Source organism: Anarhichas minor, unplaced genomic scaffold (genome assembly GCF_050575085.1).
Source record: "Anarhichas minor isolate MPS153535 unplaced genomic scaffold, ASM5057508v1 ptg000027l, whole genome shotgun sequence".
Taxonomy (NCBI): domain Eukaryota; kingdom Metazoa; phylum Chordata; class Actinopteri; order Perciformes; family Anarhichadidae; genus Anarhichas; species Anarhichas minor.
This window is the reverse complement of record NW_027466473.1, coordinates 7,988,818-8,060,906: the sequence shown is the minus strand read 5'-3', so window position 1 is coordinate 8,060,906 and position 72,089 is coordinate 7,988,818. Positions and strand designations below refer to the sequence as shown.

At 41.7% G+C, this 72,089-nt stretch overlaps 2 protein-coding genes and 1 long non-coding RNA gene across 3 annotated transcripts in view; 2 read left to right on the top strand and 1 right to left on the bottom strand.

Moving 5' to 3' along the window:
- Positions 1 to 15,006: 15,006 nt before the first annotated feature.
- On the top strand, positions 15,007 to 54,011 carry gabra3 (gamma-aminobutyric acid type A receptor subunit alpha3). Its single transcript, XM_076101376.1, has 11 exons — positions 15,007 to 15,022; positions 17,632 to 17,737; positions 21,984 to 22,105; positions 25,340 to 25,407; positions 37,644 to 37,864; positions 42,359 to 42,441; positions 42,926 to 43,069; positions 45,198 to 45,350; positions 47,661 to 47,866; positions 53,509 to 53,547; positions 53,691 to 54,011. The coding sequence occupies exons 1-11, from the start codon at positions 15,007 to 15,009 to the stop codon at positions 54,009 to 54,011; spliced, it is 1,479 nt and encodes a 492-aa protein (XP_075957491.1).
- A 12,325-nt stretch (positions 54,012 to 66,336) lies between these two features.
- LOC142959730 (uncharacterized) lies at positions 66,337 to 70,805 on the bottom strand. The gene is made up of 2 exons (XR_012956242.1): positions 70,170 to 70,805; positions 66,337 to 67,578 (listed from the first exon to the last, which is right to left on the bottom strand). It is a non-coding gene; the product is annotated as an uncharacterized LOC142959730 (long non-coding RNA).
- Positions 70,806 to 71,257: 452 nt separating this feature from the next.
- tmem164 (transmembrane protein 164) overlaps positions 71,258 to 72,089 on the top strand; it is a 13,714-nt gene continuing 12,882 nt past the window's right edge. The window contains exon 1 of the mRNA XM_076101131.1: positions 71,258 to 72,085. Within this exon, the coding sequence (XP_075957246.1) occupies positions 71,648 to 72,085 (438 nt within the window). The 5' untranslated portion in view covers positions 71,258 to 71,647. The remainder of the gene's footprint in view (positions 72,086 to 72,089) is intronic.

The following is a 72,089-nucleotide window of genomic DNA, read 5'->3' as shown; positions in this document are numbered from 1 at the left end:
AATGTGACAGGATTTAGGGCTATTTTTAGTCAACAGCCACTTGGATTACGTGACTATAGAGCTGTGTCCTAAATTCAACAATTACTGCAGTCAGTGCTTATTGGCTGATGAGGTCTTTAGCTGCTCTTTGACTCCCTGTGCAGTAGCTGCACCACTGGGGATTTACCTGCATTGAAAGCATACAATTAACTCTACAATATGACATTTCAGTTCCCTTTAGATGTCAACTGACTGCCAAACCATGAAAATAACTCAACTAAATTGTCCCCAACTGACATCTTTCAGAAAGCAAACTAGGCCCTGCCACTTATTATTTTACCACTTATTATCTGTATTGTTTAACAAACCTCACAGCATAGTCATCCAGTCAGATTATTCAGCTAATTTGCATCAAAAACATTCAGAGCCTTTTAATTCTGTCAAACGTGATTACATTACTCACTGCATTAAAAAAAAGAAGAAGAAAAAAAAACAACTGACAGAATTGAAAACAAATGTTGGAAGAGTGTGGAAATGGAGAGTTTCTTTACTGTCACCTTAGGCAAGCTATTTTTAATTTGCCAACAAAGGCACCGTGTCTTTTTCCCTTTTCCTTCATGTTTCAAGCACAATCCGAGCTCCAAGGGACCGCTGACGCACTGAGCCCCTCATTTGCATGACAAGTATTTGTAAATCGGGTGCAGAATTGTGGACGACGGCCGGCAGCCCGTCTTTTAATGCCCGTTTGTCTCTTTTTTTTTTAATGGAAAGAATTTGTTGACACTTGTAAGAGTGCTGCCTAGTAAGCTTTCTGGATGATGCTACTGCTGCTCTAATTGCTGCTCGTGTTAAGGAAACATGTACTGAACAAACAGAACAGAACAGAGATCCTATAGAAGATCGGGCGATAGAGTTTATGGAGTGACTAATGAGAATAATTTAACTCTTGGCTTTTATTTCTTTAGTCCTTTTGAAACTTTACTTTTCTTCTTTACTGAGCACATTATTAGAGTCCGCCAGTCTCTGTGCTGCGTCTCCTTAATGAGAACTCACCCGACCACTCAATTACAAACTATAAAGACCATCGGTGTTGAAACACTGTGTTGTGACTGAACATTGGGAGGAGAGAACGAGTACGTTCAAAAGATCTATTCATCCAGGACACATGAAGACGAGATGAGCAAAGACGACCCTTCGCGTGAGTGGAAGTGAGCTTGAATAGGTGGCGATAGGTCAGGAAATTAGCGATGTAATTTTCAGACGGACATTAAGACGAGGAAATGACACCTCTGAGGGCATCCAGTAGTTTTCATGGAGGAACATAAAATGTTTAATGGATCCAGAATTGGTTTAAACGCGAAACCACGCTTTTGCAAAATGTACAGAGAGAGAAAGGAAAGAGGGGAAGAAGGAAGGAGGTTGATAACACCGATGCCTACTATGATATTCACACAAGGGGGGAAAAAATCTAGGAAGTCAGCTGTCTGTTGTTTACCAGCGTTTGTCGAGCAACACAAGAGTGGTTTAATTCGACACAGTCTGGGACTTGGCCTGCCCTTGAGCTTGTCATCTGTTGAAAGGGAGATGAGGGCTTAAATTAGGAAATATAAGGTAATCTGCATAAACTGTACTCTGTTTAATTGGCAACATTTGCAATTTGCAAAAAAGCGGCCACTCAAGAAACTCAGTTTATGGTGAAAGCATGTAAAAGAAAAATTTTAAAAACCTGGATACTCTCATATTCAGGTTATAGCTAAGATTACATGGCTTACTTCACAATGTTTGCTCATTTTTCTCACTGGGACCATCATGATCTCTGTCCCATGTTACAGAGGTAACCCACTTTAGTATTTCTCAGCCAAAAGGGGGGGAAATAGATGGATGGCTGCTATATTTATGGCAACGAGGACACTCACACGCAGGTTAATAAACGATGACTGTAAATATCTTCACATCAATAACGCCTCATGGCCATTGGATTTATGAAGCAGTGTGTCAATGTATATTGGTTACTGTCAAGTCCCCAGTAAGGGCATGGATTGAAACCGTCAAGATGTTTCATGCACAATTTAAAAAAACAATACGAAGGTAAGGCTTGTGAAGATGCTAAATACCAAAAGCAGTGACATGAAAGTATCACTTCATTTTACAGAAACAAAGTTCTTACAACTGGCTCCTCTCAAAATATTGTGGGGTTACAAACTGCAGAGAAATCAGCAGCTCTAATCACACATACCCAAATACACGTTTGAAAATAATTGGCTGGTAAGTCGAAGTATTTTGGCTCACAAGCATCACTGCCTGAGCGAAGACTTATTAGATGTGGATCTTTCACTTGATGCTCAGCCACAATCGATATCAACACAGCTCTTTAAAAAAAAAGAAGAGGTTTCACTCGGAGGGATCACAAACATAGTGTAGGACGGTCACAGGTAATAGCATTTTTTTTTTTGTTTGAACGCTAACCTGAAGCGTGTCCTCATTTGTTTACTCCTCCTGTAATGATCAGTGCCTCACAGTGGCACCCAGAACACCGCTACCCCAGAGGAAGCCGTTTGATCTCCCCTCTCCGTACGGCGTCAATGAAAGGGGGGCTGATTCTCACAAAAGCACAATGAAAGCCTTTCAAGTAAGACGCAGCTGCTTTACACGTGTGTGTGTGTGTGTGTGTGTGTGTGTGTGTGTGTGTGTGTGTGTGTGTGTGTGTGTGTGTACAGTATATGTGTGTGTGCGCTCCAGCGGCCGCTGCAGACATTTAGCTTCCTTTTCCTCCCCTCATCTCCCTGGTGATTTCAGGCTGCACTCATATACTTGTCATGAGAGGTCATTTCATCTTTCCGTAAACGTCCATACTGAAACCGCCGTGTCATAATTACCAATGATTACAGTGTTGGAATCCAGTCGCTATGCAACGGCCATAGAGTGGAGACATAAGGAAGAAGGAGACTGTGTGCTGCGGTATATTGTGTTTTAATGTGACGTGTTATCCTGGAAGTGTTTTGGGTCAAATTGAGTCAAGTGTGCCGCTCAGAATCTTGGGAGCATCTGTGATGGTAAGAGTTGAAGCTATAGGTAAGGATAAGTTAGGGACTGTGCCAAAATGATTAGTGTGGGGAGGGGGGCCTGTACCTTATGCTTTACTTTTAAAGAAAGGCTTATTGTTAATGTTTTAAAACCCTTCCCTAGACCTAGAAAAATACCTCAAAATAATTGAATACATAACTAATTTTACCAAAAAACTAAAGGAAGAAAAGCATAAAGAATAAAATCATGAAGAATAAAAGATGATCTACCACAAAGTGAAACATTTAATATCTTTAAGTTACATTAAAAATGGAAATTACCAATTGCCAACTGTGTGGCAAACACAATAAAATGGACTGCATCTTGAGCTGATTGAATGAAGCAGGCACCGGCTCCGTGGCTGCTGACGGGCTTGAGTGTCATAATATTTTCATCCCACCGAGGAGCCAAATAATAAAACTAAACATGAATTAGAGCGGATGTCTTGCCTAATATGAGATAGCTGTTGGCTGTTTATCTCAAGTAATCAGCAGAGACTGAGAGGAGACGGTTTCCTCCACACAGCCAGACAACAAACAGCAAATATCACCACACAAGTTATGAAAAATGTCCACTGCTCACTGACATTTATGGACTGAAGAATATGTGAGTGCAGTACATATCTTAGTAGTAACATTTTAAACTCAAACAGGCAATATATCCTTTCACTACACTGATTTGTAGGCTAGGTGTATGGAAGTCTATAAGAAGATGACCCTACTTCTCAGTAAACATTGTAAACATGAGTTTATGGTCTCAATCGCTATTTTCAAGTCTTCCTCAATACAGCAGGATGTTTATTTAGTAAATTATGGTCCATTTAGAGTCAAATGGACCATAAAGCAGAGTATGTTTTAGGGTGTGGCTACCTCGTGATTGACAGTTCCTCTACCAGAGCCGGATACGGCATCCCTACGTCATTCCTTCGCAGTCCAAATAGGGTTACCTCCGTTTGCTGGTTGCAGAAAAACAAGATGGCGACCGCCAAAAATCCAATGAAAAATGCAAAACTCGAGGTTTCAAAATGGCAGTCCAGAAACCAATGGCTAACTTGACGTGGACTACATCCACCTCTTATATACAGTCTATTGTTATGACCCGATCACGGTCATGAAATATGTCCACAGACAGAAGTGTAACCACCTTGCAAACAGTCGTTCCCGCTACAGTAGGTATCTCCAGGACCATATTTTGCCGTGATGACACACAGACACAAATACACACACACACACACACACACACACACATACACGCACGCACAAGCTGAAAACAATACCAGTGAGACACTGTCAGAGCTGGTAAAAATAAAACACAGATAAGAGCAGGCAGGTTAAGTAGGGTGGCGCTCCATAATTGAGGCTTAAATAATGATTAGCAATAAAGTATGAATTTGTCAATCATGTGATGTTCATCACTTCTTCATGTACCTGTTAAGTTATACACATTTTTACGTCATATCTCGTGACAAGTCAATGCTTGTCAGTGAATACTGTATGACATCGTCTCTCTCTGCCTCCTCTGTCTTTTCTACAGGACTCCTCTCTTTAAACGGATATGGCTGCTGCACTTTGGAAGCCTAAACCACTGGACTTGGGCTTGTGGATCTTCCTCCTGCTCCTCAACCTCCTTCCTGAAGCCAGGTACAACAACATGCCGTATTTCACCTCGCCGTCTCCCCTCTGTTTGCCGTTTACCTTACCCTCCCACCCATTTTCATTTCCCCCGACTCCGTCCCTGCGGTTGACGTTCCGGCGATGTGTTTTGAATAATACCTTTATTAATCAGGCTCGCTGCTGCAGCAGACATTCTTATCGAACCAACACCATTAGAAGCAAAAGTGACTCTATTGTAAGCAGAGAAACGGCAAGAAAGGTTTTTTGTTATTACACAGTGAGATGGTCTCAGCTGTGACTGTCAGTTTGGTAAATGAAATAACCAGACCTCTATAATGGTGTTGACAAAAAAAACAACTAAAAAAAATCTGCAGGACTGCCTGAGAAAACCTATAAAATTGAATGATTAAGGTAAGCATAGTCTTCCTTCTCTTCTCCTGCCCTCTCAGTAGATCACTCAAGGACTTCCAGGGCAACACTGTGACTTTAACATTTTGGCCTTAAAAGAGCAAACATAAAGTGAGCTCATCCTCCCAGCTACTGGAAATGTATCTTGCGCTCTCCTACTGTCTGCATCGGTCTGGATTTCACTGACTGGTGAATTAATTTGCATTGTGCAGCACACCACAGCCATGATTGTCCATTCACAGCATTTTCACTCCTGCATCCTGTGCACATTTTTCAGTTTGTGTGAAAGTCAGCGAGAGTCAGCAAAAAAAGAAAAAAGCTCCAGCATGTCTAGAAGTCATTCTAACCACACTTGTAATTTTCAAAGCGAAGAGATTGCACAGGTTGCCATGTTAGCATTGTTGATAAGGTGGGATGTTATGGCGGGGAGTGCAAATCACTTTAAGATTTTGCACGCTATAGGAAAGGCTCGTCGAACCTGGAAGAAAGCAGGCTGGGGGAGAGAAATCAGAACAGTGTGTGTGAAGGGATTAGCCAAGTTCGCTTTTGTCATTGTGCCACTTGGCTCTCCGTGCTTATTAGGAGCACACCGAGTTTGTAATTACATATACTTAAATAGAAATGGGTGGCCAGGAAAAAGGTGCTGGCCAAAACTCGCAAGAGATCTTTTACAAGAATATGTGCTTTGTTGTTTTTGTAACCCTTTCCCACTCAAGGACATGGTGGTTTACCTGAACAACCTTGGGACAAACCTGCATACATCTTGGTCATTGGTCTGGAGCTACTTTTCATGGCTCGGGCTCTAAACCCCTCAGAAATCTTAATACTTTACAGCATACAGTGATATTTACGTCACATAGTTAAAAAGGGATTTTCAGTTTCTTTTTTTTGTTTCAACATGACAATGTCCACATGCACAAAGAAATAGTTTTTACAGTTTGGTGTGAGAAAACTGGACAGGCCCACATAGAGCGCCCGGCATCATCCAACACATTTGGGATGAACACTGATTCAGAGCCAGGCCTCATCACCCGACACCACTGGCCGACCTCACTGTTGCTTTTGGGGCTGCAGGGATTCTCTCTGAAAAAAAATTTGTGGGAAGCTTTCCCAGAGGAGTGTAGGCTGTTGTAGTAGCATATTAATGCTCACGTTTGTCCGTATGTCCACATCTTTCTAGATCAGAGCTTTTCAAACTGTGAGACGCACCTCTGCAGGGGGGCATGGGCCGGTTGAGGGGATGAGAGACGCTGAGACGCAATTTGTGTCAACATTAGTCCTCCCGTTTCAGAGTCATAACTGAAATCTAAACATGCAGACATGATATGCAAATCCTTAAATTCAGTGTGACGTACACTTTCTGAGGATGTAATTATTTTCCATGCGTTAAAAACTCCAGCACGTGCCTGAGAATCGTCACGTTTTTTAAAGTTTTCTTCAGTATCAGAGTATTCCAGTGATAGGTGTCTCTAGGTGTCTCTATGTGTACTTTAATGGTGCCAATTTGCCAAAATGTAAACAAATTAAGGCAAAAAGAACATGTCAAGCAGTTTAGCTAAATGGAGGGTAAATACTATACAGATATAGCTCAAATAAAATTGAAAAGTCTGTCCTTTCAAGTATTTTGTTTCTCGTCACGAGGGACAAACTACTGTTCAAACTTTGACTTTCACATTGGCAACTACAACAAATACTGGCTAATAGATTATTAATATTCCCATAGTTAAGAACTGCTGCTAAAGTACTGGAAGCCTGGCCTGGGCTTTGGTTTGACCGTGCAGTAGGAAGCCAGAAAAGAAGATTGAGGAGAGAATCATTGGCATTAGTAATCAGGATGTAAATAAATAATATGGGAAAACCATTAGATGTGATGAGAGCAGCAGGTTAATAATGTAAGTGTTGACATATTCAGGGACGGGAAATTGTCATGACACCCTTTCCAACAGGGCCCAGGAAGCAAATGCAATTCATTATGCATGAACCTAACACAGCATGTGACAAGGATTTTCACAAATGTTAATCTCTCTGAAATGACTTGAGACACGATGTTGTCCACATATGCAAAGCCCTTGCACAGCAGTCTTTATTTAACACATTTCATTCAGTTTAACCCGTACTAAATGAGGCTCCGCCTGGGTTCATTTGAGGGAAGACATTATGCTGCCTCCAGAGGAATCCAAACATGCAACAAAAATGGGGAAATTTGGAAATTTGCATCTGAAAGTGAAAGCGTGTATTAATTGTCCATCAAAGTTCAAGTTGCCGGAGTTTTTGGAAATAATCCTCAGAATGTCAGCGTGCACATGCTCTCAGAATATCTGCGTATCAGCAGAGCCGTTTCCCGCTGAGAACTGCCACCTCCCTGATGCTATCGGCGGGCTCCAAATCGGCTTTACTACAGTTGAGGCAGGAGACTTTCCTAATGGATTAAGGTGTAACAGACAAATCCTACCTATAAGGGTCCGTCATTCTGCACATCACCAAATATCCTCATTTCCCGCACACTGAGAGACGTGGGCTGATTAAGCTATTATTCCCAGGAATCCATGTATTACATATGAATGAGAGCGCCGTGTTCATTTCCATCCGCGAAGGTCTTTTCAATCCTCCAGCTCGCCTCCCTTCCAACCCCTGACCTTCCCCTTCCACAGTCAACACTTAACAAGTTTGGACACTCGGGGTGTCTTGTTGTCTATTTTGTCTGCAATCTATTGCCAAGCTGCTGGCTAACGTGGCACATAATCAATAGCTATAAGGATGAGAGTGCTATATGTACACTTTGCCTATGGATTGGAGGGAAGCTGCCCAGCCTCGACTTGCTTTCTCACCCCATCTCGCATGAATTATTCACGGCATGGCAGAGAGGGGCATCACTTTGAGATGTGACCTGGTCAACAGATAACATTTTGTTTAGGGAGTGTTGTCAAGGTTAATGTGTCACGGGTCTGGACAAGGGTAATCTATTCATGGCTGAGCCACTTTGCTGATTGAATGACCGGGCAACTACATCAAAAAGAAAAAGAAAGTCAAAAGGTTGACTCGGTGTTGCTAATGTTAAATCAGAAACAATGAGCGAATATACGCCCGAGACCTCAGCCTCCGAGTGCGATATCAAGTGATGGGAATGACATAGTACTCATTTAAAAAGGAATTATAGAAACAGATTTTGTTCTTTAAGCGTAAACCCTTGCTGTTAATTCTTTTGAAGTTTCATTGATCTGTTTTGCAATTACCTCGAGTTCCTGTTAATATTCTATTCACACGGCAACTGAAAAGTCAAGTGAGTGACTAAGAAAAGCCTGATTTCTTAGAGAATGTGCAGACTAGCTGTACACTGATGCTAGAAGCAACAGTGGAGCCATGTGAAACCAGCGTCCCTCCGACATCATCAAATTCATTGAAAAAACATGTCATTGATCTGTTCATTAATTACCTTTGAGTTTCAGATCATTTCCGATTGATGTAGTGAACATCTGGCCGTCTTCAAAGTTACCAATTAGCGGACAACCCCGACAGGCATGAATCGAACTGAAGCTGGATTGGATTTCTCAAAAAAAAAAGTGTCTGCACTCGGCCCAGGAAATACAGAATCTCCAATTTAAATGTCTGCTGCCTCTCAGAATGGACCCTCAAGATATTGGCACTCGTTTGATCGAATTATTTGTATTGTTCCAACATCGCTGAAGCCGTATCTTTTGCATGTGGTATTTATCTCATTTATATGCCTCCGACTCTCTTTCCATGCAGCGTTGTCTATGAAACCCAATCATTTCTTTATATCCCATAGTGTTTGCCAACAGCAACATCCACCCCCGACTCCCTCTGAAGTGGAATCTGTCTGAGGTAACGCTATGGATAGACAAGTCCGTTCAATGCAGATTCAAATCCTTACACCCAACGGTGCCTTTGAAAATGCTGCCCAGACTGACTCAAAGTGTTGTGAACAAAAGGCTTTGTAATGGCTTTTCATGGAACGTGTAGGCGTGCAAAGGAAAGAGTCTCCTATTTGTCCGATGTGTAGGGGCATCCGAGTTTTATAGGGTTGTATGCAAACAAAACATTTGTGTTGCTGTTAGCGAAACAAATTACTTTGGTTGAAATCTTAATTAATTGCATACCACACACACTTCTCCCCTGTTGCTGTAAACTCAAAGCAGGTGAGCAGTTTATTCTTATGCTGCAGCAGCAACATGTTCTGCTGCTGTCAAGGCTACAGGGCCTGAGTTCTGGTCAAAAACTTGAACACGCTAGAAGATTCCTCCCTGGCATGGACTGAAAACCAATGTTTGCCAAAAGTTACATTATAAAATCTAAAGACACAGAAGCTTTGCTGCGCTGCATATTTTAAACTCAAAGAAATGTGTTCAGACTACTTTGGCTATCAAATAGCTTTTTGGGGAAGAATTCCTGTCTTGGCTTTGATTATCCAGCCTGAGCGTTTTAATTAAATACATCACAGAATCAAGATAACCACAATATCTGTGCATATAAATGAAATAATAATTGCCACTAGTTAAGATGATGATTATCTTATCTGCATTATGTTTATCAGCATCCTTTTAATATTGTGATTGTTTAATAGATCATAGGTGTGGGTCTGCTCACAGATTAAGAACATACAGTATCAATGATGTTGATGCTAATAATTACCCTTAATGCTGTTGATTCATGTTACTGTTGTTTTGAGGCTTTGGCCTTTCCACTAACTGCTCACAAATGTTTGGTTTGGGGCTCTCGATCCAAAGCAGTATTGCAGTTACAGAGGGAAAAGATGAACGCTAAATGAGCAGTACTGTAGGCCTTAAGGGGTAAAGCCTTGTGATATTGCCACATTGTATTCCACAGTATGGTTTGGAACAAACTGGAAATATATTTGTCAACATAGTCAGATGGTGTCTAAGACTTTGTGGAACTTGGTTTGCAAATGTGTTTTTGGCAGATGGCTGGACTTGTAAAGACTTGTAAAGGCATTTTCTTGTAACTGATAAAACATGCAGATAACTTAGTTCCTGTGTAGTTATTTATACACAGCATTATTGTGTCTGTTTCTTCAGTGTGTTGAATGTGCATTTACAATGCAGAGAGAAAAAGACAATTACTGTTCAACCTTTAAGATATCTAGCAGAATTAGTTTCAGTATCTTTGATTGTACATTGAAACTAACGTGCTGCATTATAAACAATGTTGCTTCCTTTGCAGTGCACTTAAGCGTAAAAGCAAAAGCATTAATTGGAAGCAAAGTACAACGTATTAAGCATTTACTCTTCTCTTTGTATCACTGGAGAGCCAGGAGAGTCTTAGAGGAAGAAGAGGAATATCAAAAGGTGTTTATCTGTTCTTTCTCTCAACAGAGCAGAAATAAATGTATCGTATGAATGTTACATTTTCCAAACCTAAAGTCTGGACAGTTTTACTGCTCCGTCTGTTAAACCCGCGCCAGACAGTCACACTTATTCATGTCATGTTGTCATAATGGTGGAACACGAGCAGGAAGAGATTCATCACACAGGGTTTGGGACAGCTACACCGGGCACTTCAAGTCATCCACCAAGGACAGAAGATGATGCAGCAGGCATGAAATGTGGGAGCTTGGGCCACTTCTGTTCTAGTGTTGGGTGCAGTCCAGTTATTAGCTACGGGTGACTTCTCGTCTTTTATGGATTACTTTTTAAATTACTCACTGTTTGAATTGGCAGAATAAACCATTTTCTTTCTACAGCATAAGCTCAGCACTTTCTCAAGTGTGTTTGTATCCACTTAAATCTTCAAGCTGTAGAGTAGGAAGCCGTTGTTCCCTCGGCGCACTAATAAAGAAGACTATACCGACTAAAAGATACCGGCAGCGCTGCTGTTAAGAGTGCATTGTGCGAGCACCTCCCTCACAGTTTTTGTCGTACCTGTAGCTCTGCCACCTTCCTCCAAGGTGTCGCAAGTGGAGGCGCGATGTGCGTTACCGGGTTGTCGTAAGATGTTGCCCGGAGTTGCATTGTGGGCAATGTAGGTGCCGTGTGTAATGAAAAAAAGATGACATCACTGGTTCTGCTGCATCGATTTTGATACTTTTGTCTTTTAATTGTCCATAGTGTTCTATTATTACTCTATTATTGGGTCTACTACTGCTATACCAATGCTCATTATGTAACATTGTATCATATGGATTGACTATGTTGTTAGTTCTGTACACATGCCCATCCTGGGAGAGGGATCCCTCTTGCTCTCCCTGAGGTTTCTTCCTTTTGTTTCCTCCTTTAAAGGTTTGCGAGGACCCAAGGACAGAGGATGTCGTATGCTGTACAGATTGTATTTAAAAATTTATGATTTTGGGGCTGTACAAATATATTGAATATATAAATTTTACAGGAGTGCAACGCTAAAATCGGTGGACCACTAACCTTCTAGGTTTTTTATTAATTCCTTGTTATTATGGTAACTATACTCATCAATAATTGCCGACTCTTTTGATAATTGATTAATCGTCAAAATCATTTTTCAAGCAAAATCATCTTGGACTTTGGGAAATTGTGACATTCTATAGAGAGGGAAAAAATATCAGCAGATTATTAAATATTAGAAATAACTGCTGTAGCTGCGGCCCTAATTTCTATACTGTGCAGTTCCATCACATGAGAAGGTCACTCCAATGTCATGTGCTAATCACTTCCTCCCACCAAATATCAAATGTCATCTCATCACAAATGTCCTGATTTTTTCGCAAACATATGATTTTCCTTCTTTCCTTTTATTAAAAGTAAGAGTCATCTATGTTGAATCTATTCCATAACTTGGCCCGGGTACTGTCGTGGTGCGGCTGTGTGTACCGAAGGTCATGTGAATGTCTTTGATGTCGCAGAGCGGTTGGCATGCCGGACGGACTGCTGTGACTGACACAGGTTGCAGCGGACAAGCTTTTACTGCAGAGGCCCATTCTGGCGACACCTCGATGAACGAAGGATAAAAACTTTCATGTGAAATGTGTTAACGTAAACTGGTAAATATTCATTACGAAAAGGTGCATTTTCAGCCTATCCATACATCGACAAAAAAAAACGCCAGCATACCTGTCAGTGATATGCATGAGTTCAATGGAATGAGTATCATTTACATCTGGAAATGGGGACATTTCAGCTGGAGTCAGCAAAATGAAGAGAGCGATGAAGTTAAAAAGGAACATGGCGATCAGAGATGAGGACAGAGAACACGTGTTACCGAGATGGAAAATGATGAAAGCATAACGCTGCTGTCAAGGACGCGAGTAATCAGTGAGAGGAGCTCCAATATTTTCAGCCTCCTGTTTCACAGAGGACCCAAACGCTGTGACATACGCTGCCCTGCCATATGGGGATGCATATGTTGGCTGAAAAAACCCGGCTGTATGTGTCCTTTACCTGTGGCTTCAGCATCACTAAAATCAAAGCAATTTGGGCGATGTATAAAAGGAAATGTACACACACTCCCTGGTTGGGGAGTACATGGAGTGCAGCATGGCCTGTGTGGCCAGTATTTTTGTGAAAACGATCCCGTTTGATGTATTGGATTTTGTTTGTCTCACCTCCTCTCACTGAAATAACGCTATACTCCTTTGAAATTGTAATATGATTTTGAGTTCAGAAAAGGGGGAATGACAGCCTCAAGATCAGCAACTCTCGAGTTGTGCTTAATCGAGCTTTCCTGCGGCTTTATAGGGAAAGTATTTACCATATGAACCTGTCTACTGCTCCCATCCTCTTCCATGAAAAAGAAGGTTTTACAGCACTTCCTAGCATGGGGGTGTTAGCATGCGTACAGTTATAAATGATCTCTTCATTGCTGCTGATGCAGGTGATTGCACTGTTGTAATCCCTGTAGATATCAGTGCTGCGTGTGACAGCGCGAGCCGGGGGCTTTCTTCTCCAAACGCCTCGGAGAGTAGGTCGGTGTCACAAACGTTGATATCACGCGTTTCAGATCCTATCTTTTATGTTAGATAATTTCCTGCTGCTGTAAGGAGGCCGTTGTCCTATCCAGCCTACTTCATTTTGTGGTGCTGTGCTTCCAAAAATATATGTTTCCTCTTGCAAAATGTATGCCCTTCAATCACAGTAAAAAAAAAAAAAAAAAAATTGATTTGTTCCTTTAAAAGGAATGTTAAATTAATTTATTGCAGTAAAACCTTGCGGTGTATCTCTCCACTGAGCCTGCACTGCACTTTCTGATTATGTTGGAGTAATTCTTTGCCATGTTTTGATGGGAAAACTGAACTTAGCCGACCTAGCTCTCATTATGTATCAAATAACATTCCTCCAGTTTTTCGCTTTCCATGTACACAGAGCCTTTCAGATGACGGGTCAGCTTTCGTTTTGCAGCTTGAACAGACACCAGAAAGACATTTCCCTGCCCCCTCTCTGACCTTGGTTGTCATGGCAGTGTATTCAAGCTAGTTAAAGATCAACACGGGAGGCGAAAACCGTTAAAATCCAAGATCAAATAAGGCTTTTACAGCGATGGATTGGGGAATTGAGACTGTGTGGGAGGCAAAGACAGGATGAATGCGCATTGACATTGAATGTAGAGAGGGACACAGTTCTAGAAAGGAGAGAACAGTGCTGTTCAGCTAAAGACAAGAATGTGTACCAAAATAATAACTGTGCATTTAAAAACAGCTTGACATTTGAGATTCATCTGAGTCATAACACTCAGTGGATGACATAAAATCCCACTGTAAACAAAACTTCTATGCACAGCTGCAGAGCTGAGGCTGCAAAGTGCGACAAGGAATTATTGAGCCAACTTCCACACAGAAAGCATCTCTTCTTTTTCCCTCAACACCATCAAGTACAGGGTAAAGAACAGCAGTGTCGTGACCATTTGTTGGTACCAGCTGGAAATTAACATTTTCCAATTGATTTTATTTTCTTCCTCTTGTTCCACTGTCTGAACAGATTGTGCCTGTTAAAACACATACTCCAACTCTTGGCTTCTAAGGGTGATCAATGGGCCAAGGAGGCCCCCATTGGCCGCCACCTCTTCCTTTAAGTGGAAGTGTTAAACAGATGCTGGGGAGGAAGTGCTGGCCGTGACAGACATTATTGCTGAGCAACTATTGAAAACCTTTTTCCAAAGTTGAACTCGTTTCAGCAGCCCTCTGTTCTGAGCAAGAAAGCCAATGCAAATCTCTTGGCACCGCCTCAAATTTGCAACATTTTTGTCCTCCCAAGTCGATACGATCTGTAAAAGAAGTCGGCGCTCAAAAGAAATGTTCCCAGTGGACACATAACCTAGCTTGGCATCTACTGCAAACACACATTACAAAGTGTGTCCAGTGGAGGTGGTTTGAGCGTTTGCTGAAAATGTCCCTCAGGTGCCGGCCTGTGCCAGGCACGGCCAACTGGGATAAGGCCCAGGGGCCAACCCTGAACATGCTGCAGGGACTCCAGCCCAGCTGGCAGGGGAGCTCGTGGGCATCCCGCAGGAAGAGCTGGAGGAGGTTACTGGGGCGGACTTTGTTCAGCTACAGCTCGACAATCGATATTGTGTAAAAAGCTTGGGAATTTTATATTTAACAAGACTAATGCTGTGTCTGAATTCAGATACTTCCGTTAGTACACTTGCATGTAGTATAGTACACTGTGTGCACTTGCACTTACTTGCGTAGTGCGTGAATGTTGCCTCAAATCTAACATTGCTGTTGTGCACCTATAGTACCGGAAGTGACGACTGCAACATTTGAGCTCTTTTTCTTCTTTTTAATGGCGAATTGCAACCAGACGGAGTGCAACCGCCAACATTTGACCGTGATTGTCGCCCTTGCCAAAATACCTGGCTGGCTTGTTTGCTTACTTGACAATTGCATAAAAAACGGACTAAAAATGAACGTGATTTTACTTTAAGTTGCATCTGTAGTCCATGTTTATGCCACCATCTCCGCCAAGTTTGCTGGAACCTCCCCTTCCGCAACATAGCCAAGATGGCGACCATTGAGGGTGAGAAGTGTCTATGATTCCACCCTTACCTTTGTGACCGGTGCGAGTATGCCATCCCGGTACTCATTGTTAGGGATGCCCCCCCGTTTAGAAACTCTGTTCTAAATGGGAAACATTTCCAAATGAGTAAAAACCCTGAGTATTGTAAAGTTAACGGTTCTGCTGCCGGTACTTTAGAAGTTACGGAGTGAGATCTCCGCGTAAAAATAGCAGCGTCGCAAAACTCGTCTCTCTGCCTCTGTGCCCGTCTTTGCACGAGTAGCGGATTTGTGCTACAAGTGTGGCTACATTTTACTCGGGTAAATGTTGATAACTCTCGTTGTCACAAATGCAATAAAACCCTCACAAGTAAAGAAGGTAATACCAGCAATTTATCAAAACATTTGGCGAACAAGCAGAACATGAACCTGCAGAAATGCACAGTTTTTCAACTGTCTGGCGAGCAGCTATCCATCCTCGTCCACTGCAGGTAGCATTAGCGATGCCATGTGGAGTTAGCTAATAAGAAGAGGTTTATAGATAAAAAGCCAATCACTTAGCTAATTGTTTAGTTGTGAATGAGTTTAGATCTCCTTGTATTGCTGCTCAAGAAAGACTATTTGTATACATACAAGAATAATAAGCAATGTTGATTTTTTTTCTTAATTTATTGTATTTTTTCTTACAATATAATTAAAAAGAAACGAAAAGAGTATCGATAAGGAACCGAACCGATAAGCAGAATCGATGAGTACTTGTATCAATAAAATCCTAACGATACTCATCCCTACTCAGTGCGCTGCATTTTAGCACATTTGTCAGCGTAAACGCACACTTATGCACTCAAAATAGCAACGTCCACATGCTAACATGCTCACAGTAACAATGCTAACATGCTGATGCCAAGCAGGTGTTATGTTCACCATGCTCACCATCTTAGTTTAGCATGTTAGCATGCTACCATTTTGCTAATTATCACTAAATTCAAAGTATAGCTGAGGCTGTACCAAAGGATCAACAAACTGATTACAATTCATCGTGAGGGGAACATGAATACATGTAAATCTCATGTCATGAGAAAATATCATGGTAATCTGTCCAGCAGCAGATATTTAAGTCTGGATCGAAATGGTGGCAAGACCAACATTGCCATACCAAGAGCCACACTGCTATAGGTTATTTACATTCTTTAAAGAAATCACAGTCTGCTGTAGTTGAAAGATGTTAAATACCACTCTATTTATCTATATCACATGTCATTACACAAGCTCCAGGTTCTAATAACTTCTTAGGGCAGTGCTTCCTTAAAAAAAAGTTTGTGGACGTCAAGATGAAAGAAGCAACATGAGAAAGTTTGTCCTATGAACAAATAGGGGTGTGGCAGTTGTCCCTGGAGTCAGCCAAAGCTACTGTATATTAGCAATGATCACCCCCCCATGTGCATATTATCTGCACAAAACAGACAAGTGGAAAACAGAAGAAAGACGCAATTATAGAAAGATCTGTCATATTGTAAAGGCTTTGAATGTTACAAGACATCCATTGCTAAGAGACAATATGCTGCATAATGCGCTGCTGCATAACATTATCAATATATTGTTGGTGGACTGGGAGAAAATATGAGTGGGAGGACCTGGTGAGGAAGATTAGTTATGTTGTAAAGGTTAACACATGCATAAATTCAAGCTTGGAATTTACTATTTATTAATCAAGAACGTGCTAATTAGAAATCTCCTCCTCTGTGCCTTCCCCCCCCCCCCCCCCCCCCCCCCCCCCCACTGTGGGATTTAGATGACAGGAAGATGGAATTAAATATTTGTTGCCACATATAATAAATAAACCAGTGGCCCCCATAACCACAAGTCAAGAAAAGTCATCAGCTTCCAATATATCTTCTCCACAAAGCTCCAAGCAGCCTCACTAATCCCCTCCATTCGATTTTCGGTCGCCCCCCAGGCTCTAAGTAGCGAGACAGTTCAGCGAGTGCATGCCTCGTCTGGGCACGTTAGCGGTGGATGGGTATCAGGGTTCTTAGAGCAACACTTAGAGAGAGATGAGGTAGTTCGGGGAGGATGCCGAGGCATTTGCGGAGGTGTCCACTTTGAATTCAAGACGCATGAGCAGCAGCCAAATGTTTGTTGGGATGGGAGCGCCGACACCACCCATAACGAAACTCGGTTGCCGACAGTTGAGTTGTAGGTTCCGGTGCTTTATTCTAGTAGCCTCGAGCTGCTAGTCTGAAGCAGAGATGATCAACTCCACACCCGCGAGTCTTTTTTCTAATTTTCAAACTTGTAGTCTTCGGCCATAACCGACTCCGACTCACGTGACATCACTAGAGGCAATGCGAGTTCACGCAGCTCCATCTGGAGCCACTGCATTGGTGGGGGGGGGGGGGGCGGAGAAGATTTCTTTGCACACCGCTTCAAATGTTCAACATCCAGAGGCGGCAGGATAAAATAACTGGCCTCATGAAACGCGCCAAATGAGTCAATGAAAGGAACGCACATTTGCAGACTTTAGCTGGCACTTTGTATACGATTACTCCTCCTCGCTAATCTATTTGCCATCGCTGTCAGCTCGTGGAGCACCTTCATCTCACGCTCTCGTTACTGCTCACTTGGCTCCAGCTTCCCCACCTACTCCACACGCCTCCTGGCTGGCAGCAGGCGCCCCGTTAGCCCTGGGAGACCACCGCTACATCTCTTCCCTGGCAAAGCCTGCAATCGTTCACCTGTCAGACTGGTTCAGAGCACTTACCTTGGATCAGATCCAGTCCACTCACTCAGTGCATGCCCAATCAACTAACTCAAGACTTCTTGGCCCACACACACATTTGATTTCACCAGCCAACAAAAGTCTGTGCCATCTTCTCTCTCTCTCTCTCTCTCTCTCTCTCTCTCTCTCTCGTTGCCGGTTACCGCCACAGTAACTGGCTACTTCATGATCTGCACCGTCCGTGAACTTTAATGCTCAACGAGAAATTCAGAACATATCCATTCCCTCCACGCGGCTCTCTTAACATGGCGAAGGCTGACCCTGCCACTCACAGCTAACAGTGCTAACATGGTTATCAGTGCAAACAACGGCAAGAGCAGTAACGGAGTATTAGCCCGAGGAGGAACCGGAGGGAGGGTGCCACGCTTCCGTGACGACGGCGACGGATTGAGCACAGTGCAGAGCGCCGGCCGTGAGCTAGCCAGTGGCTAGAGAACCTTTAATCAATGACATCAATAACAGTAAAAGTGGACACTCAATGAAAGCATTGAGAGGTATTCATTGAAGTCCTTTCTATGTACATATTATGGTTTTTGGACCCTGTAAACTTGTGTTTGTTAATAAATGTTGCATATTTGCACAAGTTTTTCTATTTTGCAATCGCTAAAATATTTTCTGTCCCTTTCATCTCAGCTGAAAAACGTCGCAAATCCGGTGCAGAGCGGGACTAAGCAATAATTAAAGAGAAGACTTCTACAGAACACGGCCAATTAAGAAACTATATTTGCAGAGTAACATTTCAATGCCGTATCTCTCCTTCGGAGAGAATACACTTCCACTAAAGCTGAGTCTGTTGCACACACATTATAAAGTTGTTTAACTGTCCATACGCTGTAAGAAAATATAACATCCTTGATTTGCTATCCGTCCCGTCTAATGACGCCATGAGCTGACGCAGGATCGCGAGGAGGAAATGTATGGATCTTTTATACTCCCTGCACGTTTCTCCTCGCAGCAAACCAACATTCTCAAAGCTCCTCACAGTTCTCCACTTTCTCCGCCCATGTGCGTAGCGGTTGTGCACGGACAGGCAAAAACCTGCTGCACAGAGCAACCACGAAGGGCCGTGTTTGATGGCGTGATGCCTTCGAGTCAAACCTGCCTTAAGTCAACACTGTGCACTATTCACTGCTCTATTAAGTCCAAGGTGTGCTGGATGTGGCAGCGATTTTTGTCATTTTTTCCAACTTTCAGCTAGATGCTTCATACAAACCTTACAATCTTATACATCTTTCATACATTATGGGCATCAATCGACTTCTAAGGCCGGCAACTCAGTTTTGAGTCGGCTTTTCAACGAACCATAACACATTCCACGTCTTTCATACATGTCTGATATTATTCAACTTTTAAAGCCAGCAAAGCAGTTTAGTTTCAGCTTTTCAACATCCAGCTTTCACACTGCAATTCCTTCAGAAAATTGAGTATTAGCTACACCTGAGCTTAAATGTCTGCTGTGAAAACCATAAAGGTGTTAGATTCCCCACCTTAACTGGTGCACCAACACCAACAGTAAATATCACCTTGATATATCACTTTACTACCACGTGTGCAGTTTTGGAGTGAATCATTTCTTACAATGTTGTTGCTTAGAAACAAAATAAATACATTTCCAGGCTTGCCTCACTCAGCATTGGTGAAGACATATCAGTCCTCTCATGTGGGGCACACTGAATACAGTGTTATGCCATCAGACAGCATGTTATAAAAATGAACATTATCTATGAGCTAAACCCATGACTAGTATATAAATATTTCATGGATGCAGGATGTCAAATTTAGCATCACATTGAAATGAGAGTAGATACACGGCGGTGCAAGTCTGCCTTTACATCTCCGGTGTTTACACCTACAGCACCGTTACCTTCTCTGCTCCTGTTAGAACTTGTTCTCCTTCTGGCAAAACTCACACAAACGTTCAACGTCTCTGGCACAGAGTTTGCTTTCGTTAAATCTTTTTCTTTACGCGTGAGCAGTTGAGGAATATAATGACTGTTCTCGCCTTTTCTTTCCTCATTAGGCGTAAGGTATAGTGAGAATAATGAAGAGGACCGAGGAAGTAAAACAAGCGGCTGGCTCGATTGTAAACCCTGTGCATTTAAAAATGATATCAAATTCAAAAGGGAATGTGCCATTGCTTTGTCCTCACCAGGGAATTTGAACAGCTGGCTGATACTGGAAGATGTTAGCATGTGTGTGTGCTTCAGAGAGAGAGAGCGAGTGTTTCAGTAAAGCACACAGATGCTACAAACCACACAAGTACTTTGTTTTCCTGCAGTGGATATTTTAGGGTGGAACACACACTGTTAGAATTGTATCACAGGGGCTAAAGGTTTCTCATTCATTTGTGACTCTCCACTGGTTCCGTCTTGATGTGTGATTCTTATTGAGTGAGATGATACTCATTTTAACTTGTCCCAGCCGTTTCTGAAGGCTTTTTGTATTTGCTGTCTTTCGTGTGTTTGAGCTGCCTGGAACACGCATGCCTGGCCCTTTTTGATAAGGTTTGTGAATGAAAAGCCAGCAATGTATATTTCTTTCAACACTGTTATACTGTCATATTCTAACCCTTTTGGCAGAGCTTAATTATGCTCTTGACAACCAGAATATATCAAACTGTGCCCCACTCAATGAGGTGCAAAATCGTGAGCTTAGTGTTAAAAAGCTTAGTCTCAGTGGCGATACGGAGCCTGAAATATCTGACATCATCAGGATAATCATTAGTACTTTCTTCTTCAAGTTGTAATTCTTAAGATATCAGTCCTGGTTGAATTGGCAACACCCGTGGTCACAGTGGTAACAGCAAGCACGGTTTACTAGCACAGCACACAGTCCTTGGGGTTTTCATTTCTGTTGAGGATTATAACTTTAACTAGGGAACCAAAAAAAAAAGTTTTATTATATGGATCATTTGATTAGAGTTGAGCGGGTCGTCCTTCATATCAGAGGATCGACGGTTCGATCCCCAGCTTGGGGTTGAGTGTCTCGGGCAAGACAAATTGCTCCCGTGGGCTGTGCCTGTGGTGTATGAATGGGTCAATAAACATGTAGTGTAAAGTGCTTTGAGTGCTTGGAAGACTAGAAATATAAATACAAGTCCATTTAGTATGAGGGAGCCGGGATGCTTAATTGATATTTATTTATTGCCCACATATGCGCCCATGTAATAGCTACTTGGATAAGCTCATTTCCCCAAATGCCTCAAAATTTAAGACATTCAAAATGACATTCTTGCGTGCTCTGAACAGCAAACACCCTAAACCGGTAATAACTACAGTTGCATACACTTTAAGTAGTGACCTTCACTCAGTCAGTGTTTTAATGGTGTTGCAGCTCAGATGGACTCTTATGTCGAGCTGTTATTATAGGACAGATTAAGTCTCAGAAAGCCCTTCTGAGAGGCCTAGCAAAGACAGATTTGCTGTTGAGCGCTTCCCTTTAACAACATTCAGGGACAACTCGGGTTACTCTTCAAGCACTAAATTCCTTAAAGCTCTGTCTTTACCAAGAAGCACAACGCTGTGCATCAGCAGCACCAGGACTGCTTGTTGATGGGGTTTATTTGGGCATTATAGGTCAGCTCCTCAGGGGATTTAGGTTTAATTAAAAGACGCTACTCATTAACTCACCAGTGTTCCACCTACGATAGAGTGGCCTTTTCATCTCACCGCAGTATTGTTCTGCAGGGGATTGGAGGCCATGTAAATTAATAACCAGGGGCTGATAGCATATGATGAATCCTCGAACAAAATGCTGCAAAGTATTTCCAATTTATTACCATAAATTGACTGTCTTTTTTGTAAATATGGAGGTTCCAGCTTGTTAAGACGAATACAACAAAAACAAACAAAACCAGACGTTTTTATCCAAATATTGATTGAAGCTGGAGGCGGATCAACTGCGAGAGAAATATTAAAACAGACAGGTGATTGTGGACTTTAATTCTCATAACATTCATTCATACTGAAAGTTGGTATGAATAATGTGTTCATTAATCATTGAGACATCTTTGTATAGTGGTGAATAAAAACATTTACTGTAAAATGGACTTTTCAATACAAACAAACAGCAGACGTTCGCACCACTGGACGCTGCATGCCATTCTCAGTGCGGCAAAATATCACTTTTTATATTAACTTTTTATTACATTTGATATGATTTCCATCTTTTGATCCCACCTTTCTGTCTCCATTTCTTCCTGCAGGGCAGTCGTTGGACACAGAGAGCCGTTGCCTGATGACAGCAAAGACAATATCACCATTTTCACCCGAATTCTAGACAGGCTGTTGGATGGATATGACAACAGACTACGTCCTGGGCTGGGAGGTGAGCAACACCATAATGTTTGATGCATCACAGATTGATCACTGTGTCACTGTTTTGGGAAAAAAGAATATAGATGATTGCGATGTCGGAAAATGTCCATCAGTCGCCACAAGTCTACACGCTGCTGTCAACAATACAAAGACGCATAGAATATGAATTGTTTTTATGTACAAATCCAAGCAGTAGAATCTATAGGTACTGGCTTTTGTTGACCAAACGGGTCAGTAAGTATTTATCCATCTGATTTAAAGGATAGAATATACTGTATAATTCCTGACTAGGCTCAATTTAGTGTTTAAGGGGGGGGGGGGGGGAAATGGTACACCAACACCAGGATCACACTGAAGTCAGGTCGCATAGTGCAGAAAATCTGCTTTCCCTTGGGTGGAAGTCTTTGTTCTATAATGCCCAAATGGCAAATAAGCACATGTCAGTGGAAATCCCTCTAATTGATGACATTTCTTCCAAACATTCGCACCCCAAGGTGCTGCATAACAGCAAGTCCACATGCTCAAGCAGGCTTTGCCATTTCTCAGCCAGCCAGCTGGAATGGTCCTTTCTGCTCTGCTGCTTTGCTGCTGAAGCCACGAGCGTGGCTATCAGGCTGCAGACCCACCAGGCCGGATGACCTGGTCTCCATGACAGCAACCGGAGACAGCAACCCGGAGACAGGAACCAGGCGCAAGCCGTTAATGTCACATTCTGCCTCCGTGCCGGCGTTCACATCTCCGAGGGCGTGGAGAGCGAGAGGCCCGCGCCACTCGCGGTCGGGATGCTTTCCTTTTGTAGGGCAGACACTGAATGTAGAGACCTGTGTGGTGCAGCGAAAACACAACACGCTCTTCCACCAGGCCCGAGAGACCATTACAGGCCAGAGGAAACACGAGAACAGCATGAGCCACAAGCACTGGAACGACCAGAACGTTTCCTATTGGTTGAAATCTTACACTTCATTCATAGGCTATTCATCATCACTTTAAAAGATGAGCATATGCTCAGCCATGCGCTTTGTCGTGTGTTCACTTGAATGTATGTAGTTGCATGCACTATATGATGAATTTCACAACATTTCTATGAAGGCTTATATATTGTATAGCGATTTGATTTATTTATTAAGCAACAAGATGGCCACATTTAAATGATTTCTTCTTTAGGGTTCTTTTATTCATCAGAAACATGAATTATCATCTTATGTCTATATTTTATAGAATATCAGTGTTGCCTTGTGTTTTTTATTAAGCGTATTGTGTCTTCAGATACAAACAAACCGAGAGACTGTCTACAATGGTAGCAGTACTCAACACTATGGAACATTAAAGTGTAAATCTATCTATCTATTCCCTAGAATAGCTAAACAGCATGGAAACTGTCATTTTGTGTCGCAGATAGATCTTCGTTCATCTCATTTTGTCAGAATATATTGCAACGTTACGATTGAAAGACCTCTGGTTTAGATTTAGGTCTTCGATAATCCAACCATCTACCTGCAAACAGACACACCAGTTGGGTTTCCTCTTCAGTATGGCCAGAACACTCGGTCAAAGTCAACAGCTTCAGCGTGTACATGAACAAGGCTACCAATCTTCCTCCTCCTGTTGCATCCTTGTGAGGAACAGTCACGTGGGACCGTCTCAGAGACAACGGACCGGATCGAGAGTGGAGAAAACCCATTTCATTTCATTTTCAGCGCCATCCATTAGCTCTGCCCGACGCTCTGGTGCTTTGTTGTAAACAGAAAGAGGGCAACTCATTCTGTTCCCCCCCCCGCCATGCAAACTGCTGACTGGGTGTTGTGATAATCATGCATTTGCGGGAGCTATTTGTGTCACAGGAATGATTAATGTGGAAGTGGATCCCTTTCTCTCGAGGGGGCCCTTTGCCAGAGGATTGGAGACTTCACCTGTGGGTGGTCAAGTTAGATCTGGGACACAGTTAGAGCCGAGGATCCATTCACTTTTGGAGAAAGGCCTCATCGCTCTCTAGCTGTTGCACCACTGGGAGCAGCTATTTGTCTCACCAATGGCCCAAAAGCCCGCTCCACACATTCAGCCCAGAGGAGCTGATTCAGCCCACACTGAAGAGGGCACATTTTAGATCTGTCACGGCTATCATATCACGTCCCTACTTAATGCTGCGTTCAAATCATTTGTGAAGTATTTGGAAACAATTATTTCACAGCTGACGATTAATAAAGTCCTGGCTAATTGACCACATACTGATCAATTGGGACATCTCGCAGTATCGAGAGCGATTCATTAATCATTGTTGTGACGGAACAAAAGCAGCAATGGAGCTTGTAATGCGACGCAACATGCAACGATACATGTGATTATGATTAAAGAACTACAGTGGACCTCTGGGAGCATACATGGAGGACAAATCCTGTAACCGTCATGCCAGATTCAGACTACAATAGACTACAACATGTCTAATGTGATTATAATGTGTATATAATTGTGTAATAGCAGTAAAGTCTGCCCATTATTTGTAAAAAAAAAAAAATGCACACAGCTGCATCCTTAACGCTGACTGCTGCATGTTATTCCTGGGCCAGTAGTCCCTTAGGGACTGTTAAATGATTTTGGGGCAGGCTAACTAAATTCATTTTGGGTCAAAAGGGATGTCTTTTCTCCAAAGACACAGACTGGGGCCAGGCCCAGAGCAGATTTTAAGCTGTGGTGGACAAAACTAGTTTTGGCCAAACAAAATGGTAGTTTTACTCAACTAAAAGACTTTCAAAAGCATCTGTGAAGTTGCTCACGGCAACATTTTGCCCCTAAATTGAGATTGAAGAAACCCTCCTGGGCCAAATGCTTGAGAGTACTATTACCAATGCTGTCTAGCAGTGCATTTTTGGGAAATGTCTTATACTCTTTGTCCCGCATTATGTTCTGAAACCTGCAATCTGTGGCACAGCGAAGTTGACACGATTTTGACAAAATGATGCCCAAAGACAGCAAGAATCCAGATAAGCCGTCCAACAGGAGCACGAATTCGTCACAGGTTCTACATAAATCTAGTTTCTTCCCTCAGTTTGAAGCGTTCCTCTAACCCTTGATTACAGTCGAATTTCTGTGTGAAGCGGCTTAGTTAAATGCCAACCGGCAAACTTCACCGTCGTGTACACAAACAATCAGCTTAACAAAGACGGAGCTGCAGCAAAGCTTTTTGTACACAGATTTCACTGTAATGTTGTCTTTTTTTTTTTTTGGTCCTTGTTGTCTCTTTCCTCAGAGAGCGTGACCGAAGTGGGGACAAACATCTATGTGACGAGTTTTGGGCCGGTGTCGGATACAGACATGGTGAGCATGTTTCATGTTTCTACTTCTTCCTGACTCCTAAATCATCCTCATGAGTCATCACGTCTATGCAGGTCATCGGTGTTCACTTTACTGTGACAGAAGTACTTGCAGAGCATTTGTCATTTTGGATTGTGCAGAGTGTGAACCTTCTCTGCAGAATAATAGAATTTAATTTCGGCTAGCTTCTCTCATGTTTTTTGCCGTTTCTAGCTTTACGAAAGAGAAAAAGTAAGTCATGCATGCAACACTTCTGACTACCTCCGGAAAAAAAACATCTTGTTTAACAGGGACAGTTCAGCCCAATATCAAAGATACGTATATTTCTCCTGTTGCCTGTCGTGCTATTTAACAATCTAGATTGTTTTGCCATGAGTTGCCCAGTTTTGGAGGTATCAGTCGTAGAGATGTCCGCCTTCTCTCAAATATAATGTGAATTAATGGCACCAAAAAGTTACTTAAGACGGCTGTTCCTTAAAGTACAGACAAGCACTGACTCTAAAATGCTGTTACTGTCGCCTATTGAGCCGTACAATATTTTAAAAACCTCATATGGCAATATTGTTTAGGGTAATACTTTTAGCCCAACAGTGCTGGGTCGTACAATCACATTGAAAAGTCATTACTCATGTGATTTGCAGGTATAAGCCATTAGGCCTTATATTGTTAATTTCACTACTCAGCTATAAAAGACAGAATCGACTGCGGTGCAGTTTTAACCGGCAGGAAAAGATGACATTTACATTATGACATTGTATTACGACAACCAATGTTGTCTGTAGTCGAAGCACTCTCTTGTTAAACGGCACGATTGTGGATTAATTCCATTTCGGGGCCGCCGATGACCTCCTTTAAACAGCAGACGCCGGAGACGGTTCATGCTTTGTCTTGGGACCTTATGCAGCATTTGACATATTTGATCATGCAGCTCTAATTGACCGCCCTGAGCACCGGGTTGATTCTCCGGCTCAGCACTGAGCTGGGTCGACAGCCTGTGTGACGTAGCAAGATTAATGGTTTCGGAAAACTTTGAGTTGGAGATTTTTGTGGTCTCACCAGAGGGGCTATTGTCACAAATCTCTACACATAATCTTCTCTGGAAAATGATTTGTTTGTTGCGTGACACTGAGTCCATTTCATGATTTATTGCTCATTACACGATAACTTAAGGGCTGCAATTATTTAGTGAAATGCCCTTCATTTCTGATGACTTCTTCTGGATGGATTACCGTATTTGGTGCAAATTGTATTTGTTGAACTTGGAAGGGCTCGACACTGAACCTTAAGCTTTTGGTTGCCAAAATAGAAAATATGGTTGCCATGCCATTTGTCCCCTTATGTTTTGAGTAATTCAGATACGATGCTGTTGTACTTTACCTTAATAATGAATATGTGACATGAAGGAATAAACGTTTTATTACAGTAACAGAACAAAACCCCACAGTCAAACAACTTCATTTTGCTTCGCCATCGTCTCTAAAACCTGGTTCCGGTTCTGAATGCGACGGCAATATTTTAAATTTCACAAATAAAACAAACATTAAAAACGTATTTATTTTGGGTTTCACATTTTGCCGTTTGCGGCCCCTATTTCTTTTCTTTTTAAGATCATTTTTTGGGGTATTTTTGCCTTTATTGGACAGATTTCCAGATGCAGAGACCATTTTCAACATTTTGTCAATATCTAATTATGGCTGTATTATTGTGATCAATGGGGTTGTACAATTACCCCGCTATTAACACACACACACACACATACAAAGAAGGTATAGCTTACATATTTCAGTGATAGTTAAATTACTTAATTACATCTACATATTAACTACACTGAGTGATTGATTTAGAAGCCCACAAACATGTTTTCAATCAGCGCAGCTCTGGGTGACATGTGAATAGAAAATATGATGTGGCTCCTACTTCTCTGTTGATGTACTGTATACGTAGCTCATCTGCACTGGACATTAGAACCAGGGACACTTACGAAGAAGGATGATGAGGTTTAAATTTAGCACAAAACTTTTGCAGACTCTGGCAGACACTTGTCTTAAACTACTTTTTAATACAACAACCATCTAACACTGGTGTGATCTATTTTCCCCTCAGAGGCATATCTTGTAAAATTGCAGTTTCTTTTTTTAGAAGCATTCATATTTAGTCATGAACATAGTTTGTTTATCTTGAGGAAAATACTTGGATGTATCCGTCAGCGGTGCATGAGCCTGGCTGTTTGGATTACTGAACGGGCCTGCCGGGTCCAGCGAACCTCTGTATGAAGTGATACGTTAACAGTTGTTGTTGGACTTCAAACGGCTACAAAGAAACTCAAAATGACTAAAAACAGATGCAGAATCCACAAAGAGTTGCAAAACAACTACAAAACAAACACAACGTTCATCAGGAAAAGACACAGAATGACCTTTTACATGTCCAGGGGCCCGTTGTCTCATGATCGGTCCATGGCAGTCAGGCTATTTGGAGTTACAAAATAGCAGATATTTATTGATATTATTTTAGATTAGAATATTAAAAGGTTGTTCTTTTGACAGTCATTTGGCGCACTGAGTAAACAATTACTAATACAATGTATTATTGCCAAGAACCCAGGCTTTATACTTTAGTCTTTACACATTACTAATTGTACAAATGCTCCCCCTTCTTTAAAACTGTGCCACAGTCTATTCAAAAGAGACCTTTTCTGCCATTTTTAAGATGCTGACAATAGTGTTAAACTTGCTTTTTGTTAACTTTTTTTTTTTTCCCTTATTACAATAGACAGTGCTTTATCATTTTCAGCAGATATCACCTTTGGGGTCTCTCAGGTCTGAATTCTAGACCCAATTTTTTATCCTCTCCTCATTCTCCACTTGGCAACATCATGAATCAACGGCACAGAGGACAGTCAGTGGCACACATGATGGCTGCACAGGACATGGCAACCCACTTGCGGTAATGTTTTGTTAGTGAGGTCACATCAGGTGTTTTCTGTCTGCTGTCAAAAGGCAAAAATACCTGTCGTCCATACACACTTATGCTTTTGTAACGCAATCAACGTGCCCTTTAGCTGCCGAGGCTTCTACAGATGTGGAAACGAAGCATCGACGTATCAAATTTCTTAAATTTCTGCATTGCATTCGGCAGTTTTAGATGATGTCAGGATTTCACTGATCATTACCCAGGCAAGGCTGTGGCCTCAGGCTACGCTGCGTAATCTGTCTCCGTCTGCACATGAACACTGCATAAAGACTTCCAGCATTGCCTTTCAAGATTTTCCACACTCCAGCCTCGAAAAAAATGTTAGGCTAATCAGCCCTCAGGAAGCATCACAATACAGAACAGACGACTAAGTATCATCTTGTACAACGCGCTGCAAGTCTGTAAATATACATTGCAATGTGGATTACATGTGTTTACATCTGTGACGTATGTAGTGTATAAAGCAATAGCTTTTTTTTCATATTTTCTGTTTACATTGTACATTTAGATTTACATTGTACATTTAGACAGATACTTTAACATGTCATTCTGTGAATGAGTCTACATTTTGTTGCAGAGCCCCTGAACGGGGTTGCATGATATCCTCAGGAATAAAGCGCTGGTCACAGATCAGCTCTCGGAGCTCTGAGGCCCTCTAAGCAGGGGAGGGAATCAGAGGACAAGACCGGCGATTATACAGTACAGTGAGCAAATGTGGATAGTTGGCAGCACTAAATAAGTCGGCCTTGACTGTGGACTTCAATAATGAGTGGTCTGAATTGCTGAAATGTGCGCCCATTTCCAAGAGGCAGGGCACCCTCCGGGAGTGAGTGGGTGGCTCGGTTTGTCTTTTGAGTTGGGAGAATAACTGCTGCATCAGCAAGCGGAGAGCTGCACCAGGTTTACAGATCAGGTAAATGTATAATGTACTGAGGGGGCGCGTTGTTTTCGGGATTTTTAAAAGAGTATATTTGGGCTTTGAAAACAAAGAGTTCTGGTATTCTGAGCCAACGAAGGCAAATCTACAGTAGGTCAGGGTCGTGCGATCGTGTTTTCTGGTTCGTGAGTTTGAGAATGAGTCGGATGTGTTGTTTTGAGTGTGGAGCAGGACAGCCCCGGAGTATTGAGCATTGCAGTACACGGTTCTGGGAAACAAAAGCATTGGCCAGTTTTTCTAGGTCACCTAAAGGAGAGGAGATGACTAATCCTGGAGGTATTTCAGAGGTGGAGAGAAGCTTTTTAAGATCTAGCCTTGATGTGTTCCCCAAAGGAAAGCATTCTGTATTGGAGACAATTCGCCAGATTGAACAGATGAATTTTGGGCAGCTATCTAGTCATTAAAATAAAGTGAGTGAAATCAGTTGTATGCTGCCAAGGACATGCAAAGTATCTGTTTGTCTACTTTGTGTTATCATTATGTTACTGCATTAGTGGTTTCTCACCAGATTCCTTCAATGAGTCATTTGATAAACCTTGTTAACTGTTTAAAAAGCTTTAAATTGAAAGTGGCTCCTCAATATAAACTAATATACCACTCCATAAATTCCACCATTGCTTTTCATGCAATACAAGTGAACCCAGACTCACCCCTGCTGCTTGAATATCTGTTAAATACAGACTCCAAAGGTTAAACACATCAGCTTCTATTTGAATGTGGAAATGAAAGTGAATAACAGGTTATCCGTGTCAATTTTTGGCATTAACCTTGAAGCTGTTAAAAGACATAAAGGAATGTATTCATGGCTAGTGTTTTAGATTGAATGGACCAACATTTAAGGATTAGAGGGTGGAGAGCAGCCTATTGCTTAGTGTGAGGGGGAGGCTAGAGGAAGCAATGGGACACTGAGACAGCACTGGATTGTGCATTTAATACCAAATCGCCTCAATCAGGGAACACTACTGCACCTTCTGTAAATGCTCTTGTTACTTACTAGTCTTTGAAAATAGTTTGGTTTACCCACCACATTCACTGCAGGCGACCTTGAACACAACATCTGTTAGAATAATGTTTGAGTACTTTGTTCACTTCATAGAATGGATTATTGATAAGTATTGATAAGCTAAGTACTTAGCTCAAAGTACTGCTCTGCCTAACGTCAGCATGCTAACATGTTGACAATGACAGAGCTAGCATGCTCGCATTACAGGTCTTTGCTGATCCCCTGGGGGGGGGGGGTAATGGCAATCCATCAAATAGACTGAACTCAAAACCACAAATGTCAACCAGCTGGTGGCGCTCGAGGAAAAGTCAAGGGATCAGCACAATCAGTATGATATATCGTCTGGGGACCATGAACGTGTGCAAAATGTTGTGCAATACATTTCGTAGATGTACAGATATTTCACTGGATTTGTGAAAATCCTGACCTGCTACAGTGGTGTTACATGAGGAGTCAGGGGATCACCAAAGTTACACAAGAATCCATAGCAATCCATCCATCCATTGCTGATCTTTCAGTCTGGACCACAGTGATGGACTGACCGACTGTCAATGCCATCTCTGCGATCACGCCGCTAGCATGACAACAATGTGAAGCATGAACCCCTGGAGAAACTTATAAAACTAAGATGCTGCTAGACAGAGCACGCTCTATACCCTAGGCCTCTCATACTTTATGTCGTGAACATCCAGTCGTCCAATTACCCATCTCCGTTACATCAAGTGTCCCAGAAATGTCTGCTTCTCGCTCACCCTGCGGGCCACTCGTTCAGCTTTTCACTTGGACCCCAATACGCAGCATCTGCCTTCCGCTAACTGCATAATCGGAGTGAAACTCGAGTATTAGCCTGATAACAGGGAGCGTTGTTCAGAGTCGCGTCCGATTTCTGCAGTGTGTCACACCAAGACCCAGAATGTGGGTTACAATCTTGACGCTGATCTCTGGTAAGTAGGTGGATGCGTTTCTCTACCTCAAGCCCCCCCTTTCTTACTTACTCTTGCTAATCTTTCTTCTGTCTTCTTCTCTGTCAGTCCCTCCCCCGCACGAGTCTCATCTCATTCATGCAGTGTCACGGCACATTTACCCGTTTCATGTCGGGATGTGACGGGTCTGCTCTGATGAAATGGGAAGCGATTGAGGCTGTCACAGGTACTGAGCTGAAGCCTACTTTGACAAAGATGTCAGCGATGGCGAGATCGCACCATGGTTTCACAATCTCTCGAAACTCAAAATTCAAAACGCCTGGGCCATTCAAGGTCTTTTGAACAGAGCAGATGGAGCTTTGTGTTACTAACATTTGTAAGTGAACTCCTGTATTCTGCATCAATCATGTTGACCTTGTTCAAAGAGTTGCTCGCCCAATTAAGCCCCTTTTCACGCAAATGTCTAAACACCTTTCAGCCAAAAAATAGGGCTTCATTTTTTTTCACTCATAATTCATGTCTCGTTACCTAGCGTCACAATATGATTCAGGGCGAGAACAACTTGAAAGCAGAGCAAGCATGGTCTGTTAACGACCTTAAATTGAATGTGAAAATGGGAGCCACAAGAAACGAAAGACTTCATAACCCTGCAATGATATTACAAACAAATGGCAGGAAGTGATTTATTTTGGATTAAGAGCAACCCATTGTATTTGCCCTAGTTTCTGAGTGTCGAGAAGATTACCCAATTGCAATCATATTGGTGACGACAACCACGTTGGAGCAAATGGTGTAGGATGGGACATTCTTCACCGTCGGCAGCCTTGTGTGGTGAAACATGTGCCGTTTGACTGGTGGGACACGTGTAGATCAAGAAAATCTAGTGGAAAAACAGGTTTCTCTCCTCAAGACATAATCTGCGATTATTTTTATTCACCATATCAATTATTACTTCTCAGTTATTTTAATCATTGTTTCATCTGACTTCATCAGTCAGATGTGTTTTGATATTTTTTATGATTCATCCTCTTCTACAGTGGCACGGCCTCTACATGAAATGCGTCTTCAAAATATACAAGAATGTCTTTTTCAAATATGTTTGATTTTTCCTAAGTTTTTGTTGGCAAACATATTCAATAATCATTTTTGTTATGATCATTCACATGACAACCCATTCTAAAAAACTGCAAAAAAAATGATGTTTCGATCAAAATGTAACGCTGCCCGGAAAATGTTCTTTGTCAACATAGGGCAGAAATATTTCAATGAGTATATCTGCATTTGTATTTTATTTGTTTTCGCAGTAATGGCAAATAAAGAAACTCGTGTTTTTTTGTGGTTATATTTAGGCAACTCAAAGACGGCACTGTGCGGATCGAGCCCAATTTGCACCCCTCATTGATTGCCCAAGAATCATTTTAGAATCTGGTCGATCAGTGATCGTTAACTATGCAGCTTGAAGACGGCATTGGCGCCTTAATTGCCCAAACAATCAATGGCATATCGAATAGTTTGGTCGGCTATCTTAGAGTTTGTTCCAAAATCCAATTCCCGACATGGTTGCTGTGAAAAGAGGCGTTGTAAACTATAGTGAGCTTCTGTTGACATTATTGGAGTAATAATTAATATGTGGTGGCCAAACGGTGCTGACTGTGCTGTGGGACTTTGCGGCAGAACAGAGTAACCATATTGATCGTATCATCCGCATCATTTACAGCTTTATATTTTTCTTTTGTTCTTCTCGTTTTCCATTCAAACATGTTTTGATGACACAGCGATCTCGTTTCAACAAAACTTTTCAGCGTCAAAAGATAAGCCCACATTATCAGCCCCAAAGCTAACACGGTGACACATGATGGGTTCAAGCACAATATCGAGTGTAGTTCACTTACAATTTGGCAGTACTCACGGCCCAACACACAACCTCTGTAGCTGTGCGCGTAAAACAGAAAGTCTGGAGTCTTTGTAAGCCCATTATCCACCCCGATCACCTAGCTACGACGTCACTACGGTACAAGAGCGTAGCACTTCGTGGACGTTGCCAGTGAATAAAATAAACACTGCACTTCTATTTACAAAGATTATGAGGTGATGGGTTTGCGTATTGTTCTACATGTTGACCAAAGTTTCTTTTTTATTTCCTTGTTAAATGGGAGCCACTGATGTTTATTTCCCTGAGAGCAGCTGGAAATAACCATCATTTAATAATGTGTCTCAGATTTTAAAAACACATCACGCTGCTGTTTTGAAACAGCTTTGTTTCACTGCATCACATCCTTCTTGTGTTTACCACTTTCTGATTCCGGGCTGATTATATTCGAGGCCCGAAATGTTAGTTTGGCACAATGAGAGTGCTAAAGCATGTTTATGCCTCAGAGCTGCAGAAGCTGATGAACACTGAAGATAATTAGAGTTGGTATGGGATTCACAGCTCATTGAGAAGTCTCACACAGGTTACACTCCCAGCAGGGGAAAGGTGAACGGCACACAAGAAGCGAAGCGAGAGAGAATAATTGACAAGCCGAGAGCCAGAAGGACCAGTAATTAGACGAGACATTAATCAAGTCTTTGACTGAGAAGTTGAGATGAGCCACACCGCATGGATACACTGCCTCCAGGAAGCCGTCTGCATCATCACCACACCAGCTAATCAGAGTGCTCTCTCCGGTCTGCTGTTGACTGTCGGAAACAAGCCATTGTAACATATATCACATGCAACATTTATGCACAATGAATTGGGGAAACGGCTCTCTAGCGTGGCACATCTCGTTAGGGGGCACCACGTCAAACTTGTCAAAGCAAGTCAGCTGATGCAGACAAACAAAACATGTACATCGAGTAGGAACATCGGACGATAGGTGCAGAAATAATCGGAAATTTCAATTTCCGGGACTCAGCAACATGTCCTGGTCCCCGTCTTCAGGATATGACATTAATTGTGTTTTTGTAATATATTCGGATAAGGAAAGAGATGTAGCATTTAAAATGGTGGATATGTTGTTCTATTAACCAGATAATTCAATGAAAGGCAAAATAAAAAGCGTGCACATTCGCTGTAAAACCACAAGAGATCAAGTGAGCGAAACAAGCACCAGAATATATGCTCAGATCTATTGAGTAAAACCAAATTAAAACTGAGACATAATGACGTTTTTGAAATGGGATCTAATATGTAAATGTTTTTTAATGGACCTATTAATTGAAGATAAAAGGCTGCATTAATATTCTATCAGATATTAGACACAACCTTCCTGCCATCAGAGAACCAGACACTAGACTCATTTAGCCCAGTCTAGTGTACATCCTACCTTAACTGCCACCTTATCAGCCACTGCTATCATTTTCCTCATTTCCTCTCATTCTCTCACTCTCTCCACCGCTCCTCTTAACGCTCTCATGTGAGCAAAGGAGACATGTTTTGCGTGTGCGTGACAAGCTTGTTCTTTCCCTCGTTTCCTAATACCTATTTTTATCCGCTTGCGCGTTCTTTTCAGCGCCGCTGTGACAATTCTGCAGTATTTACCGAGTGTTCAGTAATTGACCTTGAATTGAAAACATCAGAGACCCATTTAGTTATGGCATATAGCACAATGGCGGTGATTTCTACATCATTATGAATCATGCGAATAAACAGGGGGATAGTTTCTCCTGATTCATTTACATTTATTGACACTGCAAGAGGCAGACAAATCTTTCCCTTTTTTACACAAAAAGTAAAAATATTTGGCTCTCTAGTTGCTAAACTAGTTGCTACGGTTGTCTGTCTGCCATTTGTTGCTGGGCAGGATGTGTACACGGGGTTAATCAGAGCTTCGTAGCTGAAAACAGCTGCCGGCTGTGTCTGGAAATGATGCTGATAAGAGAGAAACCAAAACGGCAAAACTCTAGGCCAGATCCATAAAACAATGAGCTGAAAGACGCCGAAACGCTCGGCAGAACTGTGATGAACTGCAGAGTCGGCGTTAATTCTCTGTGGGTTTGTCACGACAAGTGACCCTTTTCAAAATGCTGGAAGGCATTTGATCCATTGTTAGTATAAATAAAATAAACGTACCACCTTTAGGTCCCACTTCTAATCCATCCTGGGGCGGTTGTTCTTTCTCTTCCCACATATCCTTTGAGTCGCTTTGCTTCCTAGTACAGGCGGGATGCCAGAATATATAGGATATATGTATTTTATCTGGGCGATTTCTATATGTGGGCGATTTCTATATTCATGAATCTATTTGTAACAGGTGCCATAAATGCCATTTCGACTACAGTTGCTCGCTACAGTAAATACATTCATGATCTTTGTTGCTATAAAAAAAAAAAAAAGAGATTTGAAAACTACTGTTGGATAGAGGCTCCGCTCTGTCTCCTCTGTCAAGGAGAAATCAATCAATCACTCAGTCCCTGGAGGAACACCAGCTGGCATTTGAACCGATTGTGCCATTTGGCCGAGTGTGGATATTGACTACGCTCTTCCTCATTCCTGTCTTTCAATCTTCAAATGAATTCACTGTGTTTACAGGAGGTTCTCGTCCAAAGGAAACAAACAAATGATGGCTTCGCACAGCCGAGCCAAGCCCACTGCTGTGTGTTTATTCATCACGGGATGTTTTACACTGATTGGGATGAGGTTTGGCATTGTTGTTGGATCTCATACAGAAAAAGGCCAGAATAATTAAATGCATACAAGAGTTTAACTGTGGTAATGGAGATTTAAATGGTTAGAGGGTCTTTCTGTGCCAGGATAGAGCAAACTTTCTTGTAGAGTTGCCAGAAAGTTGTGGTCGAAGACACACAGGACAAAGAGCAATAAACCACCATATAGTGAGAGCCCTAGTGCCATATGCGTGTCTTTCTTGTGACCCGGAGAGTCCTTTGTTGTCTGAAATGGGCATTTAATTCATGACCAAAACTCAATGTGGAGTAATTGGTGTAAAAGAAGATAGATTACTGTTAAATAATTCATTTCACCCATACTTAAAGGAACAGTGTGTAGGATTTAGGAGGATTTATTGGCAGAAATTGAATATGATATTCATAACTAGCCCAAAGTAGCCTAGAATGCGTGTTGCACCCGTCGCAGAGTCCATAGCTCTTTTCATCTATTTAGTGTTGTAATATTTGTTTAATTTAAATTTAGTTGAGTTTTGTCCTTTCTGGTTAATTCTAGTAGAGTGTGATGTCATTCCACTAGTTTGTATAACTTGACATGTTAATGCACATTATTTTGTGTATATATATATTATTATTACTTGAGTAAAATGTATTTAAAGTCATTACTTTTTCCTGAATATAATATTATAAACCTCTTTCCATGAGTGTTTATTTATTCGATGTGTGGAGATTCTAGACACCTTAGACATTGCTGAACAGAAAATAATCAAATGAGGGGGACGTAACTCAATCTGAGAGGGGGGGGGGGGGGGGTATAGTGGTTGAGAGAAACATGCGTTTGTCTCACTCTTGCTTTTATCTGTCTGTGAAGCTTTCTGGGGGCTTTATTAAGAGCACTGTTGTGTGGACAGATGCAGCGTAATTGTTCTATGGTGCTGTATGCCGAGGAGGCCAATCACATCAATTAGGAGACGTCCACCCAGCGCTGTTTAGAGGGGCCCTGTTGATGGGTTGAGTGGAAGCTGTTACACACTGAGGATGATGGCTTCCTGTTGTTAAAGCCACTGAGCAATGACTTTATCAGTTTTCCTTTCAGGGAGGAGAAGCCGGCGACGGCTCACTGGTGAGCGGTGCACTATACGCGAGCAAAGCCCCCTTTTCATCGTGCGAGCAAAAGAGAGAGAAACACATACGGCGTGACTTTATTGATCACCAGCAATGTGTGCTGTTGCGTGAGATACAGCTTATTTCCATCTCACTCTGTTAAGACAGCTGCGTTCAGTCTGCACAGCCGCTGTACGCAGCTGATGAGGGAAGTCTGTTGCTAGGACACCGAGTCCCGTTGAATGAACGATGTGAAATAAATTCCTTTCGAGGGGCTACTTCCTGCAGTCACTTATTGCTCGTGTGTTGGTGACAACACAGAAAGACTTTGTTGCATATTAATAAGACATGAAACAGATGTATAACAAGCTTTTCTAGATGAGGCTAATTTGTGTCTCAGTCCTGAAAAGGTAAACACTGCATTGTTAACACGCACCATATATTCTACAATAACTGGTGAAACATGTATTTCTGTGTGTGCACATGTATCCTGTTGGATCGAGGATACATGTGCTTGCCAGTTTGTGCCGTTTGTTGTTTACAGATGGTAAAGCATGACACGCACACGTGTCTTATTAACAACAATGATTGACTAAAGCACTTTCACATACAGCTGTGACGTGATGATTCCACAAAAACATATTTTGCGTTATTTGTTCAATCAAACTGATCTTTTGCACTCTCCTCCCCTCAGGAGTACACCATCGACGTCTTCTTCCGTCAGAGTTGGAGGGACGAGAGGCTGAAGTTTGACGGGCCCATGCAGGTTTTACCCCTCAACAACCTCTTGGCCAGTAAGATCTGGACTCCTGATACATTTTTCCACAACGGAAAGAAATCGGTGGCCCACAACATGACGACTCCGAACAAGCTGCTGCGGCTAGTCGACAACGGCACGCTTCTCTACACGATGAGGTGAGCCACTTTTGACAAGTTAACTTTAAGGAGACGAAGAGTCTACAGCCATGCCAGCAGTAATGCTTTGAGCAGCTTATTGATGAAGCGCTGGTATCGGTACTCTGTATTGGCTGATACCCAAAGCCCAGGTGTTGCAATCGGGGCTGAAAAAGACGGGTTGGTGCATCCCTAACAGATAATGGATGGATGGAAAAACGAATAAACTAAATGATTAAAATCAGCAAAGTCATTTGTAATTTCAACCTCTAGTGGGAATGAAATTAGTTTTGCAGTTTAGTGGTCATGAACCAAAGTATTGGATACATCAACATGTTTACCTGCTGGTGGTGGGGATTTTAATAATGAACCGTTTAACTGCTTTAATTAACCAATTAATGTTATCAGATAAAAGAAATATTCAAATGAAAAAAGCCGAGTAAAACTGGAGGAGCAGCTTGTCACTTAGAGGAGAACACTGGTCCGCCTTAGAGCTAATTTATCCTCTGGGGAGAGCAGACAGTATTTGTGGGGTTCCGGTGTAGCCTGCGGGGTATCCGGATATCTGGACCAAGACTTCCTTCACGACAAAAGGTCACCGTTCACAGTCCAATTAGCAACTTAAGCCGAATGGAGTTTGAGCTGAGAGACAGGATTATTTCACAAGTAGCCAAGTGGCAAGGTTAATAAAAAAAGCTAAGATGAGTTCCAAGAACTGTTTACCTGAAACGTGGTTGGTCAATACTACTCAGACTCCAAAACTACAATCACAAACCAGAACACTTGCAGAATCTTGTCCCTTCGCCTACAGATTCTGCATTCACATGCAGATATCGGTTTATAGAGATTATCCAGAGTGGGACATGAATACCTGTAGCAAACTTTAATGGCAATTCATCTAATAGATGTTAACACATTTCACTTAAAACCACATGTGAAATCCAGGGAGCTGTTTGCTGCAGCTAGCTGGATCGTGTCTGATCATTCCGTCTGACTCGGTATCAGATAACTGACTTGCAGACAGTCTTGGCCACATATGTTTTTCGATACAGACAACTCAGTGAATAATCACTTGATCAAAGAGTGCCATTGTGCATACGCCGTGCCTAAAACACACTGTAAGTAGTGCCAGCTACCAAGACACTGACAGTCAGTGAGTAACACTCGCGCCTGGATGAATAATTCATTTGTTATCAACCCATCTAATCATCGACTCTGTCAATCAGCCTTCTCATCAGAAACTTGAAACACTCATTTTCACTTGAATTAAATACTTTTTTGATGCTCAGCCACAAGGTCAGTATCGATTTTCAAGGGTGAAAATTAAATAATGAAAAGAAATCATTGTGTAGTCCCAAAAGAATAGATGTATGATGTGTTGGCAGTTCTGCCAAGGCCAAGAATTAAGCATTACAAGGACTGTTGTGTTTTCAGAACCAAGTACATGTTTGGTGAGATGAAGTGTGATAAACCACTGTGAGACCAAAGCAACATATTTTGGACCCAGCTTAGTAGCCATCGCACCTACATTTCTATTCAATTCCAAGCCCCCATTCAAAACGTCAGTTCTGGAGTGGCTCTCTTTTGTGTTGCATTTGCAGTGGGATTTATTCAGACCCTGTGGTTTATTTGGGGTATTAAAAGCTACAAATTATAAAAGAAAATGTACCTTTTCCATTTCAACTGACACCTTGAAAAATATAAGAAATCCTGAGGCTAATATGAAATGTTATTTTTCAAATAAGTACTTCAAGTACTTATTTTCAATTCATGGACTACCTTGCCATCATAATGGAGCATTGGCTGATTATTTGAAGGGGTTTTAGTCAAAATGTGACTACTGGGTAACACTCCAAAGGAGTGACTGATAACTCAAATGTGCCTGAGCACCCGTCACGGGCATTAGGTTTTAGAATATAAATCCATCTATTTTTATAGGAAGTTTAGTCAGAAGCGCATCAGCATGGCTCCTTGTGTTGATTTACACTCCGCCCAAGACAACCGCTTAAATCCATTTAATCAGCACGTCTGCAGCATCTGAACTGACAAATTCTGTGAGGGCCTCTGCTCTACAGCGTTGCGTCATTATTCTTGCATTGAAGGAGCTGGTATTGTCTGCCAGTGCTGCTGCGGTCTTGATTTTGTGTGAGAGCATTTATCACTCACTCTCCTTTCACCTCAAACTGGTTACTAAAGCAATTATGTTCCCCTTATAGAGAATATCAATTTATGAAATGCGTAAAATGTACTCATCAAAAGGCAGTGGTGTATATTTTTGGTTTAAGCTTTTTTTGCCAGAATTTGTCTATTGTTAAATCCCCAAATTGGACTAAACAGCTCATGAACCACCAGAAACAAATATAAATGTAAATCAGTTGGTGCAACTCTGCCTTAAAGCAGAGACTTAATATAAAGTTGTTGTATTTAGAACATACGTTCTATAGAAAACTAAATACACGGTTTGTACTTCATATTCTACCGTCAATCTTGCTTTGTAATCATGTTAGTTGCGCGGCTCTGGTGATGGCAATCGTGACTGAAATAGCAAAACAACTCTTGGATGGATGCCATTCATGTCCCCCTGAGGAAGAATTGTAGTAATTTACTGATCCCATTACATTTCATCAAGCGTCCCCATTTGGTCGGAATTTTTTATGACCAAATGCCTATAAAACTTAATTCCCATCAGTCTCAGTTGTACTGTGTGTTTAGAGCTAATTAGCTAATGTTAGCATGCTAACATGCTAAACTAAGATGGTGAAGATGGATAACATTATACCTGGTAAACATGGCCATTATGAGCATGTTAGCGTGCTGCTGTGAGCATCTAACTCAAAGCACTGACGTGCCTAAATGAAGCCTCACAAGCCGCTAGCATGGCTGTAGACCTGGTGTTCCCTTTATACTTCATAGGAGGTTTCATAATTGCACAAAGACAGTCTGCTTTGTTGTATTTGATCAAAGTAATTTCATTTTGTTATTCATTTGTTTTATTTAGTTTGTCTCGGTTTACATAAAAAACATCAGTACGGCCGAGAGGAATGAGAGGAATTTCATCATTTAGTTGCTGGTTTAAGTGCTGTATGATATGCAGCGGTGCGTTTGCTCCAGTTTGATTTATGTTGTATTGCGTCAATTTGGGTAGTTACTGAGCCACTTATCAGTAATGAGGTAGCACCACAGAGCAGCCAAGAGGGTGTAAAAAGGGTCACGGGGTTGTTGCCAGTGCAACACAAGGAGCTAATTGGAAACAGTAAGTTTGTCTGAAGAAGTGGTCCGTGAAGTTACTAGCTTTAATATTTGGGCTGCAATAAACTTGAGGCAATAAACTGTTTACAATGGTGAGTATACATTACTTCTTTCATCCTGTTCTTCATAGAGTGTACAAGTTTACAAGTCACATACAGTACAATAACTTATACAAGCATGGAACTGTAGAAGTGATCAGCTACATTCACTATGACTTACATGTTTTATAAATTATAATTACACATGTAAAAACTACATTTACTTGCTCATCCCGGTTGCTCATATAACCCAGTTTTTAATTGATGCATGCACTATAAACGGTGTAATCGAGTTATAAAACCCCAGTGTGTGGTCCATTTATGAGTGCCACGAGTCCACTGCAGGACGGCTCAGTGGGTTGCTGTTTGGTTTGAACTCAGCAAATGTAATCCCCATGTTGATTAAACATGTACGAGTGAGATAATATGAACCGTTTCTCTACTTACTTCCCAGAGTGCGTTGTGTGGCTCGGCCATTGGACAAAATGAAATAAACTCTGGAGCTCTCTGGAGATTTCTTTTTCTTTGTTGTCAGTCAGCTGAGCTCTCATTACCACTGGTGTCTACAGGAGGGAGGAGAGAGCGATGTCTGTTCCTCCTCCAGCTGTTACAACACACCAAATATATATATTTATTATACATTATCTATATTATATTCATATTCAATGCTATATTGATGTACTATACTATATATTACGTTATATATACTATATTACTACACACCATCTTATATTATATTTCATATCCCATACAATATTATACTGTAGTATGATACTATATGTCAATGTGTTTCTGTATTAATACACACAAACACAAATTATCATTACATAATCATATATAAAGTATTCTGGTGTAGGCTGTTGAACTAGATGGTATCATATATACAGACTACATTACATTATCTACATGTTGTGGTTACTAATCTCACCACTACAGTTTGCCACTTCAGTACTGCACTATTAGTTCATATACAACACTGATTGTGAGTACTATGTTTACTGCTTGCCTTGTAATCTTGAGTGTAATTGCTCTTGGATAGTTTGTTTTGTTATTAAATTAAATACAGTTATTACTATTAGTATATTGTTATTTCACGTTCATATCACGTCTGACTGTAGAATTTTGGTCTATGAAAATGCACAGTTTTGTTTCTGGTGACATACGTCATGATGTGTTTGTAACCATGCTGCAGCCTGACCGGTGGAGTATTGTCTCTCCTCCCCCTCAGGTTGACCATTCATGCCGAGTGCCCCATGCACCTGGAGGATTTCCCGATGGATGCACACGCCTGTCCTCTGAAATTCGGAAGTTGTAAGTCAGTCCAGTTGGTCACAACAAAACAGACTTTAATAGGACAGAGAATACCACTGCAGGGGGGAAAAGGGAGGAAAAACAGAAACCGTGGTGACTGTTCTCTACAGGCGCCTTTCCTTTCCTGGAAAAACTTCAGAGGACTCAAACTGCACTCACCACTAGGAATATGAGACTGTGGGATACTTTCATGAGAAGTGGTTCTTTTAGCAACATAGCAAAAATACTGAACCACTGGCTAGAAGTGAAAGTATCCTTCAATCAATTCTTACCCAAGAGTCCACAGCCATGCCGCTGACTCTGTGAGGCTGTACTTGTACTACTGATATTTAGCAGGCAGTGTTTACCATGCTCACCATCTTAGTGTAGCGTGTTAACATGCTACCATTTGCTAATTAGTAGCACTAAATACGGCTGGGGCTGATGGGAATGTCATTAGTTTTGCAGCTATTTTGTGCCAATTACTGTTCTCTCTGTTGCCCAGACGCTTACACCAATAACGAGGTGATCTACCTGTGGACCCAGGGACACGAACGGTCTGTTACTGTCGCAGAGGACGGCTCCAGGCTGAACCAGTATGACTTACTGGGACATGTTATTGGCAAAGAAACCATCAGTTCCAGCACAGGTACACTATATGCCATCCTCAAGCCACATTTCACGGCGGTCTGACACACCAACTTTTATTTTGATGGAGGAAACTGCAAGCAGTGAGACAAAAATGAGTGCGTCGTGTGATGAAACCCCTTCCTTTAAAATATTAACTTTTATTGCTTTTTCTGCATTATTTATGTAGTAAATGAAATTGCCTTCCCCTCTATATATTTCTATTGACATATACTGGCACTCTTGTTTGTTTTCATAAAGTAACAGTCTGCACTTTTCTCCAGTTTCTGGCATTTTGGATTCAGCTTGCATTATTTGGGTCCGTCAAGAAAATGACTTTTCGGGAAACTATTCAGCACATTCACAAAGATAATGTGAGGAGGTGTGCCAGAGGTGAAAGTCTTATTTCCACTCCGTTTTGGGCTACGGGCCAACGTCAACTTCAGTAAGCAAAGAAGTAAAAGGGAAAATCTGCCAGCCCATGCTTTTGATAAGATATTAATGTGAGAAAGAAATGTTAAATCGCCACATTATTTTTGATAGATTTTGATTGAACAGGCAAACAACAATACAACATTTTCAACATCAACTTCCAGCTTTAGGGAACAGTGCATGAGGACTTGATAGAGTGCTAAAGTACTTATTACTGCAAAGCTATAGAAAGGTTGCTTCAGAGGGGCGGTTGGTAATTACCGACAGATTGCAACTGAGCAACACTGGCTTTCCATTTTGAGAGATTTAACCTCTGCAGCGAAGCGGTTTGCTCAGCAAGAGGTGAGCTATTGAGTCCCAGCGACATTGTGGTTAGAGTCTAAAACCATCATGGAACCGCTTTGCTGGATGGCTCCCAGCCAGTTCTCCTTGGGAAGCAAAAAAGGATGTTGAAAGTTGTAGAGATAACCGCACTTTCTTTGAGCCCATTTTAATAGTGTTGTTTTGTAGTTTAACCTTAAGTCAAGAAACCTGCAGAGGACCAACTAGTCCGGCTACTAATACAAAAATTCAAGGTGGACTCAACATGATTGCTTTCATAAACTGCTTCAGCTTGTAGATGTGGGGAAAAAAAAGTAATTTCCTTAAACTTTAAACCTAATGGACTACAGCGAGCCAAGGGAACGGGAGGATTTGAGCCAGTTCGGCTCTGAGAGTTAGAGTCTGCTCAGAAAAGACACCGCAGGGAACAATGTGGGGTTTTTTTTTCCTCATATCTTTGCAACACAGATTACAGACATGGCAGTGAGAGCTGGTGCTTAGGGGAACATTTGCTGCCGTCAGTGACAAAAACCAAAGCTGTAGGAAATGTTCAATATCAAGGGTTAGAATGGCGCAGGCGATGATCTTCGCATCTACGGCGAAGAGGAACTGTGGCAAAATTCACATGTGTATTTAAAGCAGTGCTCCATTGAAAAGCTAAGAAGAGTGTACACTGCTCCAGCAGACCACCATGAAGGATTCAGAGGCATCTTTACAGCTCAGATTGTTGGTGGAGTATTCCTTTAAAAAGGCTACATAAACAGAATTGGAGTGAGGGGGGGGGGGGGGGATTGTTGCTCAACGTGAATGAATATGTGTAACACATTTGGGCAGTAGTATTTTATACGAGCTTATTTTTCAGACAACTTGTACCTTTTTTCTATTAACATTTGCCCCTCATCTCAAGCTTTTCCCTGACATGCCATCGTCCTCAGTTTTCTAGTATGCGAACAGCGCAAGTGCTGCTTTTCCACAACCTCTAACTCCTTTCACAGAAAGGACAAGTGGACCGTCAAATCTGCACCAAAAACATTCAAATCAGCGACGTCGTCTGTCATTTCATTTCTTTTTCCACCCTTTCCAAATTCCACCTGTTATGCTTGTCTGTTCTGATCCTAGTTCAAACTGAAGCGAGGTCGGTCACGTGACTTTTTTCTTTTATATACAAAGTGTACATCACAAGCTCTTGGAATCCTCTGAAGCAGCATTTTCTATATCATTTCTACGGTTTACTGGCTCCTCTACGAGGCTGAAGACAGTCCTACGAGCTACTTTGATGATGCAAATGTTCCAACTTTAATAAATCGTACCTTGAATATTTCAGCTTGTGTGTATTAATAATTATGACCCTGTGTGTCTCTCTCCATCTCTTTCTATGTTTCTCTCCTCTCCCTCAGGAGAATATGTAGTGATGACAACATATTTCCATTTGAAAAGGAAAATTGGCTATTTTGTGATTCAAACCTACCTCCCGTGCATCATGACTGTCATACTGTCTCAGGTCTCCTTCTGGCTAAACAGAGAATCGGTTCCTGCTCGCACTGTATTTGGTGAGTGCCATCTTGTGTTGATGATACAACTAAAACATGCACTTAATGATTGATTGGACAGGTTAGGTTACGGTGTACAAACATAGCTGGGCGCATTTAGGTGCACATGGACGTGAAGGAGTGGTTTTTAGTTTTAGATTATTTCCAAATCTGTTGTCACAGTATTGACTTCCTCCAGCCTCTGTAACTGCCGACTCTAATTAATCAAAGATGAGTCGAAGTAAAGTTGGAACGTAGCAAGCGAGGCAGGCGATAGACGATGCGTGTTGCATCTCTTGAAGAGGACGTTTGGCAGCTTTGTCAACTATATCCAAGGCAGCCTGGAGCGTTTACTATTCACTGAGCTCTTTGTAATATAAAAAGAACCAGACATCATTTTTTAAAACACAGACAGATGTAACCCCACCAAAGTTACCATGGACCACCATGGAAGAGTTGGATCACACGTTTGCAGTAGTGGAACAAAATAAGGTTTCAAGGAAATGGCACAGGATCAGATCCTCACCATTTAGAAAACAGCGTCGGTGTTAATAAAGAGGACAATGAATCATTGAACCAAATGTTCCTCCCAGTCTCTTAAATTGTGCAAATAATATGCTAATATGTTATTATTTAAAAAGTAGTGAGCTGCATATGACACGTCCCTTTGTGCTGTGATTAATACATTCAATCTGTCCTGTTCATGATGAGAACATTGTGTCTGCTTAGATCACCCTATGCTCAAAGATGAGATGTAATTTGCCTTTTATTCTTTCAATTGTTGTTGTTGTTGTGCTGCATTCTCTATGGAAGTGCCCCCCCCCCCTTAACCTGTGCTTGTTGAATAATCAGCATTTTGATTGGGAAGTGAAGCACACGTGAGCATGAAGTAGCACTCGCTGTACAATGCAGATGTTGAATAAGGATGCAAAGCGAGGGAGCCATCTTCATCACGTTAGCGAGGAAATAGAAGCCTATTACAGCTGCCTACCTATCCCCATGTGTTTTTTCTGAGTAACCACAGGTCCTTCAGTTCTCCACACACACGCCTCCACAAACGCTTTCCCTTGAACCTTGAAAATAACTCCGGTCGCACAAGGAGTTTTGGAGAAGCTGGAAGTGTCATTTTCTCAGTGGAATGATTGAGACGTTATCCGTGAGGGCTCCCTGCGGGTGTTCACGTCTCTTTTTCTTGCTCACACAGTCGCATTGCTCGGCTCAAATAAGGATCTGTTCTTTGCTGTTGAGTGTTGTATCATCCAGTTATCAAGTTTCAGAGATTCAATGTCTTTTACCCTCATTTATCTTATCATCAACGTATCCAACAGCAACTTTATCAGCAACCTTTTTTTAACGCTGAGAAAAGGCTTCTCAAAAAAAGTTGGGAAATTCAAAGACATGCAAAATGCAGTAGCAGACAATAAATCAATCTCTGTCCTGAGTAGTACTTACCCATCAATCTTTTTGTCACAAATTTTAATTTCTCACCCATGACTCACTGAAATTGGTTGACCTCCCTGTTCTTGCAACACAGTATTCATTTTTAGAGCCTACTGTGCATCTATTTTTCCATCAGATGAGATAGGCTGGAACAGATGAAGTGATTGCTTTTATGTGGTTGGATGGGCGACCGCCGTCCGACCCACATTTCATCCCCAGCAGCACTGAATGTAAAGGCCAGGCTGTGAAACGCTGTGTGCAGATGGAGTCCGTTTTCACTTTCTCGTGCGTCGTTCATCGTAGCCAACTTTTTGCACACAGTGCCCTTGAGGTGGATAATAGCATGTCTGTCTCGGTTTGTGTGTAAGGTAATGGAAATTTAGCATTTTTCCAACTTGGGTCATATTGACATGGATTTAAATGGATGTATATTCATCTTTTTTTGTTATTAGTGACATGTGGCTTTCAAAGGGCATCTATTGATGTCAGAAAACGCATGCATCAGACTGATTTGAACTAAAAAGAACAGAAGCTAGTTCCTTTTATTTTGACCCAACATACTTAAAATGTATGAATTTTGTTGGCAGCGTTTATCTCTACTTTCTGATTTCACACAGTAGATTATGTAAAGTTGGAAGCTCTGGAATGCAATGGGCCACCTGTTAATTCATGTGTATCTTTTGCTTGTTTTGGGATAAAATAGACAATTCATCCCTGTCCAAAGTTTGTCTTAAATGGACTTCCTGGTTTCCAAAATATCTGAAAAAAAGGTAGAAAGAACCCTCTGAAAGATTTGACCCAGGTTGTAACAAAAAAAAAAAAATGAACTTTTCTTTTAAGTGTTTGTGGAAATAAAGGATCCATTTGCTGATGTTTTCATTTTATCCTCAGGGGTCACCACTGTCCTAACCATGACCACCCTGAGCATCAGTGCTAGAAACTCCCTCCCTAAGGTGGCCTATGCCACTGCCATGGACTGGTTCATGGCTGTGTGCTATGCCTTTGTCTTCTCTGCCTTGATTGAGTTTGCCACAGTCAACTACTTCACCAAACGCAGCTGGGCATGGGATGGGAAAAAAGAGGGCATGGAGATAAGGGTGAGTGATTCTTATTTATATATACTTTTCTTTTCCTTTTTTTTTTTCAATAATAGATATGACACGGCCACACTTTCGTGCTGAAACAACATTAATTATCACAAATGCGTCATCCGGAAAAACAAAAACGCAACCGTTTTTCCAGAGAGGAGTTTACGTTCGCCGTTTTCCTGCAGATAATCGCAATTGTTCTCCGTCTTTTGATTGGTTAACCTTGTTAGAAATGCTCCAACTTGCTCAGTAAGTCCTCGTTTACTCGACGAGGAGCGACGTGAGCAAATTGCACTTTGGAAACATTGATAGAAAGTTCCCTCCTTTAAAGCAGCCCGGAGTACTCTATAAAGAGAGCTGTTATTTATTCATTAACAGCCAAATGGAATAGGGACAGTGGGGCGGAACTGTGGGAGCAGAAACAGAAGTAAACTCCCAAAGACGCTGGCCCTGATTTACGATGGCAGCATATGTCTCATCCTAAAGTCAGCGTTAGCTCCTTTCCCCCCACAAAACATGGCCCCCTTCTAGTCGGAGCGTTGCAGACACTCTGATTAAAAAGTGAGTGTGCATCATCTAAAATGAATCACCTGAGGCTGACACTTTTATTCATGAAATCTAATAAATCACAGCTAGTGGATTTTTAATTCGTCAATAGTCTGGGCTGTTTGTGTCTCGTTTATGAGTACGTTGAGTGACGGTGAGTTATTTTTTTGTTCAATTTGAGGGCGGGTTTTGCAGGCGTCCAAAAAAAGATGCTGTTCTCTCGAGCTATGACGAAGTCGCATGAATAAAAACCTTCTAAGTGCAACATGATAACCTCAGTGCTTGAACATTATTTGTATGATGTTTTGTAAGTGACCACATCAAATGAAATATATTAGAGGCATCAGATAGTTTCACTGAGAAGCAACGAGCTAAATTGAAGCACTTGGTCCTGTGCTGAATGTATGAAATTCTCCACAGCTTAAAGCTTCAAAGAGGCTCATTTGCTCCAGTAATGAAAAGGAACAAATACATTATTTTCCTATTTTGGTATGGACCGCATGATTGACAGAATCAGGTGTTGGCAGCCCTGTGGTTTGATTGACAGTGCTGAGAAGTAGACTATCAAAAATATTTTTTTAAAAGGTCAGTTACATTAGAAAAATCCTCCCATTGTGTTAAGAATTGCGTAACATTTTTAACTTGTGTATAATTTGTGGAACGAATGGGGTTTACGAAGTCACACTGATTACTAAACAGCAGGAGAGCTGGCAAACACCAACATCTATAATGTTAGAAACTGAAGAGCAAGAAAATGTACGACTTCATTACTTTGCTTTATATTAAATTCATTTTTTCTATTGCGAGTTTTTAGGAGAAACCAGGCCACGATGGCACCACAATAACAGTGTTAAAAGGGGAAAACTAATTATAATGGATTTATTCCTAAGACATTTCATACTCTAAATGGATCGGCCCATATGAACAGTGGCAATATACAAAAGAAGTAAAGCTACATTACAATGATGGCCTTCTGGGTTTGGTGTTATGCTTGGGAATAACATAAAAATCAAATTAAAACCATTATGAAATATGTCCTATCTGGTAAACAGTGGCTCGGTAAAAGCTGCTGGAATAATTCTAACAGCCACAAACACACAACGTATTTCTTCTACTGCGGCAGACATGGCCACGAATCTATTTTCTGCTACTAATGTACAAACTGTTTGACACAATCAGTACAGCCTCTCTAGTGTTTTTTATAGCTTGACATTTGGTCCTATGAGTGATTGGCAGAAATACGTATTGCTGCTATGGAACTTTTCAGTCGGTGAGGATAATTTGCAGGGTTACATTGCAGTAGAGAGGAGTTTTTTTTTTCCTTTCTCTTTTTTTTCCTTCTGATGCCTCGTCTTAATGGCAACAGCCTGGGCTGCGTTCTCGGGGGCTGTGCTGAGCATGCAGTTGTCATGATAGATAAAAAAAAGAATGGGGTCACAGAGGGAGACGTGGCACTCCCATCACACTCCCCGCTAGAACAAGCTACTGGAAAGCAGAGGGATCAGACTATACATGCTTTTTCCCTTTATGACACATTTACAATAAAAAAAAATGAACCTATAGGAGGAGAACCTATAAGGCTGGAGGTTTTTTTTCCAGGAGAGTAGTTTTAGCTCAGCACGTCCTTTTGCAAATACCGTCCCCAGTCATCAACCTTAACGGAACCAAACGATGACTTCACCGCCCTCAGGCTTCCTTATTATTTGAGGACTGAAATAGTGAGCCGCAGAGTCAATGTGCACTGTTTACATGGCTGGTTATGGAGTTTCTATATGCCATTTTCTTTTCTCTTTTGTGGCCCATCGTTCTGTTTGACAAGCCAGCTACCCAATTAGTGCTCCCCTCCACCGGCTGAAGGTGTGCTTATTACAGAAATTAGCCGGTGGGTAGTTGGGTGGGATTGAAAGCCTCCGTATTCTCGGCGCGCCGTGACACATGATTGGACTCTACTGTGTTAGATATTATTTGCTGGTTTCATCAGCAGACGCAGGAAGCACCGGCTCATTGTGCGGTGGGCGTCGCTGCTGGAGCGGAGGAGAGATCACCGTTAGACGCGTACACTACGGCTCACACCTGCGGCACAAACGACCTCAGATTTTTCAATAATAGTCGATAGAAAATTGGAGGCACAGCCTGTCATTATCGTTCCGGGCAGTCACATTTCAGCGTGACGCTGCCGCTCGTTTTTCTGAACAACAGGGAAGTTGCTACAGCTAAGTTTAACCAAACTTTTATGTAGTTATGAACGGAAATCCAGTGTGCTCAGGTGGAAAACAACAAAAAAACTGAGCTGCCATTTCTGGAGGCCTCTTATTATTGCCTTTTTTGATAAGTTTTCCACACCATTTCGCTTTGAGCTGGAGGTGTTATGCTTGATTATTTGCTCCTTGGCAAAGCTTTCTCTGACTGCTAGAAATAACCTTTGTAATATAGCAATATGAGGTGGTCATATCTGATCACCAATCCTAAGCATGAACGCTGGATTAGGTAACTTGTAACACAACTCTCAAGCAACTACCAGATTTACAAAATCTCTGAAATAACACAAACGGAGACATTGCAGCTCCCTAAAAACACAGTTTGCGTCCTCATACACCCGCATGCTCACATACTGGAGGCTATCAAACATGCCAACACCTCATCTCCAATCTTAGACCGGGACAGACTGTCACAAGGCTCGGTTACACGCACACGTGCACACACTGAGCTCCAAACAGCAGGGCACAGCGAGGCACAATTACCCCCAGGACACCCACAGTCATGAAGAAATTCTGATGCAACAATTTGCAGAAGTAACAAAAGGCAAGGTCAATAGATGCATTGTGTTCGGGGGTGTATTTGTGCCCGCGGCTAACCAAATTACTTTGAATAGTGCGCAAGAATCTTTGGCCGGAGGTAAATTATGTGCTGCGTCACATTAGGTTCATAACGCACACCCACACAGCCCAATGCCACATGTGGTTTCCCCAATAATTAGACCATATAAATTACCGCAGAGGACAGCTCGGCTAAATAGCAACGGAAAATGACTTCGCTCGGCTCGTCTGTCAGGTTTCTGTGCAAAGAGCGTCCCTATTGCCAAGGACCGGAGAGATTAGGGGGCTATGATTAAGGTCATAGAACACGATACAGTAGCCATTCACTTTTCCTGCTGATGTAAGCCACGGCTGTGATAGAGGAGGCTCGCGGTGGTGTTGAGTGCGGAGGAATCTATAACCTGGGAGAGCGTCTGGTTACGCAGGGGTCATTAGAGCGACACTCTGTCTCTCTCTCTGTACTAATTGACTTCAGATAGACCCCTCCAGGCAGCGTCTCACCATTCCTCTGCTTAATGCAATCAACCATCTGCGAACTTTGTTAGGTTCTCTGCCAGACTTATTGTGTTTGCAGAGGAGCTCGAAGGATCGTCCTCCTCCTGCTCTCTTGAGGAAGAAAAGTTGATCACACTGAACGCTTGTCCTCCTCAATCCTGCTGCCTCCGTCACCTCGGACAGACAGTCTGAAGCTCGACATTATCGTGATGTTTACTGCTAATATTATTCCACTGCTTGTATAGCATCATAGTGGCCAAGTGGTCTAGCTGAGACACTCAACAAACACACTATAGCACATGTCGTGTAAAGCCATTTTTCTGCCTCCATTTTGCAGGGAGGTTGAATATTGAGGATAAAGACCAAACAAAACATTTGGTGATGAGCTGTGTGGGGAAAGAGATGCAGCGTGAAGGGGGGGGGGGGGGGGGGGAGAGGGGACATTAGTTATGCTAATTTAGGAGATGGAGTCAAAGGAAAGGAAAATTAAATGAAGCCGAAAAAGTAGAGCAAAAATTAAAGCTGGGCTTAAAGTGACAACAGGGAGCACTGAAAGTGAAACAGTCGGTTACGTGACAAACGGTGCTTTAGTGGCGCTGCAGAGCTTAAAGTGGGGACGAACGTTGTGAAGAAAATGGCCCAGGTCCAGGCTCGCACACACCACATGTCACACAGGAAACTAAAACTGTGCCTGGTGATCAATCTCAGTGCCCTACTTGTTCCCTCACATTCACCGTGTGCACTGCACTGTACTCTTTTAGGCTGACAGGATCCTCTGGTGTCGCTAGTTTAGCTATCTCAGTGTACCAATTTAGCAAATCAAATTCCGTCTCCCTGTGCGATTTCAATATGAAAGACGGTCTAATGATTTCTCTGCAGCGGCAGGAAGAAAGCAGTTTCTCCAGCCAGCTTTATCACACACAGCCTTTTGTCGTGTTTGTTGTATCGCAAGCCGTTTGTGTGACTGAGAGCAGCCAGGCCTCTTCAGGCAGTTTGTCAGAGAAGTTTTCAGGCACTGTTATTTTGCTTTGTTTCCAATCCTGCTATTGCTACTGTTAGCAGTATTAGATGCCAGTCCAGCCTAGTTCTGCAGTGATGCAAAATATAGAGTGCTGCAGGGATGACCAACCCGGAAGTTAGCGTCGCACTGGATTCCCCTTGACAAAATGGGATTTTTCCAATTGGATTTTGGATTATGGCAAAGAATAAGCTCTGTGGCAAACACACATTTATGATAATTGCACATTTTGCTGAGCAAGATAATCTTCACAAATGAACACCACTTTGATGATTAAGCTAAAGACGGACATGTTGACGTGATGACGCGTTTTGTAGTCTCACTCAGCCACTTGTTAGCGACCATTTTTTAGGACGCATAAAAGCTTCAAAATTCATTACATTGGTATTTCCTGACGTATAACAAAACTTTAATAAAATCTCTTGACCACAGACCTTATTTCAGTCATCTAACCAAAAGCCCGTTCAAAAAACCCAGTGACTTTGAAACGAGGGAACTGGAGGTGCAAAAATGCTGACTCATTTCTTGGTTTTGAGACTCATTCCTGCAGAACTCAATTATTAATATCATTTCCACACTCTTAACATGGTCTGGAATTTTTATCACAACCTTTTTTTCTGCAATCCAGATTTGTATGATGCAGATTTGAATTCACTATATTAATAGTGTAACATGTTCAAAAGTACTTCCAGCTAGATACTGATGAATAGAGTATGTAAGTTGGGTAATTTTAATATAATTGGTAAACTTTTTTTCTTTTCTACTTTTCTTTTCAGGAACCGTTTCAGGCTAACATGGCCAGGATTAACGATATGGTTAGGCTTTTGTTTTGTTCTTGTGTGTGTCGTGTCTCGTGGTGTTGCTTCTATTTCCTCTTTATGAGTTCAAATGGAAGTATTGTTCAGTCTGGTGCTTCGCCCCTGACAACCTTTACCTTTACTGCCTTCTTCCTTTTCAGAGAAGAGAATCTGCGACTTTGTCCAAAAAGGCAAACAACACCTTCAACATTGTTGGAACCACCTACGCCATCGACGTGGCTAAAGACCAAGGTTTAACGACCATTTCCAAGAGTGCCGCTGGAGCGGCGGCCAAACACCAATACCTCCATAGAATGGATGACCCCTACACGGAGGCCAAGAAGTCCTACAACCGTGTCAGCAAAGTGGACAAGATTTCGCGCATCATTTTCCCAGTTCTGTTCTTCATCTTCAACTTAGGCTACTGGGCCACGTATGTCAACAGAAAGCCCGCTATCATGAAGGCAAACAACTTAAACTGAATTTGACCAAATGCTAGGCTTGATCCGGAGGTAGACAGGTTTGCAGGAGGTCAAGTCCATTACATCTTATTGTGTGTGTGTGTGTGTGTGTGCGGACGTGTTTCAAGTGTATGTTTTTTTTCTTAAGAGTTTGATATGTTGCACGTCTGTATAGATGGAAGGCACATTTTAACATACAGTAGATTCACATTAAGTGGTGGACCTTGGAGGGAGCACATTCCCACCTTAGGCTGTGTTTGTGTAGAGTTTCTTTTTCCCCCCTCCCCACTTAGCGCTGGCCCCATTCCCTTTTGTGAGTAACCCAAGTGTCCCTTCGCTGTATCTGGATTGCTTGCCGTTCTGTAGAGTAGTCAAACTGTGTTTTCACTATGTTTTGACACGTTTGCAGCTTTGCTTATAATACGTTAGAGCAAGCATGCGTTTGAAGTTTTCATTGTAGCTCATTACCAATGATAAGGTTATGACGCATCCATCACGTTAACAACATGCATGCACGCAGACACACAGAGCGACGCATCAGAAAACGCCAGAAGAGCCATTTCGGTCGGTCGCTTTACCGTGCTCCATTAGCCGAGGGGCAGCCTGTATAGTTCCATAGGAACGCCATTAATAATATTCAGTGTCTGGCCTTCAGCTAACGCTGAATCTCAGCACAGCCAATGCAGTATCATCTGGAACTGCTACCGCGTCCCGTGGGGCCGCCTGTACATTTTCTAGTCCAGTGGCTCTTATTGTTTTAACTGGCCGAGTACGCTCAATGACAGAGAAGCTATGTGCCTTGGTGAATACACACATGATAAAAAAAAGAAATAAAAAAGGCTTTGACACACTCACATGTGCACAGTGGTCTGTGTGTATATTACATGCAAACATATACTGGTGTCCACAGGCTCCGTGCACTGCAGTATGTGGCTACTCCCCACTCACCCACTTACCCACCCACCCACCCACAGCCCATGTGCGCCGAGTGTTAAATTGCCCATTAGTGTGGAAGGTTAACAGACCTCTGCCTGTGAAAAGATGAAGCAAAGAGATTAAAAGGATCCAGCGTAGTCCAGAATAATTATCATGTGTATTTATGTTTTGGCTCGTGGTGCGGCGTCTCCGTGAGCCAAGCAGTCATAACAAACTACCACCATTACCTCAGACTGAAGTCGAATTCTGAATCGTTTATTATACGTTTTTCCATGGAGATGCAAATAACATTAGCCGTTTTAAACATTAAATCATACCAGACACCCTCTCTTCTTTAAGTCTATTGTGGGCAGGCACCCGGGTGCCTTTGTTTCTTGGTTTTTCTCTGCATCAGTGTTTTTTGCTCCATTTTGATTTTTTTTCTGCCTCGTCATAAAGCAAGATTTTGATTCATGTTGTACTTTTGCCCTTTTATACTCGCTCGTGTAAAGTATATTGGTGTCGATTTGATTGTCTACATATGCTGTATACTGTTTTTAGTGTTTTGAAGTAGACAACCAAGGCCAATATGTCAGTCATGCAGTATTTCTAATCAACATTTCGGAGACACTATCACCCCTGGAGACTATTATACTGCGAAAATGCTGTGAAACAAAAATAATAAAGTAAAAATAATAAACGAAGTGTAATTGAAGAGCAAACTACTCATCAAATTGATTTCTTATTTTTTCTAAATTGTAAATCAAATGCGTCTCCAGCTGGTGGCTACTGTCTCCAACTTCGGTTTTCTGTTTGTTCAGTGACATCTGTATTTTTGTTTTGTGTTGAACGTGGTACGTGTTTACACAGATGTTTTATGATTCTAAAGCAATTTCTGTTGCTTTTTTTTTTGCTTTTTTTTTGCCGGATGCACTTTTGCATCGTCTTAATTAAAGACCCTTCGATGACCACTAGCTACATCCAGTGGATTCAAACTGTACCTTCAGCGGTACGGCAAAGCAGAGGAGAATGAGTGAACTGTGTTGTGGCCTCTTTTTAAAAAGGTGTGTTAATAACACAAACCATGTACAATGTATCAGTCATAGGTTAATGCATGACAATCTGTACACGTGTATGTCTGCAACCTCCAATAATGGTGTTTGTCACACTGAAATAGGGCTTAGTATCAGTGTTTCTGTGATTCATCCCAGTTACTCATTTACATACTCGTAACGTCAGCAACATCTGCATAAACACTTAAAACTCCAATTATTTGTGCATATTGATGCGATGCTAATAATCTACAGCTGGCACAGTGTTCTGAAAGTGTTTTTACCCTCATTTGGTAGCAAAGAGGTTTTGTCAGTTCAACCCATCTCAGTTACGATCATCGAAAGACAAAGTGAGGAAAAGGGAAGTCAGCGATCGGACGAGTGTGGAGATGCATGACCACACGCAGTTCTTCATTGAGTTCCCACCTTGGAAAAAACGCATTACGGCCACATTTCAAAGTAATAACTGCAGGTTGAGCTTAGACGTAACAAAATGAAGGATAATGATTCCGTTTTTGTTTTGCAAATAATCTACAAAAACTGAATAATAGATGAGATATTTATCTCTTCTTCAAGTCATAATGATTACATGTTGTTAGGGTGGCATCAGTCTCATCATCTCCACTCTTGCAGTGAGGTTAAACATTTGACATTGTAGTTAATTAAACAATGTAGAGGATCTTTGAACCCTTACCTCTAATCAAAACGCATGTCAAAAGTCTTCATCCCACATGCGTAGAGGACGTACTGTGGGACCATCTACAGACAATGGAAAAGCATGAATGTCTCCTGGTAAACCAACACACACACACATAAACTCAAACAATGACTAGACTGACATGATAAATGACGAAGCTATAAACTCTTGATGAGATTTGTGAGGCGCTCATACCATTTTAATAGTCCCAATAAATCCCATTAAATCCATAATGACAAACCAGGTGAACGTGTCCCTGCATTTTTTTTAAATACTTAAACAAGCAGACATCATGCAGCTGACATGGTATTGCTTTTAATGACTACTGTGAGGTGGCAGGTCTTTGTTTGAGACTCAAACTAATGGACTCCTGTCTCAAACAAACCGATACGCATCTGCTGAGGGTGTTTAAAGCCGGCTGGCAGCTGCTAATTCCGGATCTGATGACAGAGCGCCATGTTTATATATATGATTATCTGAGTAACGTGATCAAGGTACTGTAAGCAGTTCTGAGAAGAAGCAGCCGCCGAGTATTTCCTCTGCCTGTGTGAGCCTCAAAGACAGCCGTCTCTTCTTATTCCTAAATATCACCATGCAGCCAGATGACGGGATCATTATGTCGTATAGTGTGGGAACCAAAGATACACTCGCATGGCAATTTCATGTGTGTTCGAACCGTTCAGCAGTGTAAAGGAGTCAAATTGAATTACAGCCACATTGTGAAAGGATTTTGTGAAACTACATAATATTCATATTCTTGACAGGATAGCAATGTGCCACATAAAAATGACCAAAATCCTGCTCTGTCTTCACACCCGAGAAATGATCATGAATGATTTACCAGGAGATCTGTTCAGAGTTTGGTCCATTTCCTGTGTGTCGTTTTCCTTGAATGTAATCTATACTTCATCTTACCATTCTACTTTATATACTGAAGCCTCTGCTTCAGACAACCAGTTTGACAAATGTCTTGATTTGTCCAACTGCACAATATGCGGGATTACCTTCGTAATGCACATTGTGTGTGTGTGTGTGTGTGTGTGTCTTTGGGCAGCAAAAAAAAGGGGGAAAAAACACTTTCAGAGCCACAAAACCACAACCTCTGGCCTCTGCAGCAGAATCTCTGTCATCCAAACTGCTCAGACTGATAACTGAAGAAGGGCCATAGCAAAACACAACATGGAGTTCAAAAGTAAGAGATGACTCATCAACATTAAAGAAAGACATTAATAAAAACAAGTACTTCAAAGAGTATGCATGTACAACTAGTATTATAAGTCAAGAGCTTGTGGTATTTCAGGAATTATTTTTACTATCTATGGTATCTGAGGGGTTTTGATAGACGGGGCTCGACTTTATTGTTGCCATTTAGGTTCGGTTGTGATTTTGTTACTCGCGTGATAAATCCTTTCCTCACAGGGCCAGAGTGAACTTCAGCAGAAACATGTCATCCTATAAGATACAGTATGTTAAGAGTCTATTACTATATGAATCTATCTATTCAATGCAGTATTAAATATTACGTTGTATACGACATAACCTCTACATTGATGCAAATCTCGCCATTGGGTAGAAAGCCGTAGACAAATAGATTAAATAACGTATTATAAACTAAATGGCGACAATTCAAACTGCTCAGAATAGTGTTACTAAGTTGTGAATTTGTAGAACAGTTCTTGTGAATATTGATATGTCACGTCATTTATTTTTACATCCTACGTTGAGCTCTGTAACACTACGTGTTATGGCATTTTAAAATGACGTACAGTAGAGATAATACTCATCGAGCTACTTACACAAGGTACGGATCTTACCTTGTGTGCACTTTTCAAAACCTAACTGTGAATTAGCAGCTGTCTGCAAGCAGAGTTGTACAGACTGTGTTCTCTCTCCAGCGATTTCACTGCATGTCCCTACGCCATCGAGAGATCAGAGACTTCCTCCGCAAAGACAGCTCCGGGATCATAGTGGACTTTGTGTTTTTGTCGGGAAGTTGCTCTCTATATGCTCAGTGACTGGACTCTGTATGTTGCCCTCTCTCGTTCATGTTCTTACTGTATGACATGTAGCAAATGGAAATGGGGGGGGGGGGGGGATTAAAAGGAAGTTGTATTTTGTCTTGGAGTTGTGAGGCCCTTCTTCGTGCATGCGAGTCGTTTCTGTTGGTGGGGTTTACACTGTGATTTTGCAGTGTGAGGATATTCTGCAGGGAAGAAAAACATGCTGCGCACATTCAAATCAAAGCACAGCCAATTAAAATGTTTCTTGGTATTTCTGTGAAGTTAAGCAACATGCAACTCATAATATCTAGAAGGACTATTATACATTACACACAAAACAGGTAAAACAGCCAAGGCACAACGGATAGCTCCAGATGTGCGCATTTTCAGAAGCTCACCATAGGACTAACGTTGTGCCTCTGCATTACGGTTACTAAAATGTGACTCCTGCCCATAGTCAAAATCGGTTTCTGAAATGGGGGCTAAAACGTTTGCCCCAAAATGTATTTTTGATGGTCAGTTATTAGCAAATTGATATTTCCTATAAAAACTGATGGAACGCAATAAAAAAGCTGGAATGCCGAGTAATAAATAAACATGTTTTAAGGCTGCGCTGGTGAACTTTGGACAGACGGTGCTGCAACAATTCACCCATTTGACTTCATATATTATTTAGCACTATAGAGTAAAAACTGTAAATCCTCAAAGCCCTTCTCCAAGAGAAAAAAGCCAAAAACAAATGCCCAACAAGCTTCGGTTTTTATATGCATCAATTATATCAACAATATTAACATCTAAACCTGAGATTTACAAACTGCGATGCAACAGACAAAGATATAATATAGTCCTAAAAACTAAATCTACTTAAGTCTTTACAGAGCGATGAACAAAGCAGAGGGTTCTCAGTGTACTGAGTATTTCCAATAAATAAAGGCTGTGCAGCCGTCTACAGACTCTGAAGGTTAGTGTTGCTGTCTGGCTCCGGTCCAGTCCTCACTGCCCTGTAGGTGCCTTCCACTAACCGCACAGGAACGCCATTACGTTTAAAGCTGAAGCACCTCATCTTCTCTCAGCACGCCGGGGGAAAACGAGCCCCCCCACCCCCACCCCCACCCCACCCACGTGGACATAGAAGGTTAACCTTCTATGTCTGCTTGCTATGATAAATCAAACGATCCATTACACATCGAGTGGCTGTTGTTCATACCAGCTCGGTTACTCGAATATAATAGCTGTATTTGCATAACATGCAGGATAGAGAGAGAAATATTCAAGATAAATCTTTGAATTATTGTGCCGCTGGTAATTTAAGCATATTCACAACCAGAAACATACACATTACTGGGAGTAAATAATAATATTAGCGGTGTTGTCACAAACAAAATAATGAAAGTAGTAGCAAAATATAGTCTGCGTAAAATGAAAGAACCGGGCGAAACAAGCAATCACAAAAAACGCGTAGGTATAATGATTATAAATGAGAAAACATGGTGCTCGACAAAAGGACGCCCGCTCTCACTTCCACAGAAAAATGCAAAGTTAAGAGTTATATCAGGCATGAGAAAAGGTATAGTGCATTTGTGTATCACTTGTACAAAATGAACAAACTGATGACCTCAGTTATCATGGTAAGCCAATAAACATGCGACGCTAAACATGTAAATAGCTGGGCGTGCTTCCACTCTGGGACGTGAAGTCAGCACTGTGAAGGAAAGGAATTGGAAACCAGGAAGAGAAGGAAGTTATCTGATCTCCACTGACTTGTGAGGGCGATGAGGGGCCAATCTCCTCAGACATAAAACTACAATTCCCCCTTGCTGTCCACCTTTGTTAACCGCCGTCCTAAAAAGTATCCACCTTTTCATTATTGAGGTTTTATGTGAGGCGCTGCCGACAAAACAGTTTCCATCCTTTTTTTTGTCCGGGAAGTGCTGTTCTTCGCAGTGAATAAAGATGAAGAGCTTTCACGTGTCTGTTGGTGTGACCGAGTGTTTTGGTGAAGTACACGACAGGTTTCAGTTAATGAAAGACATTACAGAGAACACTGCAGCCCAAAGACATCCACAGTAATTGTCTGGTCGACTGAAAGCCACTCGTGGGAGTCTTCAATCTCACAGACATGCAGGTCTGCAGGGGGGGAAGGGGGGTGGGTGGCACCATTACGCTGCAGACGGCTGGGGGGCACATAGTTCAAAAGGTGCAGGAACAATCTTAACATTTCAGTCGGGCCGACTCACGATGGAACAGATTCATGTGAATGCAGACCGCCCAAGGTTGATGTTTTGCCCCGGCCTCGTCATTTCCTAACCCAAGAAAGCACCAAAGATCAGCACGTGGTGTCACACGGCAGAAATAACGGAGTGACAAGAATTAACTCCACCCCACCACAATCATATTAGCCAACCTGACGCCAGAGCGTGTCAAATCCACTAAGTGAGGACACCGACCGCCATGTTGGCCGTCACCCAACAAAGCACCTCCAAACACTGCAGAGAATGAACTATGAAATAAACCGAGATGGACAACTTTTTACCCAGTAATCCAGCTAGATATGCAGCAACAGGCAAAGATGCCATCTGTGCAGCAAATTATTTTTGAACTAAAGCATATTAAACTCACAAAAAAAATGCATGGCTTTGAAGCAGACAATCTATAATGCGATGCAGTTAAGCAGCAGATGACCTTAAGTATGTGGATATGAGTTTAAGTTGGCAATAAGTGCAGCTGAGTGTAGCAGCGGCATTAGAAGAAGAAGAAGAAGAAGAAGAAGCTATAAGCACTTAATTGTGACCCATTACTTTGAGCTGCAATATTTATCTGATGCCGAGCTGAATATGAAGTCGGTGGAGAAAATGTTGATATGTATCAGTCACAAAAGAGTTTTCTGTAAAGACAATATTGTGAGAGAATGTTATGTGCGCAAGACAACGGTCACATTTACATCCTGAAAGCCAAAAGGCTCACAATATTATCCTCTACTAGAGACTCTCAAAACAACAAGAAGCTTGAATAAATAAAAAATATTTATTCTGGTAAACTAATTCAGCTCATAATATTTTTGACATTTGAGTCATGTTGGGGTCCAACAGCCTGTGAGAACTCATAACTCATAACCCAATATTTAGTATACAAACAGCATGAAAGCATTACAAAGCACCGGCCACATAACACCAAAATAGAAAAGCCACTACTAGAACTTCACTCACGACAAATAAAACATAAAAGCAATGCAAACACTCCACACAGATAGCAGCACTATATAGCAAAAAAAAAATTTGAAGTTAGCAGATGCCAAGAAAGCGTCCAAAAGCAGCTCTGTGATGGGAAGAGCAAACAACCAAACACACCTGGCTGCAGCCTCAGCAGACATTTTTGCCAAGCACATAAACAGACTGAGGAAGACTGAAGAAAGCGTGCTCCCAAACTGAAGTTTGTGTTTGAGGCCAACAGGTGACAGATGAGGGACACTCCTCCACAGACTCCTCCTGAAGACGTAATTGGCTGCAGGTGAGCGAGACACTTAATTGCCATATTACAAGCGGCAGCGCTCGCGGCAAAAGTGTTTGTAGTCTTCACAGCAGAATGTGCTAATTAGCGCTAATAGAGCAATGTTAGTCAAAGACAGTGTGTGTTAGTATTAAGCACAGACTGTGTATTTAGCTTAAATGGACCGCCGTTGCTCTAAGGGTGCGTTTGATATAAGTAGCAGCAACTATCAGTGTGCCACGTGTAGCAGCTGAGAGTTGTCTGAACCGTCTTGTTTAAACAGTCTATGGTCTGAACTAGCATGAAGGGTCACAATAGGCCTTTTTTTCTGCACAAAACAGTGTTGCTGCTATTAACATTAAAGATGTATCTGTTCTACTTAAGTGCCCCAGTGAGCCATAACTAATGCAATACTACCATCATCATATTTTTTACCTTATGCTTTACTTGGATTATATTTCAGTGGGAAACATTTTCCTTTTTACTCCACTACATTTATCTGAGAGTCTCGATGCCTGTTGGAGAGCAGCTGGTCACAGTTGTGTGGTTTTACTTGACTAAAAATGGAAGTGCCTGAATTGAAATTGAGTATTTTTACGGCGTGGCATTGCTACATTTACTTTTAGAAAGGGTCATAATTTGTCTACCACAAAGGCAAATCTTAATTGGACTAATATGACCTCTCATTCAACAGCACACCGTTGCACCCACCGCCCTCAAATATGGCCAGAAGCATATTAGTCCAAGCCATTAAAGGATGTCTCAAAATGTTTTATGTTTAATGCTCCTATTATCCTACAAAAGGTGTCCAATCAAGGCAAAACTGTAAATGATTTTTAACAAAGACACTCAAATACATCCAAACTAAGCCAACCGTGTAATGTAGCGTTAATGCAAAAGGTGTATAGGGCTCTTAACTATCACTACCACAGGATCTAAATAAACACGCAAACATTTTTTATGTTTCATAAAAAAAAAAAATGACAGTTATTGACACTGACCAAAACCTCTGACTGTAACTTGTCCTGCTTCTTCATATTGTATATATAAAACGGAAACTTTTTTTTAAATTACTAATTTATGAAAGTACTAATCCCTCTGGGAGGTAAAAGGAGAATTTATTTTAATTTATAAATTGTCAGGCAATGAGGTAATTATTGGTTCTAAAAGAAATGAACAGAGAGGAAACTTTCAACAGAAAATTCTCCTGCAAATTAACTTACCATGTAAAATGTACTAACTACAGTTCAGTAATAATACAGTTATTATCATCAGGTCTGTAGAGTAGAAGTGAAAGCCATTGTTATTTATAATGTCCTCTTTCATGGAAGTGCTGTCCACATATCCCACTAATGTGTGAGGTAAACCTGGACTAACCAGCATTTGTTTACTTTGATTTTTTCCCCTCTAGGGCCCCCTCTACTTTGACGACATCTTCCCTGAACCTCGGCTTGGCGGTTTTCACTGAACGAGGTCCCGCTGGCCCCAGGTGTACGCTACTTTTCAGTGATTTGTTCAGGTACTGGAGCTCTGCAGACAGATACTCTGCCTGCAGAGCTTGTCGGGAGCTTTTGTTGCTTTGTTGTTAATTAGGTTGCTTGTTTTGTACTCTAGTAGAAAACAATGCTTGAATTGTCCCCATTCATTTCGTAATTTTTCGAGTACTCTCAATCTCCAAAAAATAAATGATATTTATTCTGGAAAACAATTAATATTAATCAAATGAATCAAAGTGCCTTATAGACTACTAGCACAAACTATTAGTGTGAAGTGTCTTCTAGTGGCATAGGAGGTGCACAATGCGAAATAAAATCCAATATTTGAATTGATACATTTGGTTACTTTAAAACTTGTAAGTCACGTCCTAATATAGAATTTACCAAAACAAACAGGAAAAAGAGGTTTTTTTAGGCCGACCTTGAATCGTAAACTGTGGAGGATTCGCATTTGCCAATGTAGTTTCCTACAGCTGCCGCTAGATCTTACCAAAGAGTCGAAATCTACCGATTGCATCTTTAAGGCTCCAACAAGTTGGTTTAGAGTTATAAGGATTAAACCTGAACGAGTTAGGCCCCGTGACCACTGAACACAGCAATCATTTCATTGAGAGCAATGTATTTGCTTTGGGCTGGGTATTGTCTTTTAACACCCTTTGAGCTCTTCGCAGGCACCTCTTGTCACCAATATCAGTGGCGCTTGGTAGACGTTTGCTCTTCGGTAGAAGAACTTGGCACGGGAATTTTTACCAGTGCCAAATACTTATGTTTCCTTAGGAAATACAGCCGTTTTTTGAGCTTCTTTCACAAGAATTGGAGATGTGTGATGACCATGTCAGGTTTTCCAGGGTTTGAATCTGATCTGGGATTTCTTTTTTTACACATGTCATTACCATGTCTCCTTTCACTGTACACTTAGCCATAGGGAGAACTTCCAAAATAATCTTTGTAAAAGAAAGTATTGCTCTGGTTGTTTTCTCGCACAAAAGAGTGTGTTTTATGGTTTGTCATTTTATCTGCCTGGGAAGAGAATGCCTCATAATCTTTATTGATTTCTCAAGCAGACTGCAGCAGACTGCTTGGTCCAAACATTAGGATGAGGCCATTCATCTCTTTCAGTTGTGACGCTGCACTCTGCTGCTGGGACAAGCAAAGACCCCGACGGCTTTGGGACGACTAACAAATGGGTTTGGAAATGAATTATGTTATGACCCGATGAAAACTTTTCATGGAGAAATGGTGGTACTAACTTACTTACTTGCCTTCAATGAGGAGGAGACACTGGGATACACACATCACATCACATGGACGTCAGTGGAACATTGTTGTCACAGCTGCAGATAGCTGTCACCAGTGAGTTCTACATTTCTGAAATACAGGACTGACATAACAAGGCTGGGAGACATGACTTGTCTCTGCTGAAACCTCGACAGTTATTTAACATTTTCTCAGCAAATCTATTGGCTTTTGTATCACTGAGTTTTGACAGATCCAGTCGTATCAGTACAGCTGAATATGGAATCGATTCAAAATCAGCCTCTTTCCAGCCCGACTTTAACTCCGGAGCAGTTTCATTTTATATTCCACCCATGATTCGAAACTTAGATTATGCCATCGATTAGCAAGTTAAGATTGACTATGCGGGAGTGTTTCTGTAGCTGTTGACAGTCGTGGTACATCAGACTAGCTGTGGAGTGGAACTCTCAGATGCCCTGCAGTCAGTATGCGGTGCCCTCATGGAGGAGCAACTCCACATCTGTACTCGTCCTTGGGAAGATAATCCCGTACGAGCGGTTGAAACAGTGGGGGCAGAGGAGACTATTTTTTTTTAAAAGGTGACGAGAGAAAATGAAATACAGCATATTGTAGGTAATAAGAAAAGGAACTGGTCTTGAATTTTAATATTTCGAGGCCGCTACTTGTGTGGCTTATTGGAACGGCTGGAGGATTAGATTGCCCTGAGATGAATCACATTAACATATAACTCTACAGCTTTCCTCTTTTCCCTCGCAGGACACTCGTGTTGGTCTTTGCCGGTTTTGGACTGTGGCGTTCTCAGATCCGCCTGACTCTGTTGTTTAATGCATTGAACGCATTCCAATGTGGTCCAGTGCAGCTACGCATGAATTCCGGTTTTGATGGTGCCAACCTCTTCAGCTTGGGTTTTTATTGTCTGTGTGCCTAAAGTCAGCCCCCATCACATCTCCTGAGATGATACCCTGACATACTTACCCATTCAACTCCCTCCCTCAAAGCCCCCCCATACCTCCCCCAGGAGATGCATGGATGAGCAAGCTTATTCTCCTTGTGGGGTGTTCCCCATGCATGACTGATGTTTAGATTAATATCCTTGACTGATTCCTGCTCTGCGGTGAAGAGGCCTATCAGAGCACAGCCGCCCCCTCAGGAGGCCATTGATTTTCGCACCATTCTGACAAACCTAAACCTTCTAGACCCACAACATACTTTATTTGTTGTCCATTCAGATGCCATCTCCCCGGGCCCAGCTGTCCACATCTGCCTCTTTTTTTTTTTAAACGCCTCTGTTTGTCCGTTGTAGTTTGTTTTGTTTTTCGTCAGTGTTTGCAAAATAGAGTCTGCTGCCTGTTATTTATTGTTAATGTTATACACTTAGGACATTTTTATTTAAATATGTGATATGTGAATGCTGAATGTGAATATACACAAATACAAATCTGATTGCTTGTTGTTTATTTATTTGTTTGTTTGTTTGTTTGTTTTATTTGAAGCCCAGACAGCTTCTTCTGAAGCAGTAAAATTATTTAATCAATATTTAATAAACACCTCAGACAAGGCAAGGCAATAAGCAGCATAATGTAAAAGGAGACAAAACAAACTAAATCAGCAGGAACATTCGTGTTGAACTATAATGACTTGCATTGATTCATGTATAACGGGACTTTTAATGTGGTCCGGCAGCTGCCCAGTCTTGATTTGGCTTCGAACACTTTAGTATTTGCAACTGCGAAAATGATTCTAGTACAATAAAATGCTGTTTGCAATCATTAATATGAGTGCACATTAAGCCGCTGAAGAGCTAAAACCGAATCAGGTCTGTAATTGGACTGTATTTTAAAAGGTTCACAAGTATTGCTGCTTTTTCCAAATATCCTCCAAAAAGCCTCAAGTGGTAACTGCTGAAATCCACCTCGGAAGGGAAAATGGTAATATCGCCCCCTGGTGACACTAACAAGACAGCATAAAAAGCATTGTGCTTTTGAAAGAGGTTGAAACTGCATTTCTGTACGATTCAAACTCTAAATTAAAATTAATTTTGTAAAGATTGTTTATTTGGTGTTCTGTTTCATCCGGGGCATTAGCTTACAGTGTACAGAACAGCAAAGTACAGACATTACAGGCAGCACTGGCAACTGTGATATACAGGATTTCGTGCATCTCTTTGTGCACTTTTGCTTCCGACATAATCCATTTCATCTTTGAACAAGGGGTTGATTCAGTAGTAACAACACTTGGCTCATCATTTGTGCAGTATGGAGAGCCGGAGAGTCAAACCAGCTTTGAATCCTAATGCTTTTGGGTTTACTCGGAGCTTAAAAACCGACATGCAGCTCAGAAACAGACTCTTTTTTTCCAAGGCCAACTTGTCCTGGTTAACGATGCAAAATCAAGCAAATGAATCTTACAAAAGCACCAAAGTACCAGAATGTAGAAATGTAGAACTTAAAGCTGTACTGCAGGTGCCTGCTTCAGCAAAATCAAACAAATCCCATCAAATGTTTCTGACACATGGGTTACACTTGCACTAACAGGAAGACGTATCCCTCACTGGAGAAAACAGGCAAATGCTGAAGATGACAGCTTGTAGGTGGGAAGAGCTGTTGTTAAGAAATACTGCATTCTTATTTCTCCACAGTGACCTTCTGCCTTCTCTGTTTCCCGACAAACCGAGCAGCCTTGAACCTAAATGAGCAAACACAGTATATTAAGAAGGCTGAAAAGCATATTGTGTAACTGAGGCCGTGCTGCTGTTTTTCCTCCCTGTTCAGATGCTCTTCCCCAGTCTCCTCAATTTACGACTAATTGGACTTTTTCCACGAGACCTAAAGGGTCTTGATTTCACTAAATTGCTCCGATCTGACAGTTTATTTCTCGAGGAGTTCCGCACCTCGAGCCGGGAGATCGACTCGCTCTTTATCCCTCAGGATCAAGTGCTGGGAAGCCGGTTGATCTTTAGCCTTCTCTCTGCTCCTCTCCACAAGCTGAAGCGAGGCCTGGACTTTACAGCCCCCCATTGGATTATAAACTGAGTCAGTATGTTCCCTTATGGGACTGAGCAAACACAGTGTATTACCCTTTTAGGAATGTTGAAATGGAGTCCATTTTATTTTTTTGGGCATGAAAGTCATAGTAAAAAGTCTGCTGATGAGACACTTTCCTTATCAGATGACGGCAGGCCCTCAAGCTCCTGAATGGAGGCCTGAATCACCCTGTGTGGAGTCTTCAGGTTCCTTTCTCACACCTTCTAATATCCCCTTTCTACAAATACGTGCCTTAAGAAACGTAACTTTATCGTTCACCTTGATCTATGGAGGCACTTGTCCATAGAAACCAATGGCAACATGAGTCACATGAACCTTGAATTCCAATAATGTGTCATAGACTAATGGGATCTTTTCCCTCACATAAATATCACTGTTTGTATTGAAGCCTGCTGGATTGTTTTCATGGTACCGTAATTGCATTCTCTCTCGTGTATTTTTATTTTTATTTTTTTACATATGTATGTTTTTATGCATTATAAAAGAATAGTGACATGTTTACCTGTTAGGAAAACATATTAGCCAATTTCAGGCGCTCTATTGATATTAATCCTTATAGGTGGACTGGTTTATATCAGTCTATACTAGCACAAACAAAAAGGTCAAGTAAAGTAGAAAAAAAAATTTATTCTAATTCTATTATTCTGTGTATGTGATAAAGAAGACCTCAATCTATAATTTAAGCTATTTGTTAGAAATATTTGATGGGATGGATGGATTTGATGATTTATTCATGGGGATAGAAATGTTGCTGCATAAGAGGATTGACCCATATCTAACTCACCTGTTTTCCTCTTTGTGAGTCCTCTTTGTGCATTAATCAGTAAATCATGTCCTTTAGAAATATCCTTTTGATATAAAACTCGTCTTATTTATACAATAATATTCAAGACCGGGAACTCATTTCACATTCAGGCTCAGTTTCAGCCACTACAACATCGGTACAACCAAACCGGAATGTCATGTATTCCCTTACTGTGCATAGTAAAGCGCTTTTGGCCACAATTACAACATGGAGTCATTTGCTGGACCTGCTTTCAAACAAGCCCTGCGCTACTCTGAGTGCTACACACACACACACACACACACACAAACACAGCCTTACACTAATGGAACTATGTCAGCGTGTGTTTATTTAAAAAAAATTAGCATCGGCCAACCAAAGCAGGCACTGTGGGAGACATTAGATGCCTCTCAAAGATGTTTCGCTTCTCCTCTTTTCTCAGTTCATTCCCCGCACCCTCATTCATTCCACTCTATCTCCCCTGGCTTGTTTGTGAAAGATATTCTCCATATTGAAGCATATCCCAAACCAATTAGTGTGGAAAGTACGTCACTACCACCTACCATGATGGAAACACAATGCCAAATGAGCACGGAGGAAACCAACTTGCAAATTAGTTCTTTGTGCACTTTCATGTTGGCAAGTATGTATTTTGAAATTCACTTCAATCAGACTTCGTTGTTCCTTAAGGAAGTGGTTTTAAAGGAAATATATGGATCCCGTTGTAATCTAAATCAGACAGCCTTCCTATTGATGTGGCCCTTGATCATGTTTGTCCTTAGATATGAGGATACAAATGGTGTGATAACACTCAGGTGTGATTTGGTGTAGTGTATTTGTAAGGACAGTTGAAAAGACTGAAGCACAGTGTGACACGTCAATGAATGAATGAAAGGTTGCTTTCCCCCAACATGATTCACAGTTACCAGTCATTTTACCACCTACTGCATATTAAGGAGCACTCCTCATTTGGTGAGAAGTGACAGTGGGTATGGATTTTTTTGTCTGACAAAATCAGGGCTAATCATTAACTGTTGAACTACACTACATAACCAAACAAGTTTGTCCTGCTTGTGACTTAAAGCTCACGAAAATCGATCTTTTTTTCTTCTTCATTTGGATCAATGAATTTGTACGGGGGGGGGGGGGGGGGGGGGGGGGAGTGTTTATGGCTAATGTTTCAGTGGATACGTAGATTTAAAAGTTGCAGTACTTGGAGAAAGGCAAAAAGGGAGGTAAAATTTAAAGGTTTCCCTGCTCTTGGGAGAATAAATGTCATATTGCAGAGAAAATGTCATGCCACTCCTTTCATTTGTTTTCAAGATAAACTGGCCAGAGTTAAAACAAACCGATGAAGACGGACACATTTTATCAGTGGTGGAGCTAATTAAAACTATCTTAAAGACTGAGAGTAACTTTACTGTGTAATTCTGTTACCGTATACTTACCATAAGGAAAAGGACCAGCTCCAAAAGAATTAGAGGTCACTATCAAAGTCTGACCTCCATGAATCTTCGAAACATTGACTAACAGGAGCTATAGCTGGGAGGGAATGGGATAACACACACTGCTGTCACTCTGTGATAAAAAATACGTTGTATTCATTTGGTCCAAGTGACCACACTTAAACTATTAGAATGCTATGGGAGCTTACTGTTACTGCAGACTATGTGTCATGTCATGTGTGAATGCATGGAGGTTTGATTGTGTCTTTACTATGTAGTGGCAACATCTGGTCATTAAATACTGCTCTGAAATAAGTGTAATTGGCTCACGTTAGTTAACTTTATAAATGCAGGTAGGAGTGATGATAGGTTTTTCATGCATAACATGGAATTGAATTACTGTGTTTATCATAGATGTTTCCCCGTGGAGAAGAAAGTCCATTAACACAATAATGAATATTATACAGTTTCTCATTACCCAAACGTGGTTGAAACATAAAGTAATACGCAGTCGGCTGAGGAGCCGTTATGCTGATGAACAATGGAGGTTTAGAATAGAAACGTTACCACATCTGCATCTGACGGCAATTTACTTCTCAATACTTGAAGAAGTTTCCGGATATTTCATGAACACACCATCTCAAGTATCACGTGTGTTGGGAGTCCTCCGTGGCTCTATGATGTTATTAATGCCCTCAGATTTGGCTCTCAGGCAGAGTACCCTGGCTGTCGGTTGGGATATCTGAAGTTTAAAAAAAAAGTTTACTATCATAAATGTGCATTTAAATATACAGCTGCGAATATCACTGGTGTTAATATACTCAACTTTACGAATGTTTTATTCAATTAAATTGCTTAATTGTACAGTTAACATCAATGTCTCAATTGTAATGTGTGCACGTGATTGTAACAGTATGCATTCAGCGAATAAGTAGCGATGGCAATCAGCAAGCAAGAAAACTGGCCTCCTATTTTGGTCTCTGGATGAAGCACTGTGCAATGAGATTTGAGCTAAGCCTGAGAGGCTAAACTCGGGGTAATTAAAAACTCAGTTCCAGTTCAGCAAGGTAGGATTGGTATCTAAGCTAGCGCCTATCCGGTGTCTGCACTGTTGCTAACACACGCTAACTCAACCTCCAGCAAGCCGCTGTCCCGCTTGACATGACTAAGAGCACGTAGCCGGCATGACTGCTTGTTCCGCATGATGCCGGTGCCAATCTGACTGTCAACGTTAAGCTAGCAACTGTGTGAGGGGCGCGAAAGAAGACTGTGCCGGTACCACCACCACCACCACCAGCAGCAGCAGCTACCGGGTAGTGTTGACTACAGCCCTGCCTCCCGCTACTAGCCGAAGTTCCTCATCTGCCCGTCGATACGGTAGTTTTGGCGAATTAGCTAGCTTACAAACACGCCGAGGCGGTGTGGATACATGTCTGCCTCTCAACCGCGAGACGAGCTACGAAAGGGAAATCTTGCAGTTCATGTTTCGCCAAGAAGTTGGTGCGACGTCTTTTATTCCATCTCGTTCGTCTCTTTTCCAACACGAGAAGAGGAATATGTCCAGATATAACGTATACAGCCTGCTGGACTGGATCTACGGCGGGGTGGACCCGAAGTTCGAGGGCAACGGGGGCCCCGCGTGCGCCGCCTTCCTCGCGCCCCAACAGCGAGTCAGCGAGAGTCTGGTCATCGTCCTCGTCTCCCTGGTGGAGGTATGCGTGGCGCTCAAGAAGATCAACCTCTCCAAAGAGCTCAAAGTGGTGGGGAAGGACTGCGCGCGGTTGAAGGAGGACAGTCTGGGCAAGAACCTGTTGCTGGTGGCCCTTTGCATGACTTTCGGAGTGGAGGTTGGCTTCAAATTCGCGACCAAGACTGTGATATATCTGCTGAACCCCTGCCATCTCATGACAATGGTTCAGGTAA

Coding starts and splice junctions, on each gene's coding strand:
- gabra3 (XM_076101376.1), top strand. Junction 25,408..37,643: donor CGGTGTCGGATACAGACATG/GTGAGCATGTTT, acceptor TCCTCCCCTCAG/GAGTACACCATCGACGTCTT. Junction 42,442..42,925: donor TCCTCTGAAATTCGGAAGTT/GTAAGTCAGTCC, acceptor TCTGTTGCCCAG/ACGCTTACACCAATAACGAG.